This window comes from Lactuca saligna, chromosome 8 (genome assembly GCF_052625555.1).
Source record: "Lactuca saligna cultivar CGN05327 chromosome 8, ASM5262555v1, whole genome shotgun sequence".
NCBI lineage: Eukaryota > Viridiplantae > Streptophyta > Magnoliopsida > Asterales > Asteraceae > Lactuca > Lactuca saligna.
In genome coordinates, this window is record NC_136424.1 from 97,347,998 (window position 1) to 97,420,086 (window position 72,089).

A 72,089-nucleotide genomic window follows, 5' to 3' on the forward strand; every position below is an offset into this window, starting at 1 on the left:
TTAGCATTCTTATGAGATTTTGCCCAAGTGTGAAGCACAGTTTGTTCTTTGATCAAAAGTTTTTTAACATCATCAATTTCAGCAGACAAAGATGAATTTGACAAACTAGTAATTCTAAGATTTTCCTGAGTGGACTCAATAATACTATTTTTCATGGATATATCAGTTTCAAGAAGATCAATTTGATTTTGAAAATTTTTTATGGTTTGATTCTTCTTAGAATTAATGACACCCAAATACTCAAACATTTTGATTTTTTCATTCATTGAATAGGAAACAAAGTTTTTAACCTGGTACGTTGAAGAAGAGTTAATGTTGTGCTTCCTAGAATTTTCAGCATCAGACATATCAGTGTCAAAAGTACTTTTGTCTTTATCAGAAATAGTCGGGTCCTCCATTTTGACCATTAGACAGTTGACTTCATCATCTGATGACTCTTCATCAGTTTTCCATTTTTCTTCTTCAGCTACAAGCACTTTATGTTCCAAGTTTTCAGCTTTCAGCTTCTCAATCAGCTTGTTGTACTTCTGCTTCCAGTATTCATCTGAGCCTTGTTTCTTTTGTTTACAATCCTTTGCAAAATGATCAGTGCTCCCACAGTTAAAGCACTGAGCCTTCTCTTTCTTATCAGCACCATGCCTTTTATCAGCTCCTGACCCTTTTGAGAACTTTCCACCCATCTTCTTTTGAAACTTTGAGAAGTTTCGACCTGATTTTTCAAAGGTCTTCACAATCAAGGCTGCACTTGCCACAACCTTTTCAAGATCATCAGTGTCAGTTTTATATGAATCAGTATCTGAATCACTTTCAGTGTCTGAATCTGACACCAACTTTTTGTTGGAGAACAAGGCTATAAAGGATTCACGCTGAGAATCTTTCATCAGTTCCTTTCTTTGAAGCTTGGATTCTTCATAGTATCGAAGATTTCCATAGAGACTTTGTAAGTCCATAGAGTTGATCTTCTCACTGTTTTTCAGCACATCAACATGATTCTCCCAACCTGCACCCAGAGAATCCAAAAATTTTTGCACTAGAATAGTTCTATGCTTCAACTGATCTAGTCTCCGAAGATCATTAACAAGAGTATTGAATCTGTTAAAAGTTTGAGTCAAGGTTTCACCTTTCTTAGCAAAAAAATGTTCATACCTTCGATTAAGATCATTTATTTGAGTAGCCTTGACTTCTTCAGTTCCTTCAAAAGATACAGTCAGAGTATCCATCATCTCTTTTGCTGAGATGCAATTTTGAACCAGCCCAAAGATGTTGTATGGCAGAGAGTAGCTGATTGCGGCATGAGCACGAACATCTAGACCATGTTTTCTCTTGTCATCTGCCGTCCAGTTTTCTTTGGTAGTTTTCTTCATAGTACCATCAGGAACATTATTTTTAAGAGGCTGATACATCGGAGCATAAGGACCTTTTTCAACGATGTCCAGCATGTCTTCATCAACAGACTCTAACGCATATAGAGCCTTTATTTTCCACATAGCAAAGTTTGTTTCATCGAAAGGAGGGATTTTAGCAGAAGGATGATTTGATGAGTTTGATGAAGAAGAAGATGAAGCCATTTGTTTAATAAAAGAAACCTGCTCTGATACCAATTGAAAAGGCCTTTAGATCAATCGATATATCAAACAAAGACAATAAATAAGAACAAGAGAAATTTACGAAGAAAAACTTTCACTAAGAAAGATAATCTCACAAAGAGATTATCGTGTGCACAAAGCGATGATTAGGGCTTGTGAAAAACGTACAATTCACAAACCTGTACAAGATAATATATACTGTTATTCTAGACAATCCCTACAATTAAGGGATACGCTAGCTAATAAATCAAGATAACTAAGGAAACAGAATAAATACATGATTTGTTACAATGCACTGAATAAACTAAACTAATACAAACTGAGCAGTTACACAATGGTGCTGATGCTGAGACATGTGTTGACGCTGAGTCTGTTTTAAACATAATCATATTTCAAGGTTTGACCTTACACCTCCTTGGGTAGAATGCTTGGAAACATGGAGCCAAGGACAGGATCAACCCATGCCATTTAATGGAGACCGAAGCTTTTATGACCTGAGCAATAGGGGCTCAGCAGATAGAATCTTGCAAATCCTGGTTATCATAGTGGCCCGAAATGAGAGTCAAGGCAGGACAGCCCTACATCAAATCACAGATGTTGTCACCAATGCAAGAATGCATACCCTTCACACCATTCGTTTGGAAGATGCTCGTAAGAAATCTGAAAGAGACCATAAAACCCTGCTTCAAGCACTAGCTGAATCACGAGCCGAAGTCATAGAACTCCAAGTACGCCAGAGGGTGTATGAAAGACACCTGCTTGATATGGAACGTGATCACAATTGACTTATTCTGGTAATCATTGCTTTGTTACTGGGGGGACATGCATCCTTCGAAACTTTGCACTAGTTAGGAGTTCCTAGAAGCATCATATCCGGAGTAGCAAAAGTTTTGGCCGCATAAAGGCCTAACTAAAAGTACCTACAATACAAGGCAATTTCATAGAAAATGCCATATAGTATATAGACAGGAACACGGTTCTTTAAAACAAGAAGGAAAGTAAAGTATCTCCTTCTGGTGATGATCATCCCTCTGGTGAATATTTTTGGATTTTTGAGTTTGAATTTAAAAGAACAAAAATAAGAAAATCTTTTTGGAATTTTTTTTTGAAATTGAAAAACAAACGAAAAAACATTTTTGGATTTTTGATTGTTTTTGAAAAAGAAGAACAAAAGAAAGAAAATCTTTTTGGTCTTTTTGATTTAGAAAAACAATATGAAAAATAATACAATGTTACCAATCATTCGATGTGAAGAGTATTGACAGTCAAACTTGATACTTCGAAACAACGTGTCTTCTCTAACAACGAAGTTTGATCTGGGCTATTAAGAGGAATGTCAAAATTGAAGCATGTCGAACGCTGAACAGTGAACAGTAACATGTGATTCCTTCAGCGATAAATCGACTTATCTTTGTGTTACTTTATGATGACAAACTAGGAACTGCACTGGCATCGATCATACCTAAACCCGAAAAAATCCGTAGAAAATATTTCTCATCCAAAGGTTTAGTAAAGATATCAGCAAGTTGATCCATCGTCTTTACAAAATGAACCTATATATTTCCGTCCTCGACATGATTCTTGATCAAATGATATTGAAGTGCGATATGTTTGGTCTTCGAATGTTGCACCAGATTATCGAAGATGCGTATCGCACTTTGTGAATCGCGATACAAGGGAATGTTTTTCATATTGATTGCATAATCACGAAGTTGGCTTTGTATCCATATGACCTAAGAAGTGCAAGCTGCAGCAGCAACGTATTTAGCTTTTGCTGTGGAAATCGAAACACATGTTTGTTTCTTTGATTTCCAGCTAACAAGCCTCACATCCAGAAGTTGACATCCACCAGAAGTGCTTTTCCTATCGAGTTCACAACCATCGATATCTGCATTGGAATATGATTGTACAAAGAAACCAGTCTTCGAAGAATACAATAAACCCAGCAACGCAGTTCTTTTCAAATAGAAAAATATATTTTCACAACTGGTAAATGAGGTTCTCCGGGATTCGACTGATGCCTGGCACAATTGCAAACACTGAACATTATATCAGGTCTACTAGTAGTTAAGTATAGTAAAGAACCAATCATGCTCCTCTATAATGTATATCAACAACAATCTTGTCCAACAAAGGGCCTAAGCATGTGCCAACAACCATCGGTATTTTCAATTTCGAACTATTCATCATGCCAAATTTCTCAAGTAAGTTTCGAGAATACTTTTCTTGATTAATGAAAATTTTTTCCCTGCTATGATGAATATTCAATCCTAGAAAATTGTTGATCTTACCCACTATTCTCATTTCGAATTGACTTTTCATCATATTCTCAAATTCTCTAGACAATGAAGGGTCAGTCGAGCCAAAAATAATAGCATCTACGTAAATTTGAACGAGCATCAAATTATCCCCCACTTTCTTTTGAAATAGAGTGGGATCAACAGATCCTTGTTTAAATTTTGGGAGTTTCATGAAATTGGTAAGAGTTGCATACCATGCTCGAGGTGCTTGCTTTAAGCCATAGAAAGCTTTATCGATAATATAACAATGATCATGGTATTTATCATTTACGAAACCTGGTAATTATTCAAAGTACACAGACTCTTCTTGTACACCATTAAGAAAATCACACTTCACATCCATTAAGAAAATCACACTTCTTGTACACCATTAAGTCCTTATGTGTTGCATACGCAAGAAATATTTGAACAGCCTCGAGTCTTGCGACAAGGGCAAAGGTTTCTTCATAGTCAATAGCTTCTTGTCGTGAATATCCCTTAACAACCAACATTACTTTATTTTGAACCACATTTCCTTCTTTGCCAGTTTTATATTTAAAAATCCATTTTAAGCCTATAACTGATGAATCATTAGGTTTTGGAACTAGTCTCCAAACCTTATTTATTTCAAATTCGGTAAGTTTAGATGGCATGGAAATTATCCAGTCAGGGTCTTCCAAAGCATCCTTAACAGTTTTTTATTCAAATTTGGAAATGAAAACATTAAACATGCAATATTCTTGACGAACATTCAATAACTCATTCTTTGCACGAAGTTGAGCTCTTGTCAAAACTCTAGCTTGAGGATCACCCAAAACTTGTTCTTTTGTATGATTTCGTATCCATCTGTCTAGTGGTGGATATGTAGGATCGAAATCCAAAGGTGCATCTTCAAACACTTCATCCGTTTCTAAACCTTCATCTGCATTTGACACTTTATCAGACACATCATGAAAAACATCAGTTTGTATACTAGAATTATTTGGTAGAGATCCATTTTGCTCCCCCTCAAAAGTCTTTTCGACACGTGTGAAAAAATGATCATCGAAAGTTAGATTGAAAGTTTCTTAAATCTTCCTTGTTCGTTTTTTCAACACCCGATATGCAACAGAGTTATGTGAGTATCCCAAGAATATCTCCTCATCAGCTTTTAACTGAAATTTGGAAAGGTTATCTTTGAGATTCATAATAAAGCACCTGCAACAAAAAACATGGAACATTTTCACATTTGGTTTTCGATTATTGATTATTTCATAAGGTGTGATGTTAAAACAGCGATGAATAAAAGATCAGTTTTGAGTGAAAGATGTTGTCGAAACTACTTTGTCCCATATATATTAAGGTAAATCTGCATATGTGAGCATCATTCTTGCTGCTTTACATAGTGATCTATTCAGCCTTTCGAAAACACCATTTTGTTGTCGTGTGCAAGAAGATGAGAAGTTATGAGCTATTCCAAGATCATTTAGACATGATTCAAGAACTTGATTCTTGAATTATGTACCATTGTTACTTTTGATCTTTTTCACTTTCTTTTGCAGACTTAGTTCAATATACTCAATGAAATCAATCATTACTTGAGCAGTTTCAGACTCTTGTCGAAGAAAGTAAGCCCAAGTAAACTTGAAAAGTCATCGATAATGACCAATATGTACCTCATTTTGTTGAGAGTCTCAAAAGTCGAAGGTACACAAAGGTCAATGTGAAGAAGTTCGAGAGGTTCAATGATCTTCGAATCGATGACAATAGGATGACCTTGAAGATGTTGCTTCCCTAGTTTGCAAGTTGTGCACAACAAATCGTTATCAAATTTTATAACGAGTAAGCCTTTAACAAGATCATTTACCGCCAATTTGTTCATATTTTTGAAATTCAAGTGAGAGAGTATTCGATGCCACAACCAGCTTAGATCAGATGAAGCCTTCAAAAGCAAGCATGCAGAAGAAACAACAACAATTGCCTTGATGTCAAGAGTAAACATATCTCCTTTTCTCTTTGACTTGAGCAAAACTTCTTTGGTTTCTTTATTCGAAATGACACTTCCTTCTTCATTGAAGACCACTTGATTACCAGTGCCCACAACAAGCTGCAAAACACTTATCAAGTTATGCTGAAGACCTTCAACATATGCCACACGATTAACTGTAAGCTTCCTATTTGTGACTTTTCCATATCCTTTAATCTTGTAATTTTTTATTGTTTCCAAATTTCACCACACTAGCATTTTCCAAGTTTCGATAATCTTGCAAGTTTTCCTTCCTACCAGTCATATGACGTGAGCAACCACTATCGATGTACCAATGTTCATCATATTGTTCATCACATTAAACTTGCAATCAATGGAAAATTTTAGGTCCCCAAGGGTTTTTGGGTCCTTGGTGATTAGATTGAAATGCATTATGAAATAAAGATCCTAGTACCCAATTAAGAACTTTAGATTTCAAACTATCGATTAAGTCAACTTCCATAGACTTAGGTATCGAAATGAAATCATTCAATGGTTTAGAGTCGATACTAACTTTTCCTTTTCCTTCAACAGTTCGTTTTTCCTCAACCTTTTTTTTTGGGAACAACTTTCCACTTTCGAACAAAGGGATTTGATTATTTCGATGAAGAATTGGTTGATGAATCATTCAAGTAGCTTTCATAATCATGATTGATTTCTTCTTGAGAAAACTTTCCATATTGATAAGACTTTCCTTTGCCTTCGAACCAGTGATTAATATTCTTTACATCAGATTTCCCTTAGACAAACGAAGCTTTAACTTGCTACTTCGAAATAGGATTGGGAAAATGAGGTTGTTTGGGTTTGTATGGTTCATTTCTCTTCCCATTGACTTCCATCTTTTTGAAATTTCATTTTGGAAACGTCGGTTTTGCATGCGGTTGGTAGTGGTTTTGAAAAAGTTTATTATAACCAACACTTGATCAATTAAAAACTTGTTCTTCATTTGAAAACCGTCTTTGACTTTGAAACTGATGAATATTCATTTGTTCATTTGATTGAAAACCATTTCTATGAAAATTATTTTGTGAAAACCTTTTGTTTTGATGATTAGGAGCAAAATTCATTAGTTGTTGGTTTTTAACAAAATTCTCATTTCTTGGTTTTTGAACATTCGGTTTTTGACTTGGACTTGAAACATTTTAATTACTTTTTGATATTTTTAGAGCGGGTTTGTTCTTAAAAAAAGACTTATTTTGAGAAAAGATCTGAAATTGTTTAGTCACTTTCTAAACAGAAGATTTTTGAGAAATATCTTTTTGTTTCTTCAAAGACTTGACATTTTTCCAATAAACCTTATTTCGAGCTTTTGACATCGAAATGCCTTCTTTTTTGGAAACTTTTTGAATTTCACCATTGAAAGTTTGAGCTTTAGTCTTTTGATTTTGAGAAACATGTTCATTTGTTTGTTTGTTATCATTGACTTTTTCTTTCTTTACTTCCCCGACTCTTTTTGGTTTTTGCCTTTAAAAAGTGGACGAGTTTTTGTTAAGATTATTTTTTATTGTGCTTTATTTTGAGAAAAACCCTTCTTTCGTTACTTCTTTGTTGTCTTCATCAACAATTTTGTTGATCTCAGGTTTCACTTCATCTCTGTTTCCTGATGTAACAAACACTTGATTCGGAAACACCACATCATCCGTGCATTTGAAATTTGGAAAAACAACAGAGTTCGATTTGAGATAATGAGAACCTTTTTCCTTCATCACCTTTTCGAATTTCTTTGTTTCCTCATACACTTGATCAACAACAACTCTTGGAACAGTTGTTTCACTAAAAACGTATTCGTCATCATTATCACTATCAGTTTGACTATCTTCAACAAGCACACAATCATAGTCATGAACTTTCGATGTTGAGGGTTGGTCAGGATCAACTTTAACCAAAGAATCATCACAAATTGCTTTACCCTTATTTATCGAAGTGACATTAATGACAGATAACTGAGAACAATCAACAACTTCCTCAGCCTCAATTTCACTGATATTGTCAGATCATCTTCGATATCAGCAAAATTGTTCTGAGACTCAGATGTTGAATTCTCAGTCTTTTACAAAATTTCCATTTGTTCGTTTTTGATCAAGGTCTCATTCACAATGTTAACCAGATCATTTGAATCTAAACATTCATCAATATTAACAATACCATATGCATATGAGTTATTTGGAAACTTTTCAAACTCAAAAATCTTTTTTGTCACAGTCATAGGAAGTCGAATCTATATTTTCCTTTTCGAATGTTAAAAATGGAAAAAGTTTCCTATGTTGTTCTTTACTTATCTCTGATGAATGATGTAAATCAGTCAACTTAGCATATAATCTTTTAGCCGAATTACAATATATGTTTCTTTGTTTTAGCAAAATACAATTGTCTATTCTCAAACTATCCCTATCACAAGAAACATTCTTTGATTACAATTGTAAATGATCAATTCTACTTCGCTTCATCTCCAACCTTTTCTGTGATTCTAGCAGTAAAGTTTTTGATTTCTCAGTGTCACTACTAATAGAAATAAGCATGTCATTAACTTAAGATAGAGTATCATCAAATTCAGATAGAATAGCATTATATGAACTGAAAGGAATTTCAAAGGATTCAAGAAGAGAATGTACCTTTGAATTCATTGGAGACCTATCAGCACTAGTGGAAATGAAGCATTTGTTGTCACCTTCTCCTCATCCTCACTTCCCTCTTCATACATAGCATACATGGCTCCATGTATGGGGTTTCGCATTTCCTCGTCATCTGATCTAGATGACTAGATCTAATAAGTATCATCCCATTCGCCACTTCCTCTTGCAACTAAAGATATCCCCTTCTTCCTAACTCTCACCTCTTCTAGCCTTTCCACAAAATAGGATTCGTCTTTCACTCTTTCTTTCTTCTTTTTTTTCTTTCTCAACATACATTCGATTGCCATATGCTTCGCACCATTACAGTAATGACAATCGAAACAAGAATCACCCTTCAATTTCTTTTCTGGCTTCTCAACCTCAAACTTGATTTCTTTCTTCTCCACATTCGTTTCCTCTCTCACATTCTTCCCAGATGAGTTTCCTTTCGAATTACTTCCTTTAAACATCGGATTGAATGGATTTTTGTAAAAATTCTTCACTTTATTATTTGAATAAAACACCACAACTTTGTCATCCGAGTTCATGATCAATTCTTCATTATCAGAACCTTCATTCTCAGCAGAAGCAACCTCAGTTTCTTTCCCTGATACCTTCGAAACTAGTGCCAAAGGATCTCCCAAACTCACTTTCGCTTATTTAGCAATTTCATTTATCTCACTTTCATGAGCATTTAGAACATTGTAGAGATCACCCAGAGAGTAGTTGTCAAAGCTTTGTTGAGTCTTGATCATAAGACTGATGTTTCGCCACTCTTTTTGAAGTCCCGTCAGAAAGGTCAAGTTGAATTCGAGAGTTAAATGATTGACTCCATATCAACTGCATTTGAAGATTAATTCATTAAGACGATCATAGTAGAGTTCAATATATTCACCTTCCTTTTGTTTGAATTCTCCTAACTCAAGCAGACACTGCTTAACCGAGATTTTCTTTGTCTTCTCACTCCTTTGATACTTGTGTTTCAAAGTATCCCAAATTTTTTTTATCCGTTTTGCATCCACGAATAGAGTTGTAAATTATTGGTGGAAGAGCACCACGTAGTTCACATAAACATTGTTTGTCATTTGATTTATGTTTTTCAGGTTGAGTAGCAACATCAACAGATGAACCAACACATGCAAATTCTGCAAGCATTGATGGAAGAAAGTTTCCACTCTTCATGCATCGCCATAGATCCTCATCTATCACATTCAGATAATCTTCCATCCTATCAGCCCATTGTTCATAGTATTCGGGGATTAGCATCAAAATTTTTGTCAACGATTCAAGAATATGAGAAAACCCAGACATCGTGTTCATTTTGAAGTTCGCCATTGTTGTACAGACTAGAATAATGAAAAGCTTCAAAAATTGGAATCTGATGGATAAATCTTTATGAAAGAGATCAGAGAATACTCGATTAAATAGAAAGAACACAAAAACAAATCAAATTTATTAATTAGATCAGGTTTTAGATCAAAAATGCGGAAAAATTTTGCACCAGAAATAGCGATTCAAAAACTTTCGATAACGAGAGAAAAACCAGAAATCACTAGACATAATTTTGCTCTGATACATATCATAAGATACCAAGCTACAACAGAAAGTAAATAAAATCTGTTTGGCTCTATTATCACTTTTGAAAGAGTACATGAGTGAGAGAGTAAAGTGCACAAAATATTCTACGCTAGTTACACTTCTTACTCTTACCCCTAGTATTTATCCCTATTTATAGGAATAGTTGAAGTGGACAAAAATTACATAAAGGCGTAAACATGAAAGCTTCGAAAACTAAGCTACCCTTACGAAATACATATATTCGAATCTAATATACAGAATTCGAATCTTAACAAGCTACAATAGAATTCGACACCTCACAACTAATATTCGAACCCAACAATATTAAGTTTTGTTGGAAAATGAATCCATCATTTATGTCATATCATACACAAGACTAGGTATATGATTATGCTCTCAACATATCATAAGATACCAATTGGTTACATAGGTAAGTCGTTGTTGACTTTGAGAACATTCTAAGAGTACTTAAGAAGAACTAAGAGAATGTATATAAGATGATTATGACTTCATTATGGAATGAAGTATAAGTTTTGCTGGAATGAGGTCCAATAAAAACAAAATTACACAATATATTAAATAAGAATACAATGCTACTTAAGAAGTTGAAATCAAATATGATTGGGTGAACTGGATCATTAAAAAACTAAGTTGAATCCTTCTATTCAGGGATAACCTATAAATCTTTTGTGACTTAAAGAGTATACTTAATCAAGCTAAAAAACTATATGTCACATCAGAACACTAATCATATTCTCTAAGATATTTAACTATACTTAGAGTAAAGTCATATATGGAGATGATAGTTTTTACATAATTCACACTAATTAGAATTTAGTCACACCCGTTAATAAAGTCCCTCTTTTAATCCAAGTATGAATGGTCACACTTCGGCTATATGACTTCATTATTCTAGAAATTTGATTTTTATGTAATGCCCATGTTTCTGGGCTAAGCATTAGTAGATGATGTAATAGTCTAGGTCAACCAATGTAACTCATTTTGAAATAATAAAGATGAATTATTTGAGTATTATGTGAATTGTGTGAATTTATGTGATTTATACTTAATTATAAAAGGATAATAAATAAATGATAAAAATAAGCTTCAAAATTAAAGTGTGAGATAAACCTTATATCTATACATAAAGTTGTAGTGGTCGAGGAAGTTATGATTTTTCTAAGATTTGGCTTAGCAGTGCACATCCCGAAACTCGAATTTTAGATCGAGCGGTTTTTGGCTAACGCGACCTAAATGAGAGTTGAAGATCTCATTAATAGGAACTCAACGATGAAAAGACAGATGAAAACGGATTCCGTATGAAGAAGTTACGAATTTTGCGCGGACATTTAATAGTATAATCTCCTCCTACTGTTAATTTTATTATCGGTCGAGAATTAGATGATGGAGTCAAAATGAAAGTTGTAGATTTTATTTTTACCTACGTGTGGATATAAAGAACGTCAAAAACAGAGATCGTATGCGAAAGTTACGGATTTTAGAAGTCGGAAGTTTGTTGTGCAAAAATGGGTGACATGGCACAATCTTTGCCATTACTTTCTCCCCAAGCCTTGCCACTAAATGGTGACATGTGGCACCAAGATGAGCCATATTTCACCCTATAAATACAACCCTTTACACCCTCATTTCTTCACACCTTTCCCGTTCTTTCTTCTCTCTACTCTCTCTTTAAGCCTCCCCCCCCCTCAGCCCTAGGGAACTCCCTTAGCGCTAGAAGAAAGCCTCGAAGCGCTCAACGACTCCGAGAAGAAGAGCTTTTCAACTCTAAAACGCTGCTCCATTAGAGCACGGTTTTTAATAAAAACCTCTTGTAAGTGAGATATGCTAACCATACCTTAAATATAGCTTATATATAAATATAATATCGTTATTATGAACCTATAAATAAGATTTATCAGTGATTCAAAGTCGTTATACTGATTGATCTACTTACGGGAATAATGTCTAGGCTGTATTTAGTGAGGTGTTTAAAGTGGGATTTCCAAACAGTGTACTTCGTATACCAAACGGACCCTACCTCCGACATGATCCTACCTGTTTGTTCCTTACTTGATAGATCATGAAGTAGACTCTGGGTTAATGACGAATCTAGACTAATAATTAGTCAAAATAAATATTAGACTAAAATCTAGTGGTAATAATACTAGGTTTCGTTGAAGGAAATCATATTGTTAAGAAGCGAAGAGCTGCTCGAATTTCGATTTGTCACTTTAACAAATGAGTGCATAGTTACTTTCATCTTATACATAAATATGAAGTATTTTATATTAATTACGTGCTATGTGTGTATATTATCTGTTTACTTGATATCTATGTTGGGTGAATATTTTTATACATGTTTTAAATGATTTAAACTGTATATGTATTTTATATCTACAAAATGTGTTGGGTAAAACATGGGTAGATGTAATAGACGATGTGTGATAAAATGATGAGAGGCCTTGATGTTTTAAGATGATCCAGTCATCTTGCGGAGTATAGATGACAACCACGGACTATTCTAGACAGTCTAGTGGAACGCTAGCAGACTCGCAACCTGTAGGTGTTTATTTGAACTTAGTGTTCACCGGCAGTACTCCATCCCCCACATGATTGCCTTATTTGACATAAATTGCTGAGGAACCCCCGAAGCAGTGTTGTCACCCGATGAAAGTCCTTAGACTAGGTCCCTTGTATTAGATGTTTTAGGGATGTAAAGTGAGGATAATGGGAACAGGTAATCGGGTTTGCTTGGTTTGATAAAGTTAATAAATTTATTTATTGTGGTTTGAAAACCTTAGGTGCTCACCAGGATCCTAAGTCTGACACACTCAGTTTCTTGTATTACAGGTAATGGCACACGAGCATATATATGATGTTGGGATGAGGGATTACGGATTATAGGCCTGTAAATATGAAATAATGTAGTAAGACTTATATTGTATTGTTTATGCTTTTGATCTGTATCAAACATGATATCCCGAGGTTTTTAATGAAATACATTTCTTCGGAAATGCTTTGATAAATCTTTATCATATTTTTTTTGGGAACAAATTCTGCAACACTTTTCTTTAAAATGTTACTCTGATTTTTAAACAAGCATAAACCAAAAAAAAAAACTGGTCTTATATGGTCGTAAAAATAGGGATGTCACAATGTAGTATTTGGATATTGGAACATTAATACAACAATTATTATATTATTTTGATATATTAGGATATGACCATCACATCAATACCTATTGTGTTCTATATTAACATGTTAAATCCAGAAATAATCTCATTATTCTAAAAGTTTATAGTTAGTTATAATTATGGGAACAATTATGAAGTAAGACTAATATGAATAGGATTGGTTGACTCTCACCGGATGAAAGTAGTCAAGTGGTTGTAACCAAATTTCATAGGTATTTGTTAAAAAACTGGTATTGAACAGACCCGTATCAAAGTCACCTCATAGATCGCTGTTGTGAGTGATACTTGATTAAGAGGTACTATCTTTGTATCCTTAACACCTGAGATACATAGTGAGACTTAAGTATAGGGAGTGTTGTGCTTAGATATGGTCAAATGCTGATCCTTAAAGGGGTAGTTATAAAATTCGTTTTCAGGTATGGTATGAACTATGCAACAAGCTTATGTAGTCAAGATAAGATTTATTAGACATCTAATGCACGTTACCTAAGGTTGAACTCCAAATGAGATTGATTGCGATCCAAGTCTCATGTTCAACAGGATGTCTGTATCAAATGAATAACTGATATACTTATCTTATGCATCAGTTGAAACTTTGAGCTTTTGGGAATTGGATGTTGATCAATGACATTATTCGCCGTGTGTTATTGGGGGCAGTGAAATGTTGTTATATGTTCACCACTTTCTATATCAATCTATGATGAGTTTTGTGTGAGTGAGAGATTCAAAGATCTTGTATGCCCAATAGTCAATATAGAATGATATTGCTAATGACATATGATCCTATAGGATCACACCTTATAACAAGTTACTTTTAATTGATTATTAATAAATATTATTAACACTTGTATTTAATTGGAAAATATTATTTTATGAAAATAATATTTTTGAACATATTAAGAATTATTGTTTATAGAAAGTAATAATAAAATAGAATAAAACTAGCCAAAATCATAAGGTATGATTATTATTGTTGTGTACAATATTTTGATCACTTGGAGTGACCATTAAGTTTTCATCTAACTAGTTAGTTATGGGAAAAGTAACGAACACTTCAATCTTCTCCCTTAGCCATGAAGAACCATGGGTTCTTACATGATGCATGACACTTGATTTTGATTTGTTTATTGCCTTACACCACGCTTGTAAGAAAGCCTCATGCTCTCCTTATTTTATGTCTAGCTTTAGTACATCAAGGGGCATAAAAGAAAGGCATGAGATAAGTTTTCGGAGGTGTTATTCAACAAATTTGGCTGTCATTTTCGTGGATCTTCTCCCCCTCTCTCCCTCTTTTTGTTCTTGCAAAAAATGTTAGAATTAAAGGCTCATATGTTGCTTCTCTTTAAGCATATTTTGGTATATGCTTTAAATCTTAAGAACAACATATATACAAGTAAAGACTAACATCTTTAAATGGTTTTATTCTTGCTTTGATGGATACATTATAAATGATTTCTTCTTTTAGTTTTTATGTCATCTTTATTAACTTCGTAATTGCCAAAAGAAACGAAGGTTTTCAAAGGTTATAAGCTTCATCTTTCCTTTGGTTATGTTTTAATCTTTCTAAGCTTTGCAAAATGATCTATTGTGGGTTAAAATGGTTTTAGTTTATTTAAATTATAAAATGCTTCTGTTGTTAATTATATCAATTTTATCACTAAAATTAAAAATTATACTATTTTTAATATAAACCCAACAAGATGTGATTTTCAAGATATGCACAACCAGAAATTTGTTTAACCAAATTAATATTCACATATCATAAAATCTCTGAGGAAGCTGTCATATCCCTAAAAGAAATTGGTTCATGAAGTATCCAACATAAACATAGGTCGTTCTAAAGCATATTTAACAACATTATTCTCTTTATTCATCTTCAAATTCACTAACAATTGATTTTTCAAGATTATGTAGACATGAGGTCTATTTATATACCGTAACAAAAAAATAACGGATATTAAATCATTGTTAATCTCTCATTGATAATGGTAAATAAGAAATAACCTAATAGCGGTTCACGCCAAATCCGTCTTAGGCCTGTTATGGGGTAAATCACTGAGCACCAACACCAACGGTATATTTGGACATTCCTTTGGGAATTCTTCATGCCAATGGCTTAAGGGGCCTCCCTTATAAGAAAGATTTGTTGTAGCTAGAAACTCAGAAAAAAAAAAAAAAATGTGTGATAGCTCCGGAATAATGGGTGCCAAGACATGATAGGTCTCCAGATAAAGGGAAGGAGGTCAGAAGTTGCCATGTTGGCAACTTTGTGACAAAAAAAATCCATTAACTTAACCCGAAGATGGATTCACTTTATTGTTGTTATATGGAGAACTGAATAATAAATCATGAGCTTCAAGATTTGCTGACATAGAGAACAGGGACAAGTCCAGCTGCTTTCCCATCCAAGCCAGGGCTTAATTTCTTCACCTGTAGTATAGTTGAAAAATAAGATTATTAGATAAAAAGTAGGCTGATTAGATAGAAATTAATTAAGTAATATAAAATTGTAACATTCTTACATAGAACCATCCATCAACTTCGTATTCGATTTCAAGCTCTTCTCCAGCAACCAGGCTCAACTGGTATCACAGACAATTAATGTCATGCAGATGTCCACATTTTAGGATAAAAAAGAACTCTAGTGAAAGTACTCATCCTACCTCATCATCTCCACCAGGGGTAAAGTCGTAAAGTGCTGTTCCAAAGTCTATATTCCCAGATGAGGATTGGTCATCATCTTGGTAATTATACTCACTTTCAGTACCAGCTACTGGATTCTCAAATGAAGTGTGACTTTTGTAGAAAGGGGATGAGTATGGAGTTGGCTCTTCTATAATCTGAAATGAAAAAAAGAAAAAGAAAAAGTGAATTAGTTTGCAATTGTAGACAGATGATAAAGTGAAATTCTTCCTTATAAAGATTAATTAAGGGCCTCACCACTCACAAGAGAACCATATGACGAGGAATCAGTGGTAGGAAAATAGCAGTGTACTTCCTATTTAAAAATAGGCAAATTGTGGAAAAATATATATATCAACGTGCTTCAGTTTTACCGATTATAGCAATTTTTAACATGAATAAACCAGTAACTGGTTACCACTTGACCTTTTTGCTTACATGGCATCCAGCAAATGCAGATGTCAAGATATAAAGGCCAAATCAACATCCAATCATAGCCAACAAATGAATGAAAACTTATTGAAAAGTAAGGATTCAATCCCTGTATCTCTCATATGAAAAGCAATGCTACCTAGCATTTGTTTAGCTTTAATAACCTTATTGCTTTAGATATCTTTTATACTTTGTTAAATGTTTATGATTCTTTGGTGTATAATGTCAGTGTACTCTATAGTTGGTTTCATTTTATGTGCTATTTCTTTTTCATTAAACTTCATGAACTTAATTAAACTTAAAAGACAAACCAAACTAGTCTTTATCATGAATAAATGTACAAACACATGTTTTTTTCTTGTAACCATAATAGTATAAAAGTAATATTATTTATTTAAAAAAGAAGATGTAGCATTTTTGACCCATCATCTAAAGTTGCTCAATTGAATTATCAGTTTTCATGGATAAAAAATAAGGTATATTGACCTTTTCGGTGCAAAAAGGTAATTAAATACATTGCCATATTTCCATTGGTTACAAACCTTGGGTTGTGACTTTGAGCTAAATAATGATGGATAATCCATTCCACCAAATTGAGACGAAATGGATGTCTCAGCTGATCCTACTGAGTCTGGGGAAGAAGAGGTAGATGACTCATCATACTGCAGAAAGTGAAAATATGTTATGATTGTGTTAAGACAAGAAATGGTGGATAAACTTGGCAACATATATGATGACATGATTCTTACATCAAGTTCTGATGGTTCTAAAAGAGTTTTTGCCCACATATCATCATTTGAAGATCTGGCAAAACTATTCTCATCCTCAAAGTCAGGAGCATCAGTACCAGAGCCAGAAAGAAACTCATTGACCTATCAAACAAAAGATCATGATATTGATCAGAAATAGAAAGCAAACATATATAGACGTTTTTGGATCGGGTAGAAAGCATGACAAATTATTATTTTTTTGGACATGAAAGGTTTAAAATATGTTTCAGGGACCATATCTGTAAAAATCAATAAACCACAAGGATGAAAATTGTAGTATACTACCCTATTCATAGCAAGAGCATTGTTTCCCCACAAGCCATCATCATCAGCAAGTCCAGTTGCCCAAGCATTTACAAGATCATCATCAAAAGTTTCAGCCTCCAAAGATGGTGATGGTTTAGTTGCTTCATATATAAGTTCAGAAATTCCTGTGGCTACATGAACTTGATCACTCATGACACTGAATGCACTAATGTCATGCTCATCACGATAGTGGTCAATAAGTTTGGCACTGTTGTATAGTGGTAAAAAAAATTAGGTCATAACTCATAAGATATCTGAATTCATAAAGGGCACAAACATAAGAGTCACTCTATTATACTTGTTACTTATAGAGGGAGTAATGCACTATACAATTGAAAAGTTTATTAATAAAAAACTTACGGAAAATAGGCAAAAGTATTTAATAAAAGAAGAAAAAAAAAAACTCTATGGATGACTAAGCTCTCATCAAGGATGCATGAAAAAATATTCTTACCTAATAGGCCCCAGAGGTAGGTATTTTGCTCGTGGAACATAACAAAATAATGAAACAAGATTGAGGAGCCTTTCATGAGTTTCATACAGCTTCGTAAGTTCTTCATCAGTCCATTCCTTTTTGGCATTGTCATGATTACGCATATCTCTGGACACTCAAATACACAAGGTGGAGAACAGACTTTGTTATTATATTATCTTTAAGAAATTTGAAGAAAATTAGAAAAATGATTAATTATTTGGTGACCTACTTTATGAGTTCATCTTGTGCACTATACATTTCATCGAGGATTTTCAAAATCGGACTTAGCAAAGAGCCAAGACCAGTTCCACTAGCTCCTTGATCTTCACCATTACTGATATGCATATCTGAAAACTTAGACTGGACACCTCCTTGTGCTAAGCCATGTAGAAACTCGTATATCTGTAGCCTATATGGCTCACCTGATCGGATTGCCAGGGTGGCAAGAGCTTGAGCAGCAATGATACGTACCTAAGAAATAAAAATATTAATCATGCATATAAAGACAATACTCAAATATATCGACAACCATGATCAATCATTTCAAACGCATAAGTTTGTCAAATCACAAAATTATTCTTTTGGTAATAACATTTCTTTATCTTTTATTCGCTTTGCTTATTAATAACAAACTAAAACTGTATAGAAATTTGAAATTCTGAATTCTCAACCATGCATGTACCTCCCAGCTGCCACTGAAAGCAACTCTTTGAAGTCGAGTCAATGCACTAGCTAAAGTTGGATTACGAGAACTAGCTGCTGCAACCATTTTATCTGCATCCAACATCATCAATGCAGTTCCAGGAGGAGTTTCTGATTCCCAAGCATATTCAGAAGCAGCATAATTTGCATTTTCTCCAACAAACCACACCTACAAGTGTTTTCAACGAGAATATGAATCACAAAATACTCCTTAACTTTCTTACTAATTAACAATATTAGATTCTTACTGCTGCTTGGACTAATCTCTGTAAAGCCAAAGCCGACTTTGGATCAGATGCAGAAACTCTATCGATTGATGTAATCCCAGACATGGATCCTGGTTGTGGTGGTGGAAGATCAAGAACTACTGTCACAGCTTCAAGAGCTGTATGCTTTCCCTTTGGACCAGCTCCAACAAGACATGTCTGTAGGGAAATCACTATCAGATGTATATATCGCTAATAATATGATGATGATTAAGGGAATTTCATTTCAAATAACTACAAAAAATAAGTCTTATCATAAAAAGAGAGAAAAAAAACACCTTCCATAAAAGTTGCAGCACATCAGCATCAATTTTTCCAGGCACTTTAGTAGCAAATACTCTTGCTAGTTCAAGAAGGATAACTGCCATATCAGGAGTAGCCTATATAGGGGGAAAAAAAATAAGAATGTAAGGATGTTATAGGGAAAACAAAGATTATATAACAATTGGAAAGAAATAGTTACAGCTTGTAATCAAATATGTACCTTAAAACGAGCATGTAAAGTGAGCAAAATATCGTTTAGCAAAGTGGCTGACCAAGAAGGATCAGAAATCTCTGATGCAATCAATAACTTAAGTTCACTGGAAGATTCTTCAGGGCTTTGCATCCATATCAGTGCCTTAATCACCATAGCACGTACATAAACACATTCACATGCAGCAGTGGTTCGGACAACCTCCATTAATGAAGCTAATAAACTCCCAATTGTGTCATCATCATCTTCCATTCGACATAGAAGAAAAGAATCAGAGAGCTCAAATTAAGGTGTGAAAAAGAATCACATATGATAAATTAAATGAATAGATAAGGTTTAGAACAAACGGAATAGCAAATTTTTGTCTCATCTAAGTGAGAAAATTAATATCAAAAATTTTCTCGAAGGTTTTGTTATCAGTATTACAAAAACTTCCTTCCTTTACCCTCCACATATGGAAATAAAGTTACATTTATTTACCTATAATAGCAATATGTAAGATGAAACTTGTAATCAATTTACAAGTTTCACACTATATACTGCTATTATCTGTAGAGAAATGCATGTGATTACATCGCCACTGTGAGTAAGAAATGAAATCCACTGCCAATATTGGTATTTGGTAATGATAGTATAGTATGTTGCTGTGCTTTGCAATTTTCCCTTATTATTGTTGTGTGGAAGACCATATACAGTTACATATTTGTCAAAGTTATAAGACTCAATACGATAATAGAAAGATACCCATCGAGGAACATGACATTCACCTTCAGATTCAGAGGACCCATGATCCCAATCATTGCTTTTGGCAAATGTATTGACTAAATCTTCTTCAATATTTAGTAAGCCTAAAGCAAAAGCAGCTGCTCGACTTTTTCCCATTTCTTGCACGATTCGGGCAGCTGCATGCAATACAGGCCGACATGAACTACGAAAAGAAGTTTTCAACCTGAAAAGGTGACAAATATTTTATATCAAAAGCTTGTTTTATAAGAAACTTAACTATATACACCAACTATGGATAGAAAATGTGGTAGTGAAATGAAATAAATGTATCATGATAAGCAGTGAACCTTTTCATGACAATTTTGATAAGGAGCTCTGGACATTTTTTGTTGTAAGATTTGTCACTTTTAACTGGTACATTGAGAACTACCCTGGTCAGATTGTACCATCCAAGAGCTCGCACTTCTGTCCTGTAGTGGACAAATATTAGTCAAAAAATAGGATACATGGAAGCTTAAGTAAAATAGTTGATTGCATTAATAACAAAAAAAATTATAAGCATACCAAAGTTGCCTAGATTGTGCTTGGATTTTTTTTTTTTTTTTGAAAAGAATATTAATTGTGATTGAAATTAAGAACTGATTATGAGAAATCATTTAAACCACTCCAACGTTACACCCAACATTGATAGTACAATGTTGACGTAGTTACAGTTTCGGTTTTCCATTCAAGTTGGTTCTAAGGATTCGAATGCTCAGGTCGAGCCGGAAAAAAAGCCCTTACACCCTAATTAATGAGTAACAAATTAAATTATATAAACTAAAGTTTGTTATAAACTTTATAGCAATAAACATAGCAAAACCATAATATTTTAATGAGTAATGATATCGTAACAACTAAAAAAATTAGGCCACTAAAGAAATTATATATACATATATATATATATATATATATATATATATATATATATATAATGGGCCCCTTAAAAAATCGGGTACAGCTGCCCGCTTTGCCCCCCTTTAAAATCAGGTTTGGCAAGCATTCCATGTGTGGGTTAAAAAAAAAAACAGCTAATCACTCAAATGACTAGGAAATGTCATATAACAAAATACCTTTTTAATTTTAATTAAGTAGCAAAATAATTTTTTTAGCAAAATTCCTTTATAAGTTTTGCACCGCTAGTCTGATCTTTATCTGTTTTTGTTGCTATTTCTCATGGCACATGACATAGAAGACTTGGTCATCCGAGCTCCACTATTTTTCAGTTTCTTAAGTTGCATAATTTTATTTCCTTTTCTAGTAAAAAGACATCCTTATGTCATACTTGTCAACTAGGAAAACATTGTCGTTTACCATTTAATTTATCTCATACAAAAACAATTCGTGTGTTTCAATTAATTCATTCTGATTTATGGACCTCTCTTGTTCCAAGTCTTAGTGGTTTTAAATACTATGTTCTTTTCTTAGATGATTTTTCTCATTTTTATGGATTTTTCCTTTACTTACCAAATCCAATGTGTTTTCTATTTTCAAATCTTTTCATGCTTATGTGGTAAATCAATTCAAAACAGATATTTAGCTTTTTCAATTCGATAATGGTCGTGAATTCAACAACAAACCGTTCTTGGATTTCTTTAATGATCATGGAATTAAAATTCGCTTCTCATGTCCCTATACCTCCCAGCAGAATGGTAAAGCTGAACGTACCATCCGCACCATAAACAACATCATTCGCGCCTCTCTCGTCCAACCCTCCCTTTCTCCCTACTTTTGGGTTGAGTCTCTTCTTTCCGCTGCTCACGGATTCAATCTTCTTTCTACCACAACCCTACACATTAAAACCCTGTTTTAAATTCTTTTTGGTTTTTCACCCTCTTATGATCACCTTCGGGTCTTTGGCTGTCTTTGTTACCCGAATCTCTCCTCAACCACCCCTCACAAATTAGCTCCTCGCTCGTCGGCGTGTATTTATCTTGGCCCATCCACTGATCATTGGGGCTATCTTTGTCTTAATTTTCCTTTTCCTGACTTTCATGCTTCTCCCTCATCTGACGACTATAACTCTTTCATCCAAGATGATGACCCTTCACTGTTAACATACTCTTTGTCACCTCCAACCACCACCGATTCTACTCTTGCTGACACTACGGTGCTTTGGAACTCCCCTACCTCTATGTCAAACAGTGACTCATCTCCATCGAGTTCATCACGCTCTTCTCCTTCTCTGTCTCCCCCCTCTGCTCATCCAATGGTTACCAGATCTCGTACTAGCAACTTAAAACCTAGACACATCTTTAATCTCTCTATCTCCTTTGATATCTCCCATATTCCCCACTACAGGCTATGTGTGATCCAAATTGGCGTGTTGCTACAGATTCAGAAATGTCTGCTTTTCATGCTAACCCCACATGGGACCTTGTTCCCGAACCCGTGGATGCCAATGTTGTAGGATGTCGTTGGTTGTATCGTCATAAGATTGACAGCAATGGCCGCTTGGAGCGCTATAAAGGTAGTCTTGTTGCTCAAGGTTTCTCTCAACAACCTGGTCTTGATTTTGATGACACGTTCAGTCTTGTCGTCAAGCCTGCAACCATTCGTACTATTCTTAGCATCTCTGTTTCTAAAGAACGGCCTATTCACCAACTTGATGTCAAAAATGCTTTCCTTCATGGTGATCTTGCTAAAACTGTCTATATGTGTCAACCTCATGGCTATGTCAGCTCTGAGTTCCTTGATCATTGTTTGCCGTCTTCGCAAAGCCCTCTATGGACACAAGCAGGCTCCCCGTTCCTGGTACCAACGTTTTTCTATATTTCTCTCATCCCTTGGGTTTCACGGTTGTAAATCTAATAACTCTCTCTTTACTTTCCATCGTGGAAAGGACATCATCTACCTGTATCCAAGGTCATCAACCTTTTTTCCTCTGAATTTCCTATGAGTGACCATGGCTCTCTCTCATTCTTTCTTAGCATTGCTGCTACTTGGAGTCCTACCCTCTTTCTTTCGCAGTCTGCCTTCACTCATGTTGATATGGTCACATGTAATCCTTGTAGCACCCTAGCTGACACCAAATCCAAACTCACCTCCGATGGTGACCCTGTTTTAGACCTTACCTTATATCGTAGTCTTACAAGTGCCTTGCAATATCTTACCTTCACCTGCCCTGATATTTCTTATGTTGTGCAGCAGATCAGTCTCTTCATACATGATCCGTGTGTTCCGCATTTTCAGGCTCTTAAGTGTATATTACAGTATCTCAAGGGTACCTTAAATCATGGTCTTCATATATACCGTTCAGTTGTTGATCGTTTGGTTTCATACTCTGATGTCGATTGGGCCGGTTGTCCAACTACTCGTTGGTCCACTTCCGGGTTTTGTGTCTTTCGTGGTAATAATCTCATCTGATGGTCCTCGATCCAAATGACAACATGTCGTGTCTTGCTCTAGTGTCGAAGCAGAGTACCAAGGGGTAGCCAATGTGGTTGCAAAAATTGCATGGCTTAGAAATCATCTCCTCGAGCTTTATTGCCCTCTCTCGCGTGCCAATGTTGTCTTTTGTAACAATGTTAGTTCCATGTATTTAGCCTCTAACCCAGTACAGCAGCAAAGAACCAAACATGTGGAAATTGATTTACAGTTTTTTAGGGAGCGTGTTGTGATTGGTCATGTACGTGTTTTACATGTTCCTTCCGCTTATCCGCATGTAGACATTTTTACAAAGGGCTTACCCACTCAGTTATTTTTGGATTTTAGAAATAGTTTGAAGTTTTGAAAACCGGACCGGACATTGAACCGGTTGTCTTATCGGTTCGATGGTTCAACTGGTCTGACCGGTTGGACCAGCCCAAAAAACCGGATGAACCGGAATATATATATATATATATATATATATATATATATATATATATATATATATATATATATATATATATATATATATATATATATATATATATAATCATGGTTTTATATTGGAGTTTGACAAATTTTTATGTAAAGCAATGTAAACTAATCCCACATTGGTTGATACATAAAAATGGAGCTGACAATTTGTTTATAAAAATAAAGAATTATATAGTTTATCCATAAAATAAAGATATTATTTCCCACATCGTCGGTAAGTACAATCTAGATAGCAAACTCGGTCTTTATAAAATCAAATGAGTGTTGTTCTAGTATTATTGCTATCAAATGGGCCGCCCCTTGAGTTTTTTAAAGGCTTAAAAAATAAAAGAAAATCAAATTTTTTCAAAAAAACCGGTTTTTTAGCCGGTTAAACCGGTCCGGTTCAACCACGGTTCAATGAAAACCGGCGGTTTTTTCCGGTTTGATATGCTACCGGTTTTTAAAGTCTTAAGAACCGGAACCAGCACCGGTTCCCGGTTGAACTGGTTAAACCGGCCGGTCCGGTCCGGTTTTCAAAACAGTGTTTGAACATCCGAGATTCTCCTATTCCAACTACGAGGGTGTGTTAATCTATAGTTCTCTATTTATCTCATTGTATATAGTCTAGGGGCTCCTTTGTAATACGTTTACCTATATATTGATATCTATACATGCAACCCTAATTGAGGGGTTTCCACACCATCTATCACTGTGCAATATTCATGTTAGCTTTTGATTAGATTATAAATCAAAAAGAAATGTCGCATTACCTTTTACTATGGAATTGAAATGGACGCACAGTTGATCAAATGGCATACATGACTTAATAAATTCAGTTCATTGTTTGTGAAGATAATATTTAATTGTTATTTATGTGATTAGGTTGTAATTCATCTATTTACCTGTCTGCATTATCTGATTTTCCCAGTGCACAAGCGATGGCCTCAAAACAAACAGTGGCACTCCGATCGATAATGAGTTGATACAGCAAATCATTGAACTGAGATTTAATGTCTGCCCTTTCTGTAAAACCAACATTATACAGTTAACTTTTTTCAGTGATATGAGTGGAAGTATGTAATAAAAGCATATACAGACCATTTAATGACTTGGCTCGAGATATTGTATGACATAACCTTGCCAGAGCAACCCTAGCAAGAACATCAGGAGAATGCAAAACATCGTGTAGAGATCCTAAATTTATAAAGTTCAGAAGGAAAATAAAGGAAAGTGTAAATATTAAAAAAAATAATAATAATAAAACGATAATGATGATAATGGAGAGACGTATGATCAATATATACCACCAGGTTGGACGAGCTTCCCTGCATTAGATGAATAAACAATGAAGCTTCAGAAACACAAGAATAAATCTAGAGGTTACAATAGGAAACATTATTGGAGTGATCAAAATGAAGTTTTTAATATATAAATCTATTTATGATATTACCTAAAGCCATGGCAACAGCATATGGATCTTTTATAGCTAGCTCAGAAGTCAATTCCAATGCATGCCTAACAGCCACTGGATCAGCAAATGAAATTCTGCAGTAAATATGAAATCATGAAGTTAACTATTTTAATGGTGTTAGCAATACGGAAGTCGTGTTTCTTAAAAGGTGTATTTTGTTTTCATATATCAATTACATCCACCTAGATTATAGAATCGCATGACTCAATACTAATAACTAAATTGACGAATTGCTTCTACATAGAATATAGAACTGCATGACCAAGTACTAATTGACAAATTGACAAATTGCCAAAAACAACATGTTGAGATTTGTTGGCTAATATCAAATGGGATTTTGTCCTACACTGGTAGAGGGTAAGAAGGTGGAGTGGGCTCCATGCTACATTATTTTCACAAATTAGATATTTGTCACTGATGCTAACTACATTAGCAAAAACAATAGTATGACAAAAGCATGATGTCATGAACAATGAGGGTAGCAAGACATGTATGAATGACAAAGTTGTATCACTCTCATATCATTAATTGGTATAAAAAAACTATTTCGAAAAGCATAAGGCATTATTACTATTATCCTTGTAACTATTTTAAAAATAAAACATTTCAAAACCAATAGTGACAAACCAACCCATGCACAGCACGATGGAGAAAAAGAGGATTTCCTGGATCCAGAGGAAGTCTTCGCAAGGCACTTAGAGCAGCATATTGCAGATTACTCCCAATTATAGACTGATCATTCAAGAAAGCGACATTTAGTTTACTTTTTATTTAACTATTATGAATGACAATAAACGCCCTAGCAATACAAGCTACATTTTTTCACACTTACCTCCTTACTTGCCCCAAAGATGCCCTTCTTACGCATATCAGGTGCATCAGCAACCTGATCAATACATGAAAATGTCAAAGAGGGAAAAAAAATGTGTCTGAAACATGCACGTTAAGTTTCCTAGAATATGAAGACATTAGACATACATACATGAGAAATATTATGTCATGTGAAAACTATTAAGAATTAAAAAGAGATTGATATGGACAAACCTTGTCAAGAATATCGAAGACAATTTCATACAACTTGGACAAGATCACAGGATTAGTTGTAGGTGCATATGTAAGAGCTTTAACTACTTGCAATCTCCGTGCATGAACTTCAAAAAGATATTGCATTATCATCACTCATCACTCGGATATTAATGAAAGAATCTAGCTAGTTCTTTTTTAACAATTACACTTCAGATCAAAAAAGATTTAAAAGACTAGAAACTTGTGATTTGAACTAGGGAACTACTTACATTCAACATCATCATTTAGAGCTTCAGTAGCAAGCCGATCTATTATTCGAGGTACAACATCCGCTCGAGTAACACCACCAAGAGCATCAATGTCAGCTAAAGCATCCCAATTAGGTGTAGGAATCACACCACCTGAAGTTAGCCCTTGAGCACCACTATCTGACAATATTCTTGCCAAGTAGTAATATACATAACGGAGAATAGTCCTATCCTTGCATTGCTGACCAAGCTACATATATAATCAAGTACCCATGAAGAAACAAGTATTAAACTTTCACTTGTTCACATTATAGTATAGATGATAGATCATGATTATAAACAAACTGCATTTGAAATGAGATAATAAATATATACAAATTCGCACCATGAGAAGAGAAGGAGCGAGGGATGGATCAACAGAATTGTAGACTGCAAGTTTTGGGAACACATGATACACTAACTGCCTTTGAGACTTTTTCTGTATAAATTCAAAGAAACTGAATCAGATATGTTAAGAGGTGGAGCATGATTAAATGCAATGAATTTGGTTAAGGATTCATACTTGGTCTGATGTAGCAGCTAGCTCATGGATACTCCTTGCAAGTAGTGCATAAGAAACTGGCTGTATACAAGTAAATGTAAGAAAACATCAAAACAGAAATCGATTTACTCAATAAACTAAATCTTTATCTTTATTTAATTAATCCAGTGAAATTTATGGATGATATGATATTTCTCATAGGAGTAAGTTAGAATAGTTATTATGATATGAGATTTAATTCCTACGATAAATGTGTAACCATAGTGGAGAATTACTAACGTCGTTATAGTTTTTTTCTAATAACTATTCACACACCTACATTGAATTGATATATAATAGTATTGTAGTTGAAGAAATCAAAAGAATATAATACAAAATTTTACCTTTTTCCCATCAGGAACACGAACAACAATTTTACCAGAAGATACGGCAGCGTTTTGAGTATGCATCGAAGATCTCTTGGACTTCCGATCCCCCATCGTCACTGGTGTTGCCGATTTCTTAAAAGGGCTCCGAGGCGACTGAATCGATGGAGATGAAACTTGTGCCGTTTTGGAAGAAGATGGGGATGATGACTTCGGATCGGAGCTTATCAGATCGATCAAAACCTTCCCGGAAGAGTCCTGTAAAATGCAACTGAAAAATAAATTAAAATTATACAACTTCCGAATCAATTATTTTGATTTTGGGAACTCAAATAACTTTACATGAAATGATGAAAATGTCAAAAGGGTATCTTGGAAATAGAATCTTTACCGCTATGGAAGGGTGATGATTACGTAATTTGTATAGTTTGCTTCGCGTAACAGTTGTAGATTGACGACGATGTTTTTCTCTTCTTTGTGCATGTGTATGTATGCAATATGGTTGGCACTCCACCTCCTGGGTATGGGTCGGGTCACTACAAGAATAAGAATCTATAGCGACGAGATCTATAGGGACGACATTTGTCGTTGCTATTGGCTACCTATAGGGACGACATCTCGTTGCCATAGATTTGATGATTTTTTTTTTACTTTTGAGGCTACAGCGACGACTTCTCGACTCAGTGTGTTAAGCGGGAAAGGATGTGTGTTTAGCGCGCCCTTCACGGAAATAAAGCTCGGACGTTGATAGCTATAGGGACGACTTGTCGTCCCCATACCTTTTTATGCCCAACATTAGGAGAGCATCCCCTTCGTTTCATTCATGCACGCTCAATCATCACTCTCTCTCTCTCTCTCTCTCTCTGTCTCTCGATCGATCGATAATTCACCCCTGGCGACTTCCTCACCTCCTACTTCCGGCAAATCTTCTTACTAACTCTCGGTCCTCATGTTAGTTGCTGAAGACCACCGACGATTAGCTTCACTGCCGACGATTCTAACTACCAGCTTCATTTTCACCTCCTGTTACAAATTCTAAAGAATAGATGCCCCACTCCGGCGACCTAGGTTAGTGTTCAATTATTAGGAGCCTCTTCATTTTATCCTCTACAAATCAGGCTTTCAGAATTGGGAGTACAGGTATTCTCCTTTCATTTCAGACATTCGTAATGATTCTATAAACGTGGAACAGTTGTGAATTTACATTTGATTCAAATGAAGAGTAGCCTTTTGATTTTACGTTTTTGTTTACAGGTACTCTGGTTTTATAGTCAATGAAGTGGATTTAGATGGAAATGTTGTTCATTTGACTTCCTTAGATGCACCAATGGAGGTCTGTTACCATCTCTTATCATCTAATTCACAATCATATCCATTCATCCTTACATCTGACTTTAACGGTCTACATTTTTCAATTCAAACAGCAGAGGAACATGAATCAAAGACTACAAATCAACCAAATGGTAACCATTTTAGTGAAATTGAATCGTTTAGAGCCCTAGTTGGTGACTCTGATGCCAACTCCCTGAAGGAGTTTATAGATAAGATAAATTCAAATGATGAAGATGGAGTTATAGTTACCAATACCTCCATTGTTCTTTCTCCAAGTTCTGATAAAGTTCATCGAACAGTAGGAATCTCTCTTATCAATGTTTCTTTTCATCAATTATAGCTAATCAATAGTATGTGTATGTGTAATTTACTAATAATTTGCTCCCTTCAGGCAATTCATAATTTTTTTAAAGAGAAACTCAAGTTCTTGGTTACAGATACAGTAGATGGACCTGAATCCTCATCAAATGCATACTTACATGTCTGCTTCAGGTTCTTTTGTTGATATCCTTTTTCTTTCATTATTAGTAGACTATCCAAAGATACTTCGCATGTAAATCAACAGTTAACAAGAATTATGTTACTCTGATTGTGTTGTAGATCCATTCTCTTGTGTGTTTGCAACCACCACTCGTAACCATCCTATTCATCTTATAGCACAGGACAGGTGCTTCATCATATTCTTTAATCTTAATATTTAACTAAATGCACCTAATTGAATATAGCATGTGCTTTGGTCTTGATTTATATCATTGAATCTTTATATTAGTCATTATTATTATTCATGTCATGGATAATAATTGTGGTATTAATTTATTAACACTTGATTGATTCAACATGGAATTACAGCTACGTTGCACATATTGAGCATATGATGCCATGGATGAAACAACTGCTGCCTTCTCAATTGGTTTCAACCCCTCAGGAACAAAGTAAGCTTATATTATTTTGAAGGACTACAACACATTTTCTTTCATCTTTATTTTATTTGTTTCTTATAGAACCATACATTCCTTTCTTTCTGTTACAACATTGTACTTAAAAAAATCCACAATGCCATAATTGGTCAGACTTTTCAAAGTATAATTTCTTAATAAGAAAAAGAAATGAATGAAAGTTGGTTTCTATATAAATATCAAATTATTTGATTCAGGATATTTGCTGGATGCAACAGATCCATCAGGATATTTGATATTCATCGCCCTGGTAGAGATTTCCAACAGCATTCAACCATCCAAGGAAACTAGGAAGGACAATCAGGTTGGTGTGGTTAATTACAAGGGTATTTTGGGTATTTCACTAATAATGAGCTTTCTTCCTTGCTCTCAAGTATCATATTATTAATTTCCTTTTCTCCAAGTCATACGGGGATGCTTGCTACAGGGTCTTATAGTCAAACTATAGCAATACATAGAGAAGATAATATGGAGCTCTTATATGTCCTACATGGTCAAGAAGGTGGGGTTACACATGTAAGTAAGCCAGCTATATATATATATATATATATATATATATATATATATATATATACATATACATATATATATACATATATATATATATGCATGTTTATATTTAATCATGGTTTAAAAAATGACCATTTTACCCTTAGGTTCAATTCTCCAAAGATGGGAACTATCTTTGGAAAATAATGAAAGAGGAAGAGGTAATAAGAAGAGGAAAGGAAGAGATGAGACTCCTTATGACAGTAGAGGTTCAGATCCAGCATCTTGGAAAGTTCCTCAGGTACTGTCTATTATAGCTTGTAAAACTTGCAACCAGGTTGTGGCTATGTTCAAGAAACATGGGAGTATGAATCAGTTTACAATTCATGATTTGCAGATCAGTAATTGTGAAGTTAAGTAAGCTAAATAGATATTACAAACTTTTCTCTTACCTCAAGAACTTACATTCTGACTCTAGATACAAATTGAAAATTTATGGAAATGAAAATAGGGAAATTTATACAACAAAACTCACAATTTTAAGAACGGAGACTTCAGACAAGTGTCATTGTCTGGTTGTACTTTTCTTGAAAAGGGAATACAGGATCGCTAAAACAGCTAATGATCCAGACCCGGCTGCCATTCCATAGAATAGGGACTGCCAATCATACCCATCATCATTTGATTCTCGGGATTTTTGTGGTAATGATACTGCCACTGAAGTTTTGCATCTTTTATTCAGAGGAAACCCACATAATCCCTTGTTTCCTCCATAGGTATCCCCATCAAAAGTCTGAAACTGGGAGCCTGTTGGGATTCTTCCTTTTAATTGATTGTATGATAGATTAAGAACAGAAAGGAATGGAAGATCGGTGAGCTCTGATGGGATCTTTCCAGTTAGTTTGTTGGAAGACATGTCCACATTCAATACTTTCATATATTTGTTTATTATAGCATCCTATTTCCTTTCATTAATGACGATGTTTTACTTTTGAAGCTTTATATTCTTTATTAATGACAATGTTTTCAAATATTCATCTCCAGATTTCATCTTTGTAAGGAAAACAAGGATACACAAGAGGCATTAGGGGTAAATATTCTTTTTGTATCATTTGAGTTTTTACATTTTCTCTCTATCTATGAAGTCTGACTTTATGTGGCACTTGCATAGCGTAAGAAAGACAGAAGGGTGGGTATGTTGAGACTTGAGACATATGTTCTTACTTCTTATGCAATATAAACATTTTTATGACAATTTTTTCCCTTTTTCTATATAGGCACAATTCTCACAGATGCGTCCAATTGCAATGGCGCCAGCTGTAGCACCACGTATGCCAATGTATCCACCTGGTGGGACAGGTTTAGGTCAACATATATTCTATGGTCAAGCTCAGCCTACATTCATTCCTCCACAGGTAATAACATCAGTTAATAAAAATTATTCTTTTTATTATAATCATGTTTCAAGATTTTTCATGGTGTTGAATATTTTGTTCTTGTAAAGATCTTTTCAAAACTAAACAATTTTTTTAAAAAAATCATGTACAGCCTGGATTTGGGTATCAACAGTAACTCGTGCCAGGTATGCATCCAGGTGGCACCCCAATGCCAAACTTCTTCATGCCAATGGTGCAGCAAGGTCAACAAGTTCAACACCCAGGTGGCAGGCGTGCTACTGGTCCAGGTCAGCAAAACCAGCAGCCCATAACCCTAATGCAGCAACAGGTTAGAATTCTAATCTCTTTTAAAAAAATTTCAGTGATATTAATAATTAAATTAATTAATTGAGATTGATTACAACAAATTAATAATAGATGATGCGTTGAGACACTGGAATCACAAATGAATTCCAATCTTCGTGGGACGATGTACCGTTACCCCTTGGACAGAATGTTCCAGATGGTTCCATGAGCGGAATTGGAGGTGGGGGAATGGTTTCTGTTCCGTATGACATGGGTGGAATGGCATTGAGAGACACTGGAATCACACAACCCATTCCGATTGGTGCGTTGGCTTCTGCACTTGCTAATGCTTCCCCCACAAAACAGAGAACAGTATATGCTGCAGTTGTGAAACACATGGAAACTGTCGCAGGGGTAAACCTGTCATTTTATTTACTTGTGGATTAACTTAAACACTGCAAGTGTATATATTGACTCAGAATGTGTTTATATGTGCAGACTGAAGTAACTTCCATTAAGGAAGAAGCAGTGAGCATGATTCGTCATCCAATGGATGGTGATATTCTTTTAGTTTCTGATATCATCATTTAAATTTATTTTTATAAATTGAGACAGAAATGTCATATGATTATTTGTTTTCTTTAATGTAAGTTTTTTATTACATTATATTTTTAATAATATAAAAGTTATTAATTATATTTGTAATAATGTAGTGTTTTGAGATTGTATCGAATATTAATGTTTTGCAGTTAAATTTACCATTTTATATATTTTGTAAATTTACTGTTTTAGCAATTTTGTGATATGAGAACTGGGAAATTATAGAGAAAAATGAGCAGCTATATGGGCATACCTATAGAGACGACATGTTGTTTCTATAGGTGGGTCTATAGAGACGACATGTCGTCTCTACAGATGCATCTACCACCACGCCATGTTGTCGCTAAGGGCTAAGGTGAGTCGACTATATCTCTATCTATGGAGACGACATGTTGTGTTTATACATATACCAATAGAGACGACATGTCGTCTCTATAGCTTCATTTATGGAGACCAACAACGTATAGCGACAAACCAAAACAGGACGACATGTCGTCTCTAAAGGATACCTATTGCGACCATATTTATAGCGACAACCAAAAATATCTATTGCGACGGGGCTATGAGGACGAGAGCTGTAGGGACGACATGTCCTCCCGGCCACCTATAGCGACGACATTTTTAACCTACAGAGACGACATTTGTCGTCCCTATAGGTCCAGTTTCTTGTAGTGGGTTGAAGCCATGGATAACCACAACTATATGTACACTACTTTTAACAGGATTTTTTGTAATTTTAAAGGTGTGGAAAATGAAACACATTTCTTTTGGTTATTGGCTCATCGATGGATTGTTCAAGGTGTTGAGCATTTCATGGGTTGTGAGTTGTCACGGTAGAACTGGGCATTTTGTGGTTTCATTTGGCTTAAAATTGCAAGCTTTATTAGGTTTTAGGTCTCCTTCATGCATCAAGTCCTTAATTAAGCATTTCTTGAGTTCTAGAGCTTTTTTTGGCATGTATGAACATAAAGTTGACAGATTTACATGGTTTTCCAGCTCCAGAGTATCAGATCCACATTTTGAAGCCTTAGATTGATAAAATAAAAAAAATAAAAAAAAAAGGACATAATTTATTAAGCTCCTAGAATTTGAACTAACACAACGAGTTGTTAGTCCAACTCGACATGTTGTTTTGATTTGTCGCGATTCATAATTGTTGGAGAAACTCAGCGAATTTATTGGTGCACTCGGCGAGTTGGGTCAACATGGACTGTTGACCTTGACCGTTTACTTGACTTTGACCACGGTTGACCAAGTTTGACTTTGATCATGGTTGATTAAATTTGACTTTTGAGGTCATTTTGGGTATTTTGGGGTTTTGATGGAATTGGTCACATGATGGTTGTAGGCATTTGAGTCGGGAGCTGAGATTCGAAACTAGATCTTATCAGTTCAGCACTACTTGTGAGATGAGTGTTCCTTAATATACTTGTTGGGTCGAAGGCACTATGGCCAGCCCTTTTGGAATGGGTATCATGATTATTGCATGATTGAGTATTATAGTGATATGTTAGATCTGTATCCTGGTGGATAGGATAATGTTATGCGTATTGATCTGTAAGATATGTGCTTGTCTGTTGATTGATTATATGTTTATAAGTTATGTATATTTCGACATGTGTGTGGTTGGGTTGAGACTGTCTTACTTTGTGTTGAAGGCTAATAGACCCAGGGCGGCCCGGATAGATTGGATGCTTATAAGATAGACCAGTCAAGCCAAAGGCCCGAAGAACGATCAAAACGGGCTGAAGGCCGAGTGCGGGGGTCCAGACATGTTGAAGGTTTTGTATGCGTGTTGTTGTTATGATATTTATGATTATGTATTGTGGTGGTATTTGGGGGGAAACTTACTAAGCTTTGAGATTATAGTTTTGGATTATGTTTCAAGTACCTCAGAGGATCGTGGGAAGGCGAGGGTGTGATCGTGCACCCCCTCATGATTTTATTTTATGATTTTGGGATTTCTCTAATGTGAAACTTATTTTGAAAACAATTTGTAAACAATGATGGTTTTAGGTTGATTTAAAAGTTTAAATTTTCAATAATATTTTACGAATATTACAAGTTGGTATCAGAGCCTTGGTTTGAGTAAATTGGAGAAACACTCATGTGAATCTAGTCTCAAACTATGGAAAAAGGATTTTCAAACAAAATGAATTTTAAATGGTTTTCAATATACTCAAGGATGATGTGGCAGTTAGTGGTAGGATGAGTTGTGTGGGGTCAGTCGGCTAGTTGTGATATGTTTAGCCTTCCTCTAGGGAGTGAGGATTGAGTGTATGGTTATGCTTATGGGTATTGTTAGGGTGTTGTGATGATCCTTGAGACAAATATGGGTAGGTGTGGAAGGTATGATGGGCCCAACTCCAAAAGATACAATGTTGATGAAATAGTGTGTTGCAAATTTATACGTCAAATGGTTTAGACAAAACATGTTTGTGGCATTATCATCCTGAACTCGTCAACAAGAAACGCGTTGTCTAACTCCAAAAGGATGGAGTGTTGGAATCATTTAACTTAATGTCAAATGATACATGCAAAACTTCCTTACTTGGAAAGATGACTAAATCACCTTTCACTAGTTCTTGTGAAAGAGGTGAAGGATTGTTGGAGCTCATACACATAGATGTGTGTGGGCCCTTTAAATCCACCACAAGGGATGCAAATAGATTTTATTTGACTTTTACCGATGATTATAGCAGATATAGATATATCTACTTAATCAATCATAAGTCAGAAACCCTTGAAAAGTTCAGACGAGAATCAATTAGGCAGGAAGATCAAGATGCTCGGATCTAATAGAGGTGGTGAGTATCTTAGTATCAAGTTCCACGACTACCTCAAGGAATGTGGAATTGTTTCCCAATTAACACCCCCTAGGACACTACAACTTAATTGTGTGCTGAGAGGCGTAATTGAACCTTGTTAGACGTGGTTCGTTCCATAATGAGTCTGACTTCACTTCTAATCTTATTCTGGGGGTATACCTTAGAGACTGTAGCACACATTCTTAATCTTGTTCCAACAAAGAAGGTTTCCAAAACACCTCACAAGATATGGATATTGAAGGTTTCATCGTTGGAACATATCAAGGTTTGGGGTTGTGAAGCTTTTGAGAGACTCGCAACAATCTTGAACCTCGAAGTGAGCGATGTATTTTCATCGGCTATCCACAAAAGTCCTTTTGATACTTGTTCTACAGACCAAGTGAGAACATGGTCTTCGCATCACTAAGGGGAGTCTTTCGCAAGAGAGAGCTCATATGCAAAGAGGACAGTGGGAGTTATTAACAATCAAACAATAATTTTATAATAAATCTAAGATTGATTTTAAATGTTATCATTATGTTGAGTTATATCAAAAGATACAATGTTGGAACTTGGGAGTTGTACATACACAAAGTTATGTAAATATAATAGAAAGAAATGTAAGTTGTTAAAAATAACTAAGTCATTATTGATATCTTTTAAATAATAATTTCTAACTAAATTAAAAACTTTATGTTAAATATTGTTATTAGGTTAAAAGTATGAAAAGAAAGACATCTTTTATAAGGTTAGAACTAAAAATTTATTAGTTACATGGTTGTAAAATTCGACCAATTCAACTAAATACTTAGCAAGTTACTCGAACTCCAACCGAAGCGAGTTTGACCAACTCGGCTAAAAGACTTAGATATTAATCAATTTTGGTCCAATTATAGTCATACTCGGATCGGTTAAACTCATTATGTCAAGTTGCATAATTTTTTATTGAAAACTCAGTTTGAACCGAGAAAAATATGATCAAAATCATTTTCGAAATTTTGAAACTTAATTGGACACTTACCAACAAAGACAATCTCACTGAAGAATACCCTCAACAACCTATAAAGGCAGACGTAAGAAAGTTCCCATAGTTTGGTCCCTTTAAAATATTTCATAGTCTTTCATATTTATTAAGGATGAGATATTATCCAAAAAATTTAATGTTTAATAATTTTATTTTTCAATAATCTCGTAACTTGTTCTCCATAAAAGTAAGTTTTTATTGAATATTTTTTTTTAAATCCCAAAACCATAACTCCATTAAAGGTATGTAATATACAAAGTTCGTTTATATGTGTTTTCATGATTCAAAAATTCATTATAAAATGAATATATTTATAAAATATAATAAGTACATATTGTGTTTATGAAACAAATTGATTTTCCAAACAATTATAATTTATATTTAGGTAGATTTTTTTTGTATTTATTTAATATTATTTGGTGGGATGTCATGTCCACCAAGCAAATTACACCATTTGTTTGCAAATAAAACGTAATATAATGGTAAAAAGGGTTATCGATCATCGGGGAAACGGTTGTATTCAATCACCAATGCAATCTAAAGAACTATTGTAAATAAACTACCTAACTACAAGTAAACTAAAAGGGGGGTTATGATTGCTTGAAAACTAAAAGACTTGAATAATTGAAAACTTGCAATTAAGCAAGAAAGTGAGATGCTCAAATATTGAAGAGAATTGGTAAACCAAGGCAATTCAACACAATAAACATTTGTGTGTTTATCATTAGGATTTAACATGAAGCTTATCATTCTTCCCAAATTGGTTATAGCAATCATGAAACATGATATGCCAAGAATTCTCATAGGTATTATGGAGGTTGGGGAAGCCCACAACACACCTTCTTAATCAAAATCAAATATCTAATTGAATCAATTGAACCCAAGAAGTTGATTAGCCTTAAGAATGAAGAAATCTCCAATTTATAGAGGATGTCAATACTTACAAATCCATAAAGGAGTTATGATTCATAAACTAGAGATGATTTCTACCATCATAAAGCTCTTGTTCTAAGTAAATTCAATGATTCAATGTTAAACTAAAGAAATAAACCAACAACTGTTTATTAAAGTACCAAGCTCATGATCAAAGCACTAAACAAGCATAGAAAATATGAACTAGAATGATAGACATAAGATAAATGATAAATAAGCATAAATCCTTCAAAAACCCACAAACATTCAGAGGTTTTAGCCAAGGTCTACCAAAATAGAGAGTTTAGACACTCATGGCAATAAAACAACAATCACAAAAGTCTAATTGCATAAAGAAACTACCAATATCTTGGAAAGATGAAAATAAATGAGTCTTAAGCTTCAAAATCACCTCCTCCAGGTCTCTAATGGTGAAAAATCGAGAATGTCGCTGATAGATCTGATCTCCCAAGGTTATGGTGTGCCAAATGACCAAAATGCCCAAACTGGGCAGTTGCACGGGTACCCGCACGACGGAGATTCGACCCGCACAAGTGTTGGTGTAATGTTATTGGCTCCTCATTCCTCCACTCCATCCTTCCACTACCAAAGATTCCTTTGGTCCCCTCCATATCTATCTGATTCAAACCATCCAATCATCATTTAGCTACAAAACTAGATGCACCAAGCCCAAAACAAAAGTCCAAGATCCATCTTCACAAGCCCACTTCATCCAAGCCTTTAGCTTTTTAAGCTCAATTCTTCTTTGGTGGATCCACCAAGCCCAATAATGCATCGGAAAGCCCACTAAGCCCAACTCCAGTCAAACCACAACCGCAATGAGCACCAAAACCCTACAAAATTCTTCATGCAAAATAAAAAGTCCCCGAAACGATCCATAATAAAGAAATAAATAAAATACAATGCAATACTAATTAAAATAGCTAAAAATATCAAAATTAGCTAATAAAAATAAGGAAATAAAATAAGCTATCATTATTTAACTAATCTTTATCTTTAAAAATCTTATAAAGGAGACCATTTAAATGAACGTGCTTCAATATATGTCTTATAATTAAACCATATTCATTTGAAACCTACATAACTATTAACTTTCACCTAACTAAGAACAACCATTCAATAGTTTTTCTAAGTTATAGTAGTTAATTATACTAATTACACTAATTTATTAATATTGATATGTATGTATTGATAGAGTTTTGAGAATTATGGGTGGTTGTGTGCTAAACTAAATGTTTCAAACAAAAATATCTAATGTGGGTAAATGATATGAAGGATATGATGTGGATATGTATTTGAGACACATACAGTACTTTCAATTTTTTCTATCTGAGTTTTCTATAATTGTATTTATATTATTATTATTTTATTAGAATAATTATTATGTTATTTTTGTGTATTGTTCATTTTACCAGTCTTCAAGAATATATATGAATTGAATGGAGAGGTAACATATATTTTCCAAATATTGTTTGTTATATTTTTTTATTCCTTATAAAATGGTTGGTATAATGTATTGAGTAAAGATGAGTGTTAGGCTAAAATATTATTATTAATTTTTTTACATTTGTAGAAACGTATAAAAAAAACCAATGCAAGAAAAAGGTAAACCCTATAAATTAAATTTCCAGATTTTTCTTGGATCTAATAAACTTTTGACATTTATATGTATGAATTATTCGTACTATTCTTGAATGACATGAACACATTTAGATTAAGCATATCTTACTTTTTCGTTTAAGTTATGGGACTTCCAATATTACATATTTTTATTTTTATTTGTAAATATTATATTAATATGTTTTATTTATATTAAAGTGTTTGAAATTACGTGAAACCTTCAAAAAAAAATTAACAAAAATATTGTTTTTAAAAAATTTAAACTTTTGTTATTTATAACAAAAAGTTATAATTTTGTTTAAGGGCCTTCAATAATTTTATTTACTAAATAAGTAAAATCTATGTAAAATACGTCTAACAACAATATGCTTTTTTTATCCTTTTTTATACTTTTGCATTGGATAGTGTTTTTGACGTTATAAATGATAATGATGATTAATCTATTACTTATACAATAGTTTAAGAAGTCGATTTTTGCAAGGAAGATATAACCGATTCTTTTAAAGTGACGTAAACATATTAAAAAGATCTTCACAATTTTACTATAAACAGGATATATGAGATCTGTTAAATAAATCCAAATAGATATAGGAAAAAAATTAACATATAAAAGCGAAGTAGAGTATGGATACTATTATTCCTTTAATAATATTGGTTCGGAACTCCCAAAACTTTTCTAACTTATTTTTCGTTGGTATATTGAACTCATTTATTATTCTAATTTCAATACTAAAACTAAAATAATTAAATTAAAATATTTAACTTATTTATTTAAACCGAATCCAAAACATTTTATTTTTAATACTAGAGTATAATATACTAACATTGTTAATTTAAATATAGTTTTAAAGTAGAAACATAAATTAAAATATCAAATGAACGAATTTTTTTGTCTAAATAGTACTTTTAAAATTAGTTTAAAAAATTAATATAATATTAAATCTAAAATCTAAATAGAGGTGTTAAATTAAAAAAAAAAAAAAAAAAAAAATGACCTATTACTTATACACTTTTATAAATAATAATGATGATTAATCTATTGCTTATAAAATAGCTTAGAAAGTCCAAAAACTATAACTAATTCTTCTATAACGAGGTAAAACAACTATGAAAAAGGATTTCACATTTTTACTTTGAATATCATATCTGAAATCCATTGAATAAATCACACTTGAAATAAGAAAAAAAAAATGATGCATACCACACTACAAGAAAAATCATAAATAGCTACGGAAAATTACTATGGAGTCAAAATCCGTTGCTATTTTACTACGGAATATGCTACGAAACGACTTGTCGTAGCTATTTTGCTACATAAATTGTTACAAAATTGCATTATGTAGCTAAATCTTAAATAGCTACGTAAATTGTTACAGAATCTAAATTTATAGTTATTTTACTACGGAATATGTTACAAAATGGTTGGTTGTAACTAATTCGCTACGGAAATGGCAACGGAATTGCATTCCGTAGCTAAATCTTGAATAGTTGCTATGAAATAAAAATCCGTAGCTAGTTTACTACAAAATTTTGGTTGTAGCTAGTTCTCTATGAAACTTGTTACAAAATCTATATATGTAACTAGTTGGCTACATAATTGACTACGAAATAAAAATGCGTAGCTAGTTAGCTATGGAATTGGGATCCGTAGCTATTTTGCTAGGAAAATTTACTACAAAATAAAATTTTGTAGCTAATCTTGTAACAACTGGATTTTTATCAGGTATCTTGTTTATTGTATTTTGTTGATTTGTGGGGGGACTCGGGGAGTTGGAGCTCAGACTCGTCGAGTAGGGACGCGGATCTGGACGCGGGATCGCGCCTGGACTCGACGAGTACAGGATATGGACTCGGCGAGTCAGCGCTGTGTAATGAAACCCTAATTTCTCAGGTTTGAGACTTATTTAAAGGGCCTAATGGCCATCATTTGTGCTCACCAGCCCCTTGAGTGAAACCCTAATCGAGTGTGAGAATTTGGAGCTAATAAGGAGGCCATTATTGACCTTGAGGCAAGTGGAGTTCAGTATCGATTTGGTTCCCGTGAGGCAAGTGGAGTTCAGTATCGATTTGGTTCCGGGAGCCGCGCCTATCGCTAAGGTGCCTTATCGTCTTGCACCTCCAGAGATGCAAGAGTTATCCTCGCAGCTTCAGGAGCTGCTGGGGAAGGGGTTTATTCGGCCGAGTAGCTCGCTGTGGGGAGCACCCATTCTGTTTGTGAAGAAGAAGGACGGCTCGCATCGAATGTGTATTGATTACCGAGAACTGAATAAGCTGACGGTCAAGAACCGTTACCCGTTGCCGAGGATCGACGATTTATTCGATCAGTTACAGGGAGCATCTTGGTTCTCCAAGATCAATTTGAGGTCAGGCTATCATCAGGTGAGAGTGCGGGACGAGGACGTCCAGAAGACAACATTCAGGACGCGTTATGGGCATTATGAGTTTGTGGTGATGCCTTTTGGGCTCACCAATGCCCCGGCGGTGTTCATGGACCTCATGAACAGGGTATGCAGGCCGATGTTGGATCGGTCGGTGATTGTATTTATCGATGATATTTTGGTATACTCGAGATCTAGAGAGCAGCATGAGGAGCATTTGAGGGAAGTTCTTGGAGTTTTGAGATCGGAGAAACTTTATGCAAAGTTTTCCAAGTGCGATTTCTGGTTGTGGGAGGTCCAGTTTCTGGGGCACCTCGTTAATCAGAAAGGGATATTGGTCGATCCGGCCAAGGTTGATGCGGTGATGAGATGGGAGGTGCCAAAGTCACCCTCAAAGATCAGGAGCTTCCTTGGGTTGGCAGGGTACTATCGGAGGTTTATCAAGGATTTCTCCAAGATCGCAGTGCCACTCACCAGATTGACCCGGAAGGGTGTTACATTTTTATGGGGTCCCGAGCAGCAGACCTCCTTTGAGACACTTCGCCAAAGGTTGTGCGAAGCTCTGGTATTAGCTCTTCCGGAAGGGATGGAAGATTTTGTGGTATTCTGTGATGCATCGATTTTAGGGCTGGGAGCGGTGCTGTTGCAGAAGGGGCATGTGATAGCATATGCATCGAGGCAGTGGAAGCCTCATGAGACGAGATATCCCACACATGATTTAGAGTTGGGGGCAGTGGTGTTCCCTTACTTACTAAAAAATTCTTAGAGGACTTTCATCAAGCAGTTGGTGTGGAACACAAAAAACTCCACCTTCATGTGAAGTATCAATGTATAATGATCCCATTTTCATCCCAACACACAAATTTGGTGATCAGTGAAACGAGATCATAGAGCACAATGTGGTTTCCGATGACTAGGTTTTTCGACAAGTTGATTTTGTGGCCTTCTGTTTCAGATTTGGTGAAATCAAATCTGGTGGTTGATGAAATAAGATGAGAGAGGACAAGAAAGGGAGGTGGTTGTCGATAATGTTGTTTCACGACTTATTCAAGGAGGTGGTTCAGGGCGGCATTTCAGGAAGAGGAGAGGCGGAGAAAGCTTATTTCTTACGAGAATACGAGTGGAGATGGATGCATCAACTAGAATTGAATCAATACTACTTTCTCTAAAAAAAATATTTGGTGATGGATCAATACTAAAAGATAAAAATATATCAGTTTTTTTGTTGGTCCATCTTATAGAAGTTTCTCTTATTGCTATGGGCGAGGAACTAATATACTAAATAGCTTCTGTTCACAAAATAAAGAATGTCTATAAATATGCATTCATTAAGGCCCTTAGGTTAAATTGAATTTCACATATCAGTAGCCTAATAAATAACCAATAATCATATAAAAAGTGATAAACTTCAGGCTTAACCATTAAGTCCTTAATAGAGCATCAAAAGTGATTTAAAAGCTATTATGATCAATTTTTCCAAATCTATCCTCTGACTTCTAAAATTTGTGTAAGTCAATAAAAACACCTAAAAATCATGAGACTTATTTTTTTGGAAATATTTCATGCATTGTCTTCAAAAAATCATATTAAATTCATTAGAACTCCAAATAACAAAATTCCAAATTCTATAGTTAGATATGAATGTATATTTTCTTACATATAAAGGGACTGATGTAAGTAGATTGGTACAGTTTATTCCAAAAGTGTTGAGTGGTCCAGAAAGTGACAGCTTAAAGTTACTAACTTGTAAATTTAATATAAAATCAACCAAAAATCATTAGAACGATATATTTATATTTACGAAAATATAAAGGGAGAAATTTACCAACATTATTTTATCAAAATTTAAGAATGGGTTGAAAGGTAAGAAAACATATCCCAAAAAGAGTACTACAATCAAAGAGAAAATAAGAAAATATATGCATAAGTTTCATAAGAGTAATACAACAAAGCACAAGTTAAATAATGTTATAATTGTGTGTAGGTTCTTGAAAAGAAAATGATCTATCTTGCTCATGCTACCTGATTTTCAAGTTCAAGTAGGTGAGTTACAATAAGTCTCTTGGTATGTATACGTAATCACATATTATTTGTGGCTAAGATTCATTTTCGCGTTCTCGATTCAATAATTGTTTTTTTTCCACTTTAAACATATATGATTAAATACATTTAATCAGTTGTGATTATATTTTTCTAATCACATATGATTTTATTTGGAAAAACCGAATCGTATCTATATAAATCATATTTGATTAGATACATACAATCACATGTAATTATATACATGATAACAAATATTAAACCAAGAACACGAAAACAAATCTCTATCCAAATTAATCATATGTGATTAAATACATCTAATCACATGTGATTATATGAATCTAATCACATACGATTTATGTGGACACAATTCATTTTCTCTTGTCGATTCAATAGTTGTTTTCATGTATTTTATCACATATACTATACATGTAATCGTATGTGATTAAGTACATGCCCACAACTATTGAATCGAGAACACAAAAATGAATCTTGTCCACCCCAAATCATATATGATTGTATACACAAAAGCAATTATTCATTGAAACCGCAAAAATAAATATTGTATACATAAATCATATCTGATTAAATACATGTAATCACATGTGATTATATGTATCCAATCATATATGATTTATGTGAATACGATTCATTGTCACATTCTCCATTCAATAATTGTTCTTTGTAAACTGTAATCATATGTAATTAAATACATATAATCACATGTAATTATATGTATCTAATCACATATAATTTATATGCACAAAAATAATGATGCCTATATAAATCATATGTGATTAGATACATATAATCACATATGATTATATACACGATAACAACTATTGAATCGAGAACACAAAGATATATATTTTCCATAATTATCATATGTGATTAAATGTATATATATAATCACATGTGATTATATGTATCTAATCATATTGAATTTATATGGAAAATATTCATTTTCGCGTTCTCGATTCATTTGTTGTTCTTGTGTATTTAATTACATTAGATTATATATATCTAATCAGATATCATTTATATAGACAATATTTGCTTTCGCATTCTTGTTCAACACTTGTTCTTGTACATTTAGTCATATATGATTTCTGTACACAAGATTCATTTTCGTGTTTTCGATTCAATAGTTTTTCTTTTTCCACATTAATCATATGTGATTAAATACATAAGAAAAGATTGAATCAAAAATGCAAAAACGAATATTATCAATATAAATCATATGTGATTTGATACATATAATCACACGTGATTAAGTACATTAGTACAACTATTGAATTGAGAAAGAAATAATGAATCTTGTCTGCATAAATCATATGTTATTAGGTACATATAATCACATTTGATTATGTAACACCCATTAACCATGCCAATTTAAAACTTTTTAAATCATTCGAAAACTGTAAGAACTCGTTATTTCAAGTCAATGTAAGTCAAACTTGTTCAAATAAAAGTCTAAACTACAACCGTATACAAGTGAATTCACATCCTAACAATGATACAACAAGAACTTTGAATGCCATAATGGCATGCTAATATAAATTATTATATGAGCATACTTTGAAAACCATACTTATATAAGTTATATCTACATATATATTAAAAACAATGCATAGATATTGAAAACCATACACATATATGTTTATATAGGTTGATATGTTTATATATACTAAATACTATGATGAAATGGCTGTCACACCCCCCAAACCGGAACGATGGAAAAGTTCGGGGGCAGATCACATCATGTACAGTATCACAACAATTGTATAATAATAATCAAAGTACAACAACCATGATATTGATAATGTATAGTTTTTTAAATCTGTGTTCACAACAATGTATTCTTGACACCAAAATATATAGCAAAAACCAAAAGATATGATTTTATGAAGCTCCGCCTTCTCAAAACCTGTGTAGGTACCTATCTACTGATTTCATGAGAATACAAGTGGTTTTGAAAAGAGTGTCAACAATTAAGTTGGTGAGTTCATAACCATGTTTGTAACTGAAAACTGCCATTTGTTCATTTAAACTGTAAGTGTGTTCTTCTAGAAAATCCTATATCTTCTGTTGTAAATGTATTGTAGTCTTAATACCCTAAGACCAAAACGTGTAAATGTTGTTGTACTCTGAAATAGTATGAAGTAGTTTTAATTCACATAAAACCATGTGAATGTTTCTAGAAATGTAAGTTTCTCTTGTATTGGAAAATAGTATATTGTAGTTGTACTTGTATGTATTTTTTGAATGTATGTACCTGGATCCACCAACTGTATTTTAAAATACTGCATTGTAGTTTTATTATTTAATAAAAGTATATATGTGAAGTTATATACGTATTCGTACACTAATCGTATTGTTCAATACCAAATTCTGAGTTATCATAACCATGCTTGATAACCTAAGATGGCCTAAATACGACGTTCTTCAAGCATCGGAATCGGTACGACATTTGTCACCCCAGGCCTATCGGCCTAACTGTAGCTAACAGTTTAGGTGCGGGATTGTTAGTTTCGTATAGATCTATACACAAGTGTCACACTCTCCCACTCTCCATCCAGGAGAGTCTGGTTATAACTTTAGGGCTTTTGTTGGTACTTGGATAAGTACATGAAGTATGTCTCACAAAGCTATATTGTCGGTTACGTGTAGAATAATTAAAAGTCACTTTCTAATGAACAATTGTATGTATATTTCATAAACTATATCTATTATAGTTTATATCTTTGTTTTCCGTAATGTATTCTGAACTTGGTAAAATAGTGCATATGATCCATAAACTATACCTATTATAGTTTATATGTTTGTTTTCCGTAATGTATCTCGAACTCGGTAAAATGATATGTAAGTTCCATAAACTATACCTATTATAGATTATATGTGTGTGTTCTACTAAAATGAAAAACAATTGTATTGTTGACAATTTTGCAAGTTTGAATCGTAAAATCCGTGATAAAGATGTTTCGTGAAATTTAACATTTACATCCAAATGATACTAAAAAAGATTGCAAAAATATTGTTTTTGTTTAACATGTTTAAATAGTTTTATACTTATATAAATATAATACTTATATAATTATGATTAAAAATGCAGTCGAATAAATGATTCTACCCTAAACCCACAACCATATAATGAACAAGAAATAAAGTAAAATCACCAATTAAAAAAACTTTTCATCTCTTTTAAAATCAGGGTGTAGCTACATAATCATCCCAGGTGGAGTACAAGAGGTATTTCACATGAACCATGATTTTGTGGTTTCTTTTTCATCATTTTATGTAGTATTTATGTAATAATATTCCACTTGATGAAAAAATTACCATGGGTTTAAGTTATACATATTTATTTGTATATCTATACAGGTTGCCTTTTTAAAGGCAATAAAAGGACTCATACGCCTTGTAATGGAGACCAATTCCCCTTTGGTTCCTATTTTTGCCTTTGGCCAGGTATTTTTTTTAATTCAACCCTATAAATATGCTCAAAAAACGAATATGCTTTTCCTTCTTCCTCTTAATCTTGTTCTACCTAAATTCGTAGACACCATTTTCATTTATAGGATAAGTTTTATGCTTTTGTTGTTTGAAATGTATTTTTATTTTTATTTTTATTTTTATTTTTAAAACTATGTTTAGCCTGCAAAATTATACAAGTTGAAGTATCTTTCAAAGGTGAGGGTTTTAACTAATGACCCTAGTGGATGCACATTTATGCTGGTAATTCTTCTTGTATACTAAATTAACTCATCACATCACATTACATAATCTTCTATTTAACTTCCTTAATTGACTTCATCTTTTTTAGGGTTTTGATAATCTTAGAAGCTAGAGTGTCGCTCTTACTCAATGGACCATGAGAAACATAGATGACAGGTACTCTTCCTTCAACCATAATAAAGTCAACAATTGATAGCTATTATATACGAACCATATTGATGTAGGCTCATTCATTAGTCTCAATAATCTACACATTATAAGATAGTCAACATACTGAAGGATTAAGGCTGAAAGACTTTATGGTTTATGGTTTAATATTGGAAATTGGAAACGAACCAAAACAACAAGCTAAGTTGCCAAACACTTCCTTGCTCTTTCAATATATTCACACGCTTTATTGTAATGTAAAATGATTAAAATCAAAAAATGTTAAAAGATATTCAAACGTACAATTAAAAGTGAAGAAATCCAGATTCTAAAATTACCTTTCCTTTACGAACTAATAGAACCACCCTGAAGAATGTCTCATTGTTGGCACAATCACCTATGGCATTGATGTTCCCTAACACCATGAGTTTAGTTTCATCACCATCATCCAATTTAGATACATACTCAGTCATCTGATCCCACTCCCCCATGTTCCAAGCAACATTAGCAGTCCGAGGCAAGGACAAAATGGTAAGTATCATCCCAAAAGAAAGCAAAGATGCTTGAGAGTTGAGAGTAGACACATATAAATTTTGAAAAGCCCGTGCCATTTCTAATCGATCAGTTGGCTTATCAGGTGTCCAATATTCCCTACATAGATTTAGATGAATGTACCTGATTCTGGATGGAAATGGATCTACTTTGAGTTTGTTTGTGCGATTTCTATCCTTAGTGTGATTTCACAACCACAGTTGATTAGGAGTACGTGGTTTAATGGTGAAGAGATAGAAATAGAGATTAAAGTTGAAGTCTTTTGGCATCCTAATAACCAGGATTAATCTCGATCGTCGGAGTTCACATCTTCACATCGATTGATGATCAGTGACGATGAATTTTTGAATTAATTATGGATCTAGATCTGAAAGAGAGTGATGAGGATATATGTACATGATAGAGGGAGAGAGAGAGAGAGAGAGAGAGAGAGAGAGAGAGAGTTCCAATGAGGAATGGTAATCTTTCGCATTTGACTTACCTCAATCTATCGACACAAGCACCATGAGAACCAGGCGATCAATAGGGGATTAGGCGACAACATCAGAAGGCGAGGTGATGACAAGAGGAAGGAATGATAGATTTCTAAATGTGAATGATGAGACTATGCAATTGAATTTAACCATTGAAATTGAGAGCTAAATCGAATGGATTATATTCAAATCAGAGTTCGATCATAACAATTTTAACAATGAAGAACAACAACATGATTCAACGGTGATATCGTTCATAAAGTATTTAGAATCACGATAATAAAGAACATATCAATTAATCTAGATTAATTCACGAATCAAGAAAGAAAATGTGATTCTGATGAGAAACACGATGAACAAATTAAATTGATTAAGAATAACAATTCACAAATGAACACGATCAAGAATTAGAAGCACAATTAACAAATGATATGAATCGTACATGATATTATGTTTGAGCTTGATCAAACCTTCTATGAATGAGAGATTTCTCTGTCTCTCATCGATATTTTCACCGGCAGAAGTGACACCTCGCAATGGCGGAGCGGTGAAGAATGGAGATTTGTGTGTGGTGTGTGAGAAAGAGACAGATAGAGTGAAAGAGAAATAAAGTCTATGAGTAAAAAAGAGAAAATAAGTTTTATTAATTAATTAAATTGATTATTAGGATATTATATATTTTATGCCCAATATACCCCTCTCATCATTTTTAAAAAGTCTAGTATATCATTAAAATAATTGAGATTTACAATTATGCCAGTTTTCTTTTAAAAATTATAGTTTTTTTTTTTGAAAAAAAATGCAGTTTTTTTTAAATAATTGCATTTTTTTTAAATGCAGTTTTTTTTAAAAAAAATTATAGTTTTTTTTTTTTTTTTGAAAAAATGCAATTTTCTTTTAAAAAAATTCAGTTTTTTGAAAATATTGCAGTTTTTTTAAAAAATATTTTTTTCAATTTTTTTTTAAAAATTCATGTTTTCTATAAAAAAATCTGCATTTAAAAAAAATCAAAAAATACTATTTTTTTAAAAAATATGAAAATTTAGTTTATAATGTAAGTTTTTAAACATTTATATTAATATATTCAATAACACAAAAAATTAAACATTAAATGATATTGGTAAGATTATGATCATATCCTTAACGAATTAATTTTGATCCAACACTCCACAACTAAATGTGGAGCATTAGATCATAAGTAATTCGTTAAGTACATGATCATCATCTTACTAATCTCCTTTAATGTTTAATTTTTTTGTGTTATTTAATATATTAATATAAATATCTAAAATTTTACATCATAAATCAAAATTTCAGATTTTTTTTAAAATAGTATTTTTCGTTTTGTTTTAAATGCAGATTTTTTATTTTTTATAGAAACATGTCTTTTTGAAAAAAATATGAAAAATTATTTTTTTGTAAAAAACTGCAATTTAAAAAAAAACTGCATTTTTTTTCAAAAAAACTGCAACTTTTTGTAAGAAAACTGCAGTTTTTTCGAAAAAAAAAAAAAGAAAAAGAAAAACTGCATTTTTTAATAAAAAAACAATAATTTAACAAAAAAGTAGTTTAAAAAAACTAAAATATTAAGAAAATAATAATAATAACTAAAACTTTTTTAACCAAACAATCAACATTTTAGGTGTGTATATGCATATTTCTTATACTATAATATTCATAAGTAAATCATTTAAATAAACCCTTTTTTATTACTAAACTATAAACACAATAATACAAATATTTTATTCAATACAAAATAAAATATAAAAATTAAAAAATGCTAGAAATTTTCAAAATGTTTTCATGTTTTCGTGTAAAGATTTTCATATTTTCTTCAATTTATCACTTTTCACATCTTCAATATTTTCCACAAATTTTTCCAAATCTAAAAGAAAATTTAAAAAAAAATGATCAATGCAAGAACACTCACAAAAATGCATATGTATATAAATGTGAAATTTATAACACGCAAAATGCATTTGTGAATATAGATGTAATTCATGATTCACTTGTGATTTATATGTGAATCATATGTAATTCACTTGTAATTTACATGTGAATCACATGTAATTCATATGTGATTTACATGTGAATCACATATAATTCATGTGTGATTTACATGTGAATTACATGTGATTCACATGTAATTCATATGTGATTAATTTGTGATTTACATGTGAATCACATGTAATTTATATATGATTTACATGTGAATCACATATAATTCATATATGGTTCACTTGTGATTTACATGTGATTCATTCATATGTGATTTACATGTGAATCACATATAATTCATATGTGATTTACATGTGAATCACATATAATTCATATGTGATTTACATGTGAATCACATATAATTCATGTGTGATTCACATGTGAATTACATGTGATTCATATGTGATGTGATTCACATGTAATTAATTCATATGTTCATTTGTGATGTAGAACGCATTTCCATGCTAAGTTTAAATTTGGGTTGAATTAAAAAATCGAAGTTACTAATTGAATATGATATTTATTGGTTGAATTAAAGAATCTAAGTTACTTAACTCAAAACTGAAAAGAAAAACTACACTACATATGATGCATCTAGGTTCTTTTGCTTCGCGATACTATAACTGTTTTCAGGCCTTAAGGGGTCCCTGCATGTTCCTGTCATGGACAAAACAACTCACATTAAACTAAGGGTATCTTTGTCCCCTATGCCATTTACCAAAACAAGCTACACTTAATAACCATGTTTTAGATACTTATTAACATTAGTAAGAACTCAACTCATATAAAAATGCATTACTTACATGCTGTCCTCAAAGAGACTCTCCGGTTGCACATTCCACTCCCGCTACTTATTTCTCGAAAATCAACAGAATATGTCAAATTAATGGGGTATGACATTCCAGCAGGCATGCAAGTGATTACTAATGATTAGGCAATGGGAGAGATCCTTCAGTCTGGGAGGATGCTGAGCAGTTTAAGCCAGAGAGGTTTCTGAATAAAACTTAATAACATTAGTAAAAAGAGTACCTCAATTTCCAATCGATGTATGATGTAGAACACATCTTAAATAAGCCAAACAGCACACATATTATCACTCATGATCAAAATAGGGATAAATCATTACCTGCATGTAGAAGAAGGCAAAACAGAAAAGGCAATCTCCTTCAGCCATTTCATCAAACACTTGGTCTACAGCTCTAAGATAAATCATGTTGGATCAATCATCGAAATGTTCCTCATATGGGGTGAGTAAAAGAGGACCCATCGAAGGCGAGGCATGGGAGAATGCCGATAAAAATGGTAAATTCTGACACCATTTGAATGCCTCCGAGGCATCTCTCGAAACTCTCGAATCGGAATCAAACGCAGTGATGGAGATAGAGAAACTAGAGGTGTCGAAGAGATTCCGGGGGGACGATAGAAACAAAAGAAAAGTATTGGAAAGACTGAATCCCAATGTTCAAAAGCTTACAAACCTTCAAATCACAATCGAGGATCTAAAACGAAAAGTCGAGATAATCGGAAACAGCTGAAGAAGAAAAGCAATTATCGAATGCGAGATGTTGAAAGGCCAACTCATGGAAGTAGAATCCGTAATTCAAAAGCTATACGAACTAAATGGAAAACTAGTGAAACATATCGAAGGCCATTCCAGCTCATCAACAACACTGGAATCAATAGAGAAAGCCATTCATATCATATACTCCGATGAAGATTTTAGGATTCGAGATTCGGTAATTGAGAATGCCATTGGTACCAAATATCTGTTGGATTAATGTCTAAGTCCATAACTATAATTGGTAAGACTTGACCCGACCCGGCATGGTCCATTTGGGTTACATGGCATCATGCATTTGGATAATACTATAATGAGAGAAAGAAGACACTTATGGTTATTAATATATTATAAGTTCTAGTATATTAATAATAAGAATAATAAGATTATTTAATTAGTATTGATCAAGAATTAATCTAGGATTAATTAAGTGATCAAAAGAAGACTAATTAAATATATGGGTTGATTGTGTAAATCATCCATACTTATATAGTGGGCTAATGCTCCATGGATTATCTAGTTGGGCCAAAACCCATATGATGCTCCATGGATGCTCCATTGTGTATTTGAACCCATGGATCCAAGGAAATGGAAGGTCATGACAATTAGGGTTTACCCTAATTGTAACACTATATAAAGATCTTATTCTTGACAAAATCGGCCACTAGTATCATTCTAGAGAGGGCTAGCCGATTTCATGAAGTGTAGAATTCTCTCAAGTTATTCCAAGTGTATTTGGTGTTGTGTGAACCATTTGAGGTATCACACTTGGGGCACTAGGCACTCAAGCTTCATGAAGACTTTCTACATGAAAATGTATGTATTCTATCTTGTTATATCCATTGTTTTGTATGCTAGATTAGGATAATACCTTGGATGTTCATATTTGCATGTATAATAGAGAAAACATAGATCCAAGGTATTTAGGGTTGCATGTACACTTAGGAGTGTTAGAATGCTCATAACCCAACAGTGGTATCAGAGCCTAGGCTTGTTTTCTTGTTATACTTGCAAATAGAGCTGAAAAATCGAGTTTTGATGCTGTCTGCCCAGCAGACTCGCCGAGTCCAAGGCAAAAATCATCCAACTCGCCGAGTTGGTTCGTGCACTCGACGAGTTGGACCCTCAGACAGCATAAATTCGACTTTTTTGGCTGGAATTGGACTAGGAACATTACCCTAAGATGTTTTTGAACTTATAAACTTGTTTTTGATGTGGTAATGTTCATGCTAATCCAATTTCAAAGATAATTTTCAATAGATTCATGTTTTGTATTAGTTTAAGGTTTAGACTAATTACATGAAAAAGTTTGATTTGAACTATTTTGTTCTTATGAGTTGCTTAGATTAATAGAAAAGTTGAGTGAAATAGTTGTTTTCAATCCAAATTAATCTAAGAGTTGATTCTAAAATGTGTTTTTGTAACTTGTCCTCAAGTTATATGAAAAGTCACATTTAAGATTCATAAAACTCATAAAAGTTGGCAAAGGTTACAAAAATGAAGAGTCTAGTTCTAATTAAATGGTTTTATGACTCCATAACTTGTCCTCAAGTTATGAAGGACCAAGAGTCTCTTCATTAAATAATAAATAAATAAATAAATAATGTAACCTTAATTAATTCCATAAGTTATAAAATGAAGAAAAGTTAATTCTTTTATTAGTTTAAAGTCTTCCATAACTTGTCCTCAAGTTATGGAACTTGAAGAGTTTTTGGATTAAAACTACTTTAAACACATAAGTTATGGAATTAATTAGTTTTGAATAGTTTCAAAAGTTGCCCTCAAGTTTTGGAATTTGTAAAGTTTTCTCTTATGAATACTTTAATTCCAAGTTAGCCCTTAGAATTTTAAAAGTTAAAATTCAATCCTTATACTTTATAATATTATAAGTTAATAATATATATATATATATATATATATATATATATATATATATATATATATGTGTGTGTGTGTGTGTGTGTGTGTGTGTGTGTATAAGAGTAAAGTCAGTCTTACCGCTAGTATGCCTCATTCACGAAGCCGGTCTATAAGGTGGGTGTAAGGTTGTTGCCTATAAAATGGCAACTTAATGGGTGTCCACTCTCACCCACCACTTGCTTGACTGGTGGAGGGTCGTTAGCCGAACGGGTTTGACAGGACTAGAATTCTCCTTTCATTAAAAGTATTAATGATAAATACTAAGTAACTAAACTCTTAATAATACCCAATCTTAGTTACTTAGGAAAATGTGAATAAGGTGCTAATCCATAAAATTACACTTTGCACTTTGTTTAAGTCGGTTAGTGGAGCGTGTGTGGTTAACCGGCACACTAACTCGTATTTAACAAGGTAGGCAAAGGGTAACTTAATGTTTATCATAGTATCGATGGAGCGTGTGTGGTTAACCGACACATCGATTGAGGGGTAAACACTTAAGGGTACCAAGTAATTTGCATGGTTACTTCACACCTTGTTTTGTGATCCTCGGCATCCCAGTCACAAAACCTGAAGGGCACACTCAAGATTGAAACATGCCATTGAACAGTTCCATGAATCTCAAAGATCTAGGAGTTTCAAAACCAATTAAAACCTAATTATTATTTCGGTTTTCATGGTGGAAATTGGTGAATCGTCATTCACCTACCTTCAAATATTTTATAGCTTGGATTACGGCATCCCTCTTCTAAGTTATAAAATAGTTTGTTGGGTCCTAACCTTAATATTTCAGATTGGGTGTCATATTAAGGACTTTAGATCAACTATCTTGAATATCTCCCAAAACATGTCTGGTTTAGACATTTATGATCTTTCCAAATCTCTTGAAACAAGCTTTCCTAAATGAGATGATGTCCCTTGGAAATCATACTTCTTTCACCTCCTCAAATTATTCTCCCTAACCCACAAGTTCAAAGTCATTCAAGCCCTATTGGCAAGGCAAGGTCTAGGTGTGATCACATCTTGGAGATGTAGTCACATATTGACAAGTCGGGAGAGAAGGGTGTCAAAGTCTTGAGAAAGTTGGTGGTTCAATCACTTTCTAAGTCACATAGTAAGTTCCTTTGGGACACCTATGAAACAGACTATGACAAGACCCTTAATGATCTTATCTATTTGTTAAGATCAACTTCCTTAAAACTTGATGGACATTGACAATAGTGACACAAGAAATCCAGAAAAGCATTCTCATCCCAATGGAAAGGGATCGGCCATAGTCAACTCGGTTGAACAAATGGTAAAGAGAAAATCTAAGTCTGTGATAGTCCCGTGTACCATTATCAAAGGGTCCATATGTTTATATTGCCAAAGGAAGGGGCATTGGTTGTGAAGCTGCCAAATTTACCTAAGGAGGTTAAAGTCAATAAGTTTGACTCTACTTCAGGTAAAGTCCACTATCTAACTCTGTTAAGTTTCTATTCTGAGATTCCTGATACATGATGTGACTTGGTCACATGGTAATGTTTTAAGAATCAAAGAAAAGTGAAGAAACTTAAAGAAAGAATATGTTGAATCTGATCGCATAGATGGATTTCTATCGTGTAGTTTGAAGATCAGATTCTTGAGCTACTTCTTAGGAGTTATGAGATATTGCTTAGGAATAGATAACAACAAGTTTTCATATGGATTGTAAGGATAAGTTTTTCCGCATAGTTTTAAAATAAAAGAAAATTTTTGATTTTATTTATTTTAAAATATCCTTACAATGGCATTTGAGGAAAAATTGTTGCTTATATGATTCCATTAATAGCAAGAGTGGAAATATGAAATTGATTCCTTCATTTGTGGTAATGTCTAAATTTACCAAATAAGGAAAGATTCTCATCACCCAAGTCTCAATTGGACTGGAACTTGGAATCATGCAAGTTGTATAGCATGATGAATGAGAACTTTCAAGTATTGGAAAATTAAGACTAATTACTTGTTCACATGGATATGTGAGTCAAGTAAAGGACTAAGGGATCGAGTACACATTCTTGTGCACTGATCAAGTCCACCACAAAAGATCAATAAGATTATTCGTCATAATTTACTAAAGTTCAGTAAATATGGTTATACTTACAAGCTTAAGTGTAATTCTGAGACATTGGAAAAAGGTTCCAATGTAAGGCAGAGCGAATAAGAAGAATCAAATTAGGCAGAAGGATAGAAGTTTCTCAAATCTGAAAAGATGGGAGAGTACTTTCGTATTAGTTTTTATGATCATCTTAATGATTTAGAGAACTTATCACAATTCATCCTCTAAGTGCTTTCTTATAGCTAAGAAGAAGAACTATGAATTGTTGAAGTGGTTAAATCAAGAAGATGATTCATACTTCGTTCCAAAAACAATTCTTAGAGTCATACTCCAAGATTGTAACTTGAGTGACATGTCTCAAAGAAGGTTTAAAACACTTGTCAAATGTAAGAGTAAAAGTTTTCTACTCTTGTACATTTGAAATTGGTAAGTTGTGATGTTTTGGATAAAACAAAGACCAACTTAGGCCAATTGCGTGAAGTGTTTGTCTTGGTTAGAATCCACACTATCTCTTGGATGTTTAACAAGGGAGTCTTATAGGTCAAGAGGACAGTGGGAGTCTTAAAGGTCTTGAAAGTCTCAAGAACTAATCAAGAATAGAACTTGAAGTTCTTCACTAGCACACGACTTGAGGTTTATAACCTATCGTGTTGACATATTCTGTGCCCATTCCAGTTAAAGTTGGCTTTGCATATGAGTTCTTAGAGTTCTCAATGTGTTGCACAACAACTTGGAAGCAATGGCAGGCCCTTGAGCTGTCAGGTGGCAAGAAGTTAAGATTGAGTTCAGTCCATATAAGTTTGGATTTGTCATTATCCTTGTCTTGTGACTATGGTTTTGACAATTCACATGGATAAGAACACATACACCATTAAATCTAAGTGTCATAAGGTTTCTCTCCGATTCATGAAAATGATGGTGAGGAAACACTTTCACTAAGTAGATTTTAGCTAGATAGCAATTGTGATATTTGCATTCTCAAAGTCGTTAGTGGAGCGTGTGTGGTTTACCAGCACACTAACCTGGACTTGTGAGAAGTGGCAAAAAGGTCTAACCATTATGATTACGGCATCCCTCTTCATAATTGTTTAGACACACAAGTGTGCTATCTAAGGGAAGGTGTATGTTTTTTGATAAAGTTTTATCAAAACAATCTAGTATTAGAAATCTGAACTTTGGTAAGAAAGTCAACTGATTTGTGAGTACATGTCAATGTTGGATAAGGTGTCTAAGTCCATAACTTATTTGGTATATACTTGACCCGACCGGCATGGTCCATTTGGGTTGCATCTCATCCAAACTATTATGGATAATTTTATGAGAGTTATACACATATGTTTATTAATATATTATAAGTTATAATATATTAATATGAAGTTACGTTATTTAATTAGTTTTAGTCTTAAATTAATTATGAATTAATTTAGAGATTAAAAGGAAGACTAATTAGATTATGGGCTATTTGTTTTATATAGTGTGGGCTAATACTCATTTGTTAATGGGCTAGGCTTATGTGGAAGTCCATGGATAATCCATGGAGCTTTTAACCCATGGATCCTTGGAAAGGAAGAGACATGGGTTATTAGGGTTTCACCCTAACCATGCACACTATATAATCATGCTTATGGAGCATGAATTGGAGCCTAAGAGGAAACTAGTGAACTAGTGTGTGTGTGCTTGTGTTTGGCCAATTTTATACAAGTGTGTATACTCTCTCAAAGTTTTCCAAGAGTTTGTGGTGTTTTGTGATTCCATTTGAGGCATTCACACTATTGGTGCTTGGCCCTCAAACTCCTTAGAACCAAACACATCAAAAGGTATGTAATCTCTTCTAACTCTTTTATGTTTAAATGTTCCCCATGCCATGTTAGATAGGTTATAAACCTTGGAAAATTAATTATTTTGCATGTATTTAGACAAACATAGATCCAAGGTTTATTAGGGTTGCATGCACACTTAGGAAGTGTTAGATTGCTCAAAACCCAACAATGGTATCAGAGCCTAGGCTTACTTGTTTGATACTTGATGCAAAATAGTGAAAAAAGTCGAAATCGTTGATGTTTGCATGGTGGACTCGTCGAGTCCATTGGGGGGACTCGACGAGTCCAAGGCAAACTTCAACCTACTCGTCGAGTAAGTTCATGCACTCGACGAGTAGGATCGAAAGAGTGCAGTTTTTCGACTTTTGCTGCTGGAAATGGACTAGAAACATTACCCTAAACTGTTTTGGTGTTATAAAACTTATTTTAGTTGGTGTAATGGTTGTTCTAATCCATTTACAATAGCATATATCAAAATTCCATGATTTTATGTGTTCATATAATTCTTGAATTTTTGATGATCATGTTCATGTTCTTATGAATTTAGAAAATGATAGGAATTATTTGCTGAATTGTTTAGGATTAATTCTTGATCATTTATGTGTTTTAGTGGAGTCCATAATTTGTCCTCAAGTTATGGATTTCCAAAGGTCACTCTTATTTAACACACACTTAAAACAGATAAGTTACATGAAAATGAAGAGTCTTCATTTTTATGAACCTTTAATTCATAAGTTATGAAATGAAGAGTTTTGCAAAGTTACAAAACTTGCCCTCAAGTTTTGGAATTTGTAAAGTTTCACACACTTTAATAAACTTTAATTCCAACCCTTAGAGTTTTAATAGTTAAAATTCAATCCTTATACTATTTATAACATTAATGGTTAATTATTATATATATGTATAAGAATAAGTCGTTTTACCGTTAGTAGGTCTCATTCACGAAGCCGGTCTATAAGGTGGGTATAAGTTTGTTACCTATAAAATGGCGACTTAATGGGTGTATACTCTCACCCACGGCTTGCTTGATCGGTGGAGGGTCGTTAGCCGAACGGGTAGAACAGTGACTTTAAATCCTCATTAAAAGTATAATGATTATTATAAAGTAACTAAACTCTTTCAACTCCCAATCTTAGTTATTTTAGGAAAAACGTGAACATGGTGCTAGTCCATGGAATTCACACTTTGTACCTTACCAAGTCGTTGGTGGAGCGTGTGTGGTTAACCGGCACACTAACTAAGACTAGTAAGGACCACGAAGGGTGACTTAATGTTTGTCATAGATCAATGGAGCGTGTGTGGTTAACCGGAACATTGATTAGGTGATAATATTAAGGGTACCAAGTGAATTAGCATGGTTATTCACACCTTGTTTTGTGATCCTCGGCATCCCAGTCACAAAACATGAAGGGCACGATCGAGATTGAAACATGCCATTGAAAAGTTCAATGAATCTCAAAAGAATCTAGGAATTTCAAATCCAATTAAACCTAATAAATCATTTCGTTTTTGTGGTGGAAATTGGTGAATCGTCATTCACCTACCTTTCAAATATATTATTACTTAGATTACGGCATCCCTCTTCTAAGTATAATATATTGTGATTGGGTCCTAGCCTTAATATTACATTTGGGTGTCTTATTAAGGATCCTATATATCTAATCTAAACTTACTCTCTTCTTTCAGATGTCTTCCAACACTAATGCTTCAGGCTCTAACCCAACTGGTTCTTTCTCTCTCATGAATCTTTGTGGGAGGGTCATCTTTGATGGTTCCAACTTCATGGATTGGATTACGAACATCAGGATGGTTACTGGTTATGAGGACAAGGAATATGTCCTCGATAAGGAGTTAAAAGAACTTGATGAGTCTACTGCTACTCCTGAGGAGATCGCTGAATTCAAGACTCATGAGAGAGATGCTACTAAGGTGGCATGTATCATGATGGCCACGATGACAGCCGAGCTCCAAAAGTCGTATGAAGATTTCTACCCTTTTGAGATGCACCAAGACCTGATGGAAAGGTACCATCAGAGTGCTTGTCAGGAGCGGTACGAAATAATCTCCTCCATAATAACAACCCGCATGAAGGACGGTGAATCCGTCACGGGCCACATGCAAAAGATGCAAAGGTATGTGGACCGTTTGCTGAAGCTGAATGTTAACATCCCTGGGGAGTTGGCAATTGACATCATTTTGCACTCTTTACCTTCTTGTTATGATCATTTTCGAATGACATATCATATGAACAAGGAGGAAGTTACCCTCAGCAAGCTTCAAGGACTCTTAAAGACCGCGGAATCCGGTCTTAAGGGTAAGGCGGTTGTTACCTCTACTACTCCTACTCCAACATTTACCCCTGTTTTGGCTATTGGGCAAGGCAAAGGGAAGAAGAGGAAGCACCCTTCGAAGGGTACCAAGGGAAAGTCTCTTGAAGGCTCCTCATCGAAGACCAAGAGCGGTTCTGTCACTCCTTCTGCCATTCCCAAGGATGCTGAATGCTTTTATTGCCATGAAAAGGCACACTGGAAGCGAAACTGCCCTAAGTACTTGCAGGATCTAAAGGATGGGAAAGTGAAACCCACCCATGCAGGTATTTACACTATATTGTCTAATTACTCAACATATTCTAACTCTTGGGTGCTTGATACAGGATGTGGTATTCACATATGTTCTGATTTGCAGGGCCTAAGAAGAAGTGAGAATGTGGAGCACGGGAAGATAAACTTGATCATGGGGAATAGGAAGGCTTCACCTGTTTCCAAGATTGGAGTTTATACCTTGTTGCTTAATAATGGGTTAAAATTAGATTTGAATAAATGTGTGTACTCGTCTGAAATGGCGAGGAATATTATTTCTTTTCATGCTTTGTACAAACAAGGTTTTACCTTTTCGTTTAATAATGAATGTGGTGGTATTAATGCTTTCTTTAAAAATGTGTTTTATTTTAAAGCATTACCTTGTGATGGTGTGTATGAAACTATGTCGATTGTAGACAACTTAGGAAATAACGTGTTGTATATTGATTCTTCTACTAGCCTGGATAAAGCATCATTGTGGCATTGTCGTCTTGGACATGTAAACAAGAAACGCATAGGCCAACTCCAAAAGAGTGGAGTCTTGGAATCATTTGACCTTAAATCGGATGATAATTGTGAATTTTGTCTACTTGGAAAGATGACAAAATCACCCTTCACTGGAACTTGTGAGAGGGGTGAGGGTTTGTTGGACCTAATACATACTGATGTATGTGGGCCATTCAAAACCGCCACAAGGGATGCTAATCGGTATTATGTGACTTTTATTGATAATTTTAGTAGATATGGGTATGTCTACTTAATCAAACATAGGTCAGAAACCTTTGAAAGGTTTAAGGAATTCAAACAGGAAGTAGAAAATCAATTGGGCAGGAACATTAAGATGCTTCGATCCGATCGAGGTGGTGAGTATCTTAGTACCGAGTTCCTTGACTATCTTAAGGAGTGTGGGATTGTCTCACAATTGACTCATCCCAGGACACCACAGCTGAATGGTGTAGCTGAGAGGCGTAATCGAACTTTGTTGGACATGGTTTGCTCTATGATGAGTCGAGTTTCGTTACCAATCTCTTTTTGGGGGTATGCCTTAGAGACTGCCACCCATATCCTTAATCTAGTCCCTACAAAGAAGGTTACCAAAACACCTCATGAGATGTGGACTGGGAAGGTTCCCAATTTGGACCACATGATAAGCTTGAACCCCAAAGTGAAAGGTGTATTTTCATCGGCTACCCACAGAAATCCTTCGGTTACCTCTTCTACAGACCCAGTGAGAATGTGGTCTTTGTAGCACGAAGAGGGATCTTTCGTGAGAAAGAATTTATAAGCCAAGGAGACAGTGGGAGGCAGATTGATCTTGAAGAAATTCAAGAATCAATTGGTGAAGGAACCTCAGACACTAGCAATCAACCTGAGGAGGAAACTCCTGTTGATCCAGCTGACGAGTCTGTACTTCCGAGGCGTTCCACACGGGTTAGGAACACACCTTCGTTTTATTATGGCTTTCATATTACTACGGAAGGTGATACGTTTATCAGTGATAGTACACTGGTAAATTTGGATGAACCTAGCAGTGTTAAGGAAGCCATGGCAGGCCCAAAGTCTGCTAAATGGAAGGAGGCTATGGACAGTGAGATACAGTCCATGTATGACAATCAAGTTTGGAACTTGGTTGACAATGTACCAGGCCGTAAAACAGTCGGGTGCAAATGGATCTTCAAGAAGAAGACAGACATGGAAGGAAAAGTGCATACTTATAAGGCTCGACTGGTTGCGAAGGGTTTTACTCAAACTCAAGGTATGGATTATGATGAAACCTTCTCGTCGGTAGCAAAGATTAAGTCTATTAGGGTTATGTTAGCCATTGCAGCATTTCATGATTATGAAATATGGCAAATGGATGTCAAAACCGCTTTCCTTAACGGAAAGTTGGCTGAAGATGTATACGTGAATCAGCCAGAGGGTTTTGTAAGTGCAGAGTACCCTAATAGAGTATGCAAGCTTGAGAAATCCATTTATGGATTAAAACAAGCATCTCGTAGTTGGAATCTTTGTTTTGATGAGAAGGTAAAAGAGTTTGGCTTCTCGAGAAGCGAAGATGAGTCTTGCGTGTATGTCAGAGCTAGTGGAAGTATAGTTAGCTTCTTGGTATTGTATGTGGATGACATACTACTTATAGGAAATGACATCCCAACCTTGCAGGAGGTTAAGTCCTGGCTTGGGAAGTGCTTTGCTATGAAGGACCTAGGGGAGGCTGCCTATATCCTAGGGATAAGGATATTAAGAGAAAGGAGTAGAAGAATAATTGGACTTAGTCAAAGTACCTACTTGGATAAGGTGTTGAAAAGGTTCAACATGGAGAATTCCAAGAAAGGAGATTTACCGATCCAAAGCAATACCAAACTGAGTAAGACTCAGAGTCCGAGTACAGAGGCAGAGATAGCTGAGATGAGCCAATTACCGTATGCTTCCGCAGTTGGCTCGATCATGTATGCTATGACTTGTACCCGTCCTAATGTGGCATTTTCTTTGAGCATGGTCAGCAGGTATCAGGGGAACCCTAGCAAGGCTCATTGGACCGCGGTAAAGAACATTCTCAAGTACCTGCGGAGGACTAAGGATTGGATCCTTACCCTTGGTGGCAGTGATGACTTGAGAGTATTAGGGTATAGTGATGCTAGTTTTCAGACTGATAGGGATAATTTCCGCTCTCAGTCGGGCTGGATCATTACCTTAAATGGAGGGGCAATCTCTTGGAAGAGTTCCAAGCAGGAGACGGTGGCTGATTCGACTTGTGAATCAGAGTATATAGCAGCGAGTGAAGCAGCAAAGGAGGTGATATGGCTAAAGAACTTCATCGGAGACCTTGGAGTTGTACCAGCTATTAAGGAACCTATGGAGATTTTCTGTGACAACAATAGTGCGGTTGCCTTAGCCAAGGAACCAAGAGATCATGGCAGATCTCGACACATTGACAGAAAATATCACTTCATAAGACACAAGATTGAATAAGGACTCCTCGTGGCAAGGAGGATATCATCGGATGAGAATCATGCAGATCCCCTTACGAAGGGACTGACGAGGGTTAAGCATTTTCAGCATGCGAGATGCATCGGGCTGAGGGACGATATTAGTTTTACAGATTAGATAGTTTTCCTGAAACTTGTAAAATGTAATCGATGTTTGATGATGAATAAAATTTGTGATTTATTTATGAGTAAAGTGTTACTATCATTGTCAATTATTTACTATTGTTTCAGTTTTGCATGTTTTGACTTCTAGAATAATTAATTTATTCAAACTTCCACAATCGATCATACGTCGGAAGTAGGTATGAATCAAGATTGTCATGAATTGGGTTTGTAGATGCCTTAAAGGTGTTTAGACATGGAAATGGTTTCTGCAACATTCATGAGTACTCATAAGTTATGAGTATTGGTATAAACCCACGCTCACTTGTATCACTTCATGGAATTTATCTCGAGTAATCGTGAGACGATAATATCATATAAATCTTCAAACCTAGAGATATGAGTTGTTACCTATGAGTTGGTTGTGCATTGATTGCACGTAAACGCATCAGTAACTTGATGTTATAAAACGTGCCTTTGTGTACAATTCAATAAATAGTAGAACGAGCATATCAGTCGAAGTTTATCTGTTCCTTCTAGAAATAAAAGCGATATCTGGGCCCCTCGATGATTTTGTGTTGACCCATGTACCGGGCCCGGTCAGAACTAAACTGATGTGTTCAGTGAAGTTCTTCGTCAAACAAATCGGAAAATCGAGAAACAACTGCCAGACAATAAGCAAGACATACTTCCATGTGTTTGTCCGGCTGATATAATGAGAACAGAGGATTATGTGATCACTTATCTAAAATGGCGCTTCATAGTTCAACAGAGTCTTCATAGTTCGAGGGAGTTTTCGAGAGCTACGATTGTTGGTTGGTTCCTACAGTTATAGGCAAATACAGTTATTAGACTTATCCAAGTGGGAGTTTGTTGGATAAGGTGTCTAAGTCCATAACTTATTTGGTATATACTTGACCCGACCGGCATGGTCCATTTGGGTTGCATCTCATCCAAACTATTATGGATAATTTTATGAGAGTTATACACATATGTTTATTAATATATTATAAGTTATAATATATTAATATGAAGTTACGTTATTTAATTAGTTTTAGTCTTAAATTAATTATGAATTAATTTAGAGATTAAAAGGAAGACTAATTAGATTATGGGCTATTTGTTTTATATAGTGTGGGCTAATACTCATTTGTTAATGGGCTAGGCTTATGTGGAAGTCCATGGATAATCCATGGAGCTTTTAACCCATGGATCCTTGGAAAGGAAGAGACATGGGTTATTAGGGTTTCACCCTAACCATGCACACTATATAAGCATGCTTATGGAGCATGAATTGGATCCTAAGAGGAAACTAGTGAACTAGTGTGTGTGTGCTTGTGTGTGGCCGATTTTATACAAGTGTGTATACTCCCTCAAAGTTTTCCAAGAGTTTGTGGTGTTTTGTGATTCCATTTGAGGCATTCACACTATTGGTGCTTGGCCCTCAAACTCCTTAGAACCAAACACATCAAAAGGTATGTAATCTCTTCTAACTCTTTTATGTTGAAATGTTCCCCATGCCATGTTAGATAGGTTATAAACCTTGGAAAATTTATTATTTTACATGTATTTAGACAAACATAGATCCAAGGTTTATTAGGGTTGCATGCACACTTAGGAAGTGTTAGATTGCTCAAAACCCAACAATCAGAGCTAATAGGAGCATAAGTGTTATGCTAATAATCATCATGTTAGTGGGAGCATGATAATTATGATAAAGGTTGCAAGTTAGCAATGTTAATTATAGAAAACAAAAGGTTTCAATTGGGAAAAAGTTGTTTTGCTATAATTAAGGGAGAGGAAATTATACTTCATCTCAAATCTATAAGCTTAGATCGTGAGGATTTAATCATTTAGTCAAGGAAATATATATGAATCTCATGTTGGAATGGCTCAACATAAGGAAATTCTGTATATGGGTCAATTATTTGCGTTCTAAAATTCGATTATGATTACGGCATCCCTTTTCATAATCTGAATTATGAGAACTTGGCAAATTGAAATGGAAATATTATAGCAAAAGACTGGTTTAGTCTTTATGTGAGACATCATGAATCGTGTCCCATATGCGTCGGATATAGGATCGATTACATGTGCTATATTCATCCGTTCTAAAATTTTCCAAATGCCTGGGGCATTAAGAAGGGAAAAGGTCTAGAATTGGATATGACTAAAAGGATTAAACAATTGTTGAGGACAATCTAAGACTTACCAAAGATTGGTTGCTCAAGGATAGTTGGAAGTATAGTGATAATTCTGGAAGGACCATATTGACATAATCTGTAAGGAGGCAACTCTTGTTCAGAAGTGATAGTCAAAATGAATCTGGAAATGTTTCAAAGTCAGAAATTTCAATCTGTGTAAGATTAAGGAAACTTAATGCAAAAAGGATGTTTCCAAGGAGTTGATCTCCTTTGGAATACTCTGTAATGATTGTTGCCAAGTCTTTGTGAATTTGTGCATAATCGTTACAAGAGGATCAATGCATATAAGTTTAGAATCTAACAGATTTCAGTAAATGGCATGAATTTGGAATCATTCCAAGCTAGTATGAGAGAGATATGATAGTTCAAAGATTACAAAAAAATTGGCTGAAATATCTTATTCAAACATTTTAACAAACATTTGGCGGGCAAAATCAGATGCTCATATCTTTATACTCCATTTGATGAAATATACAACATATGTAATTAATAAATACATGAATGTGACTAAATTTACAAAAAAAAAGAGTGTATACCTTCAAATACTAACAAGTAATTTGAGATTCCATACCATAAAATCGAGATTCCATTATGACATAATTAAATGTTGATCTTCCATTCCGATAGAATTGCTGTCAGATACGCTCATAATCATAATTTTGTGGTAATTACCAAATCGAGACCATTGCTCTGTACATAAAAATTACACTGTTAATTTTTCGAAGTTCTGGTTGGAGCAGAAGGCATCAGATTTCTTGTTGGAGAGAAATTAAAAAATTAAATATTATTAACTATTTCTTCATTGAGGTAATTTATCGAATACATGGAGTCCATGACAGAATCATATCAAACATATCAGAAAAAACGAGATTTACTTGGATTACAGAAATATGAAGTCAAAGAAGGATAAAATAGAAATATATGAAGTCAAAGAAGGAGAAAATAACGAACCTGATGAATCTAAACTTCATATTGTGAACTTGATTGCGACCAGCTAAGAAAAAAAACCTCTAAAATCGAAGACTTGACATTAAGAAGGCCATCTAGAAAAGTGTTCAATGAAGTGTTGGTCTTTATTTCACGATCAGTTGTGTTCGCAATTGCTCGATAACAGGAAGTGAAAGAAGGATGGAGGATAGGTGACCAGACGGGTTGCTGGGATGAGTGAATTTATGGCCGACTTCCTTGATTTCCTTTTCTTTTATAGGTGAAGAAGAACTAACCTGAGATAAAAGAGAGAGGTCAACCCTATTTATTTTGTTTCCTTAATTGCATGGATTTTATTAAATGACCCCATTAATTAAAAATGCAAAAAATCAGAAATACCCTTTTTGATTTAATTAATTATTTAATTATTTCTTGAATTCTCATTGGTGCATTTAGGCACACAATATTTGCTAAAAACATTTGAATATATATATATATATATATATATATATATATATATATATATATATATATATATATATATATCTTTGTTACTAATATCTTTGTTATTAATTTTGAAATAATAATTTCTTTTTAACTAAGTTGATATAAAATATTGTAATTGTTTTGAACTATAGTCAATATCTATTAATCTCAATCGCTTCTATCTATAGATAGATTGCATGTGAATAAAATAATAATATAATTTTAGATTTAATGTTAATTTTAACTATTAATATGGTTAATTAATTTCATAAATACATAATAAGATCGCATCATCTCAATGATTACTATACGCAAATAAATAAATAAAATAAAATACTTGGTTTAACGCGTCTATGTTTTTTATTTGTAAAGCTCCATAAATAGTCTTTGTATAATAATAAAATCACAAAAATGATTGGTATGTTCTTAAATATTTGTAGAAAATTGATCAAATTACAAAATCATCCCAGCATTATAGAAAAGGTTATATATGATAGTAAAATTATAGAAAAAAGAAAAACAAAACAAAACCTTTCTGTAATAATAATGTAAAACAAAATTACCTATGTAGTCTGTATATAATAGTAAAATTATAGAAATTGTTCATATGGCCTTACATTTTACACGAAATAGCTTTTTTGTATTAATACATCCAGTCCAAAATATTAAGACACGAACAATCACCACTCAACATTATTGGATGGGAGGCAAATCCCCACCCCTAATTCTAGATTTTCCAACTCTAATACACAACCTTGATGATATGTAAATACAAAAGCTCTATTAATGCAACATATGTTAATGAGTAGCAAACATCCATGAACAAAACAAAGTAGGAAAAGCAGTTTCTGAGGTATAAATACATCAAATCTCCTCCATTACCATTACCATTACCACTAAAATTCAGCAACACAATCCATAAACTCAAAAACAAAATCCAACAAAACAAGTAGTAGGTAGTCCTTGACATCATAATATAATTTTTTTCCCTTCTCCCTTTTCTCTTTCTTGCCTCTTTCTCCTTCAATCAGTAGTCATCGGCTGACTCATGCAACACCGGAATCGCGCTTTCCGGACCGTAGTCATAATTTCGGTTTCCGCATGTTCAAGCATCCTGACAACTTCCGTGAACGCAGGTCTGGAATCAGGGTTTCCGTCCCAGCAACGTGTCATGATTTCGGTCAGCACGGGCAGGCAGTCGTGTGGGATTGTCGGGCGGACACCTTTGTTCACAACCGCAAACGCCGCCTGGACAGCTGTCATGTTTTGGAACGGAAGCATTCCTGTGATAAGCTCCCAAAGAACAATTCCAAAGCTGTAGACATCCACTTTTTGTGTGTAAGGCCTGTGCTGTATCATTTCCCTGAAACACCAACCAACTTTTAGTGTCCTCAAATAAAAAAAAACAAGGGCAAAATCGTCATTTTTATTATATAGAAAACTTACGGAGCCATCCAACGGTAGGTCCCAGTCTCGGGTGTCATTCCTTCAGTCTGGACTTCAATTCTCGCGACTCCAAAGTCAGCAATCTTGATTGACTTATCAGCAGAAATCAAAAGATTATCAGATTTTAAATCCCTATGAATCAATCCAAATCCATGAACATATTCCATTCCTCTTGCAACATCAAGCGCCTGTTTAACAGCTAACTTCAAAGGCACTGATCTATTCTGTCTCTTGGCTAAAAACTGCCTCACAGAACCTCCTTTAGCATACTCAGTCACAATACACCACACCATAGGCTTCCTACATGCACCAATAAACCTCACTATATTTGGATGTTTCAACCTTGCAAGCATCATAACCTCTTGCTGAAACTGTTGCTCCATAAGTTGTCCTCTCTCCAAATCATTCTCTGGTTTCTCCAAAAGCTTAATAGCAACATCTTCACCATTGTAAGTGCCTTTATAAAGCTTCCCAAATGCACCCTGTGCGAAAGCGGGACCCATGCTGAGTTTCCTCAAATCGATAGTCCACTCGTCGAAATTCTCAAGTCCTTCTGTTGGGAAACGGGTGTCTAATAAAGCTCTAGCGAGAGCATCATCACTTAAGCCTTGGTGGACTCTTCCTCTGTTGACACTAAGGGCGTCAGTGTAATTGTTTTTGACACGCTTTAGACCTTGGTGGTTTAAGATGCGGGTGTGTGAGTCGTTTGATCCGACACTACTGTTGTCAAGTGACATGGCGATGGACCCACCTGTGTTGCTCATTTGTAAACTATTGAAGCTGTCGATTGACATGTTGGAACCTTCACCAAGTTTATGGTAGAATACTTGTGATAGGTCAACAAAGTTATCGTTTCCATGATTGACACCCATCATACCTGCAAATTTTGGATCCTCCAACATTTTTTTTGATAAAGTAGAACCACTTTCAAAGTTTAAATGCTCCTTACTTGTTCATTGATGGTGATTGAGCTGTCAAGATTCAAACCCCTCAAACCAAACCTGCATCAAAATCCAAAACCGTTTAAGAAATCAGTTTCGGATTAGCCTTTCTAGAAGTTCCCAGATCACGAAATATCAGTTCATATGAAAAATTCGGAGTTCTGGCTCTGATTAAGTTATTAGTATGGACGAAATGCGTTTTTAAGATGGATGATATTCGTTCATAAACAGACAATGATATTTTTCATAGCTGAAATGGCTGAATAATCATTAGGATTGTTCGAATTAGAAATATTAGATGAAAGAAAAGACGTTAAACCCTAATTGTCAATTCCAACAAACCCTAACCCTTAATCCCCAAAATAGTTCATCTCCTCACAGGTCCATCACTCCATCAAGCAACTCCAGAAAACACCTTAATCAACGAAATGAGTAACCAAAATTGAATTCGCCCCCAAGACGACCTAACAGGAGACCGAGTACTTGGAACAGCTCAAAAACCCATGAAAATCTGTAAACTTTGACAGTCAATTTAAAAATGTAACTTTTTAAGTAGTAAAGCTTAAACTCCGAATTCAACAGTGATCCGTGGACAAGAGAGCACAAATTACGAAAAAAAGAAGAAGCCAGAAGAACTTACAGATGATCAAGAGACTTTGGTTTGTTTTCTTCTTTATCACTTGGCGACTGCGATATTGATTACAAGGCTGTACAGAGACGATTAGGGAAAAAGTAGAGATTATTGTGAGATCAAATATCGTTATTCGTATAGTTGCTGTTGTCGGGTTCGACGCCGACGAAAACACGGTGAGAGCCTAGCTAGAAAGAGAATGTGATATATGAGAGAGAGAGAGAGAGAGAGAGAGAGAGAGAGAGAGAGAAGACGAGTAAAGAAAGAAAAACGAAGAACTAGTCTTCTCTCAGTTTTACGCATTTTTTATATGAATTTCTTTCCTAATGTTAGTTTTAGGGATAATAATAATAATAACCATAACGAAAGGAAATGTTAAAAATACGTTAAATTTTAACAAACATTATTTACTTACGATTGTCTAGATTACTTTTAATATTTTGGACTATTTTTTAATTTTTTTTTCAGAGAATGTTTCATTCTCGTTTAATTTTTGATTTTTTTTTATCTTTTTTTTTTAAATATCTTAATTTATGTCTAAAATGTTCATTTTAAAATGTTTAATGTTGTAATTTTCCAATGGAATATCTAACTGTAGTTCACATGTTTGCATAAGTTTTTGTTTGATTTAAGTAAACAAAAACGATTTTTTTCTTGAAATACGAAACTGTTCATCGGATTTCCAACATGTTTTTAAAAATTTCCGGAGTTTTTTTTTCCAAAATTCTAAATGTTAGTCTAAAATAGAAAACTAAAATTCGAAATGTAATTTTTTACTTGAAAAAAATATATTTTTTCTTGGTGTGAGATGTTTATTCCGGAACAAGTGGTTATATTTGCTAAAAATATTTTTTTTGGTTATTTTTTACAAATAAACATTAAATTATGGTTAGATTACTTATCATTTATTGTTTCCTTTAAATTCGAAAACCTATATTTTAATTTGTTTAATATGATTTATTTTCTGCATTTAATTTTTGTTTATCCAATTGTTAATTGTAATGACATTTTTTATACGTGAGATTCATATGAGACTATGATATGTAATTAATTGGTGATATTATATATTGGGTGTCAAAAATAAAAGAAAAAAAAAACAAATAATTTGAAATGTAGTGACTTTTATTTTATTTTGTATCATCAAAAAATATGAGTAATTGAAGAAATTGTCCATATGATTTTCGAAGTCTCCAAATATAGTCCAAGTATTGGAATGTTGATGTCAGTCATTCTCTTGGTTTCAAAACCGAGTACATTTGGTCCCTGTTCTAGTTATCATCAATTATGCTCAGTTAGAAAAACCTCATGTGACCTGCACACGAAGGCAACCTTACCTTTTTCACCTATCTCTAGACAACTCTAATTTAAACACAAAATTAAGACATATCTTCCCCACTCATATTGTTTTCTTCATCGGTAACTTCTTTGCGCAAATTAACAACTCATATGCACACATTAACAACAATTCATCAACTATTGTTTATGGAATGGCTACAACGTAGACGAACCTTAACCCAAACCCAGGTAGTCAATTCTGGAGGTGCCATAGGTTTGGATCAAGATATTGTGGGCCAAGATCAATCTTGAATGTGAATCGGCTGTCTTCATTTGTTACATATCTGATAGTGGTCTTTTGAGTTTCATTTTGGGGTTAAGATCATTTGTATTTTATTTATAAATTTCCTTGTAATGGTCAATTGCAACTATTATAATAGTTATAATTAGGAGTGAGAAAAACTAAACCAAAAAAACTGATAAAAACCGATTAAACCAAAACCAATCTCTAATCATCGTTTTTGGGCTTAGATTTCTTAAAATCAAAAAACTCAGTTTAGGTTATGTTTTTATAAATATAAAAAATTGAGCAAAATTTTATGAACTATAATATGTATTTTATATGTATGTATGTGTATATATATATATATATATATATATATATATATATATATATATATATATATATATATATATATATATATATATATATATGCATTCTGTGAGTTAAGAACGTATACAGAAGGTTG

At 34.1% G+C, this 72,089-nt stretch overlaps 2 protein-coding genes across 3 annotated transcripts; both read right to left on the reverse strand.

Annotated features, from left to right (window-relative positions):
• Window positions 1-15,013: 15,013 nt before the first annotated feature.
• LOC145009935 (uncharacterized) lies at window positions 15,014-28,107 on the reverse strand. The gene is made up of 26 exons (XM_078968547.1): window positions 28,039-28,107; window positions 27,643-27,882; window positions 27,281-27,340; window positions 27,104-27,196; window positions 26,740-26,968; window positions 26,489-26,595; window positions 26,277-26,330; window positions 26,076-26,176; window positions 25,424-25,518; window positions 25,278-25,298; window positions 25,072-25,167; window positions 24,876-24,996; window positions 20,436-20,558; window positions 20,124-20,311; window positions 19,372-19,607; window positions 19,166-19,267; window positions 18,870-19,046; window positions 18,602-18,790; window positions 18,149-18,390; window positions 17,899-18,045; window positions 17,424-17,652; window positions 17,118-17,240; window positions 16,911-17,030; window positions 15,918-16,094; window positions 15,777-15,836; window positions 15,014-15,684 (listed from the first exon to the last, which is right to left on the reverse strand). The coding sequence occupies exons 1-26, from the start codon at window positions 28,105-28,107 to the stop codon at window positions 15,610-15,612; spliced, it is 3,474 nt and encodes a 1,157-aa protein (XP_078824673.1). The 3' UTR covers window positions 15,014-15,609.
• Window positions 28,108-67,806: 39,699 nt separating this feature from the next.
• On the reverse strand, window positions 67,807-70,335 carry LOC145009065 (serine/threonine-protein kinase STY13-like). 2 transcript variants are annotated; one of them, XM_078967725.1, is made up of 4 exons: window positions 70,075-70,335; window positions 69,443-69,494; window positions 68,494-69,370; window positions 67,807-68,410 (listed from the first exon to the last, which is right to left on the reverse strand). In XM_078967725.1, exons 3-4 carry the CDS (start codon window positions 69,366-69,368, stop codon window positions 68,071-68,073), a joined length of 1,215 nt encoding a protein of 404 aa, XP_078823851.1. In that variant the 5' UTR covers window positions 69,369-69,370; window positions 69,443-69,494; window positions 70,075-70,335; the 3' UTR covers window positions 67,807-68,070. The 2 variants fall into 2 exon arrangements, with proteins under 2 accessions (XP_078823851.1, XP_078823850.1); XM_078967724.1 differs by having other exon boundaries at window positions 68,494-69,494.
• Window positions 70,336-72,089: the final 1,754 nt, after the last annotated feature.

What these genes read in the sequence shown, in the direction of transcription:
- LOC145009935 (XM_078968547.1), bottom strand. Translation starts at nt 28,107, where the DNA reads ATGCACAAAGAAGAGAAAAACATCGTCGTCAATCTACAACTGTTACGC. An exon ending in TGCTGTTGCCATGGCTTTAG is followed by an intron (nt 25,299 to 25,423) that starts GTAATATCATAA and finishes CATCTAATGCAG; the next exon opens with GGAAGCTCGTCCAACCTGGT. An exon ending in TCGAGCCAAGTCATTAAATG is followed by an intron (nt 24,997 to 25,071) that starts GTCTGTATATGC and finishes TTGGTTTTACAG; the next exon opens with AAAGGGCAGACATTAAATCT.
- LOC145009065 (XM_078967724.1), bottom strand. Translation starts at nt 69,395, where the DNA reads ATGTTGGAGGATCCAAAATTTGCAGGTATGATGGGTGTCAATCATGGA. An exon ending in ACCTACCGTTGGATGGCTCC is followed by an intron (nt 68,411 to 68,493) that starts GTAAGTTTTCTA and finishes TTGGTGTTTCAG; the next exon opens with GGAAATGATACAGCACAGGC.